The sequence below is a fragment of the Gymnogyps californianus genome, unplaced genomic scaffold, assembly GCF_018139145.2.
Source record: "Gymnogyps californianus isolate 813 unplaced genomic scaffold, ASM1813914v2 HiC_scaffold_37, whole genome shotgun sequence".
In the NCBI taxonomy this organism is placed as follows: Eukaryota; Metazoa; Chordata; class Aves; order Accipitriformes; family Cathartidae; genus Gymnogyps; species Gymnogyps californianus.
This window is the reverse complement of record NW_026114257.1, coordinates 94,533-166,621: the sequence shown is the minus strand read 5'-3', so window position 1 is coordinate 166,621 and position 72,089 is coordinate 94,533. Positions and strand designations below refer to the sequence as shown.

At 42.1% G+C, this 72,089-nt stretch overlaps 2 protein-coding genes across 2 annotated transcripts; both read right to left on the bottom strand.

Moving 5' to 3' along the window:
• Positions 1–36,429: 36,429 nt before the first annotated feature.
• Positions 36,430–66,471, bottom strand: LOC127028620 (AN1-type zinc finger protein 5-like). The gene is made up of 4 exons (XM_050914340.1): positions 66,389–66,471; positions 63,277–63,374; positions 37,472–37,597; positions 36,430–37,190 (listed from the first exon to the last, which is right to left on the bottom strand). Exons 1-4 carry the CDS (start codon positions 66,469–66,471, stop codon positions 37,042–37,044), a joined length of 456 nt encoding a protein of 151 aa, XP_050770297.1. The 3' UTR covers positions 36,430–37,041.
• Positions 44,064–52,327, bottom strand: LOC127028616 (uncharacterized). The gene is made up of 2 exons (XM_050914337.1): positions 51,880–52,327; positions 44,064–46,823 (listed from the first exon to the last, which is right to left on the bottom strand). Exon 2 carries the CDS (start codon positions 46,331–46,333, stop codon positions 44,810–44,812), a length of 1,524 nt encoding a protein of 507 aa, XP_050770294.1. The 5' UTR covers positions 46,334–46,823; positions 51,880–52,327; the 3' UTR covers positions 44,064–44,809.
• Positions 66,472–72,089: the final 5,618 nt, after the last annotated feature.

Below are 72,089 nucleotides of genomic sequence, written 5' to 3'. Positions count from 1 at the left end.
CCCTAACCAATATAAGTATATGTTGGTAAAACTATAAAGCAGAGACCAAGCCAAACACTGAGGTTCCCCAAAGCTGCTGGATCTCTCACTTCAGAATGTTACCCAAAAATCAGTGGAGCTCTTGATGGGTAAAGGCGTTTTCCCACATGGAACAACTTGTGACGCTGGGGCTTTCTTCTCTCTTTCAGTCATGCGCCAAGAGGTCAAATAATGATTTCCATAAGGATTCCTGGATTTTTTTAATAGGATACCAACAGAAGTTTATGGTTTTAATTATAAACTGTAGAGCTGAAATCTGTATTTTTTATTTTTAAAATATGTTCCTCTGAGTCTTTTAAAATGCCTGCCTTTCTTTAATAACAGTGTCTTAGGCTGTCTCCAGGGCTTTGTTTAAATATTAATATCTTTTCTCCTCCAACAATTTTTTTTTCATTAGAAAAATACTTTGTCATTTACTACATGGTCTGGTTATTCTGAGAAGTACAGCAGCTCCTGAAAAGTGTGAGTATTTAGCTCCTTATAGGAGATGCTCAAGACAGCATTCCTCGGGGAGCACTGAGAGGGAACTGGGAAAAGGCTTAATCCAATTCCCATCAAACTAAACAAACCAGATGAATAGCTGTCATGAGAACAAAGGCCTTATTAGCTCACAGAAAGAACTGAAACTAATCCAGTATTATGAGCCTGGAAACTTGAATCTTCTTGGAGCATCTTCACGTCTATATTCTCCCTCCCAAAGTGGAAGAGAGGAAAGGAGACAACATTATATGTCATATGGGAAATAAGGTCTATAATCCAGTCTGCTTTAAATATATTTGGGTTTACTATTTATGACTTCAGGAAACTTAAACCACTTGGCCTTCTACTGCTATCAGTTACGCTATTTAGCTCAATTAGATGAGAACAGTGCCCTGATTCCTTATCCCTGTTTAGGACACATACAAAAGATAGTTAGGAGAGCTGAACAAGATGACTTCCATTAAGTTTTTGTATTGGGTTTGCATGGCAAGATTTTGGTAGCGGGGGAGCTACAGGGCTGGCTTCTGTGAGAATCTGCTAGAAGCTTCCCCCGTGTCCGATGACAGAGCCAATGCCAGCCGGCTCCAAGACGGACCCGCTGCTGGCCAAAGCTGAGCCAAGTAGCAATGGTGGTAGCACCTCTGTGATAACATATTTAAGAAGGGGAAAAAAACTGCTATGCAACTGCAGTCAGAAGAGAGGAGTGAGAATATATGAGAGAAACAACTCTGCAGACACCAAGGTCAGTGAAGAAGGAGGGGGAGGAGGTGCTCCAGGCACCGGAGCAGAGATTCCCCTGCAGCCCCTGGTGAAGACCATGGTGAGGCAGGTTGTCCCTCTGCAGCCCATGGAGGTTAACGGTGGAGCAGATATCCACCTGCAGCCCATGGAGGACCCCATGCCAGAGCAAGTGGATGTGCCCGAAGGAGGCTGGGACCCTGTGGAGACCCTGCACTGGATCAGGCTCCTGGCAGGACCTGTGACCCCGTGGAGAGAGGAGCCCACGCTGGAGCAGGTTTTCTGGCAGGACTTGTGACCCCGTGGGGGACCCATGCTGGAGCAGTCTGTTCCTGAAGGATTGCACCCCGTGGAAAGGATCCACGCTGGAGCAGTTCATGAAGGACTGTCTCCCGTGGGAGGGACCCCACACTGGAGCAGGGGAAGAGTGTGAGGAGGAAGGAGCGGCAGAGACAATGTGTGATGAACTGACTGCAACCCCCATTCCCTGTCCCCCTGCGCCACTTGGGGGGAGGAGGTAGAGAAATTGGGAGTGAAGTTGAGCCCGGGAAGAAGGGAGGGGTGGGGGGAAGGTGTTTATAAGATTTGGTTTTATTTCTCATTATCCTACTCTGATTTTTATTGGTAATAAATTAAATTAATTTCCCCAAGTCGAGTCTGTTTTGCCCATTATGATAATTGGTGAGTGATCTCTCCCTGTCCTTATCTTGACCCACGAGCCTTTCATAGTATTTTTTCTCCTCCTGTCCAGCTGAGAAGGAGGAGCGATAGAGCCACTTGGTGGACACTTGGCGTCCAGCCAGAGTCAACCCACCACATCAGGAAATTACATCCCCTCATTTTTCCCTTCCTCCACAACAAAAGAAAAGTCTGATGCTAGCAAAAAGTTAATACTGCGAAGTCAAACATGGAAAGGTTCATAAACATCAGCATTAGTGTAGCCTAGGCAAAATTTTGAGTAGAAGAAAATGTATGCAACAATATAATTAAAGCCTGTAGCAGAATGCATAACCTCAAGGGGCCTGGAACAAGGCTGCCCCAGCAACCCTGAGTTTTAAGTACTAGATTTCACAACCTTAATGTTTCTTTCTCAGAGGGTTTTGGAGTGTGATATATATACACACTATCAGCTTTGCTAGTGGGATGTATGGAAAGCAGCATTTCTTTAAAAATCTGACTTCAAAGACAAACTTGAAAAACTTGGATTTTTATAATCATAGAATCATAGCATGGTTTGGGTTGGAAGGTACCTTTAAAGATCATCTAGTCCAAACCCCCTGCCATGGTGTCCTGGTTTCAGCTGGGATAGAGTTAATTTTCTCCTTAGTAGCTGGTACAGTGCTGTGTTTTGGATTTAGTGTGAGAAAAAAGTTGATAACATGCTGATGTTTTAGCTGTTGCTAAGTAGCGCTTAAGTCAAGGATTTTTCAGTTTCCCATGCTCTGCCAGCAAGCAGGTGTACAAGAAGCTGGGAGGGAGCATAGCCGGGACAGCTGACCCAAACTAGCCAAAGGGATATTCCATACCATATGACATCATGCCCAGTATATAAACAGGGGGGAGTTGGCCGGGAGGGGGGATCGCTGCTCGGGCATTGGTCAGCGGGTGGTGAGCAATTGCATTGTGCATCACTGGGGTTTTTTTTTCTTTTTTTTCCCCTCTTCTTTTTTTGTTATATTCCTTTTCATTGCTATTATTATTATTATTATATTTCATTATTATTATTATTATTATTGTTAGTATTATATTTTACTTCAGTTATTAAACTGTTCTTATCTCAACCCACGAGTTTTACCTTCTTTCCTGATTCTCCTCCCCATCCCACTGGGAGTGGGGGGGGAGTGAGGGAGCAGCTGCGTGGTGCTTAGTTGCTGGCTGGGGTTAAACCACGACACATGGGCAGAGACATCTTTCACTAGATCACATTGCTCAAAGCCCAGTCCAACCTGCCCTTGAATACTTCCAAAGATGGGGCATCCACAACTTCTCTGGGCAGCCTGTTCCAGTGTCTCACCACCCTCATTGTAAAAAATTTCTTCCTTATGTCCAATCTAAATCTACCCTCTTTCAGTTTAAAGCCATTGCCCCTTGTCATGTCATTACAGGCCCTGGTAAAAAGTCTGTCCCCATCTTTCTTACAAGCCCCCTTTAAGTATTGAAAGGTCACAGTAAGATCTTCCCGGAGCCTTCTCTTCTCCAGGCTGAACAACCCCAACTCTCTCAGCCTGTCCTCATAGGGGAGGTGCTCCAGCCCCCTGATCATTTTTGTGGCCCTCCTTTGGACCCGCTCGAGCAGGTCCATGTCTTTCTTGTGCTGGGGGCCCCAGAGCTGGATGCAGTACTCCAGGTGGGGTCTCACCAGAGCAGAGTAGAGGGGGAGAATCACCTCCCTCGACCTGCTGGCCACCCTTCTTTTGATGCAGCCCAGGATACGGTTGGCTTTCTGGGCTGCAAGTGCACATTGCTGGCTCATATTCAGTTTTTCATCCACCAATACCCCCAAGTCCTTCTCCACAGGGCTGCTCTCAATCCACTCATCACCCAGCCTGTATCCATGCTTGGGATTACCCTGACCCAGGTGCAGGACCTTACACTTGGCCTTGTTGAACTTCAGGAGGTTCGCATGGGCCCACCTCCCTAGCCTGTCAAGGTCCCTCTGGATGGCATCCCTTCCCTCTAGAGTATCAACCACACCACTCAGAGGGCATTGGAAAAACCAGCTTTACCCCCACCCTCAAATGTAGCAGAGGTGGTAGAGGAGGCAGCAGACCGCCCCGTGGCTTCCATGGAGCATGTTCGGCAGTGGGACTGGCCGATCCAGAGGTTTGGAGCTAGGTGCTATGTAGAAGAATACAGATTTGTTAATTTAGATCAGGTGCCACTACATGAAGCTTATGAAACATTTGTTTGGGGTGTAGATGCACAATGCAATTGCTCACCACCCGCTGACCGATGCCCAGTTAGTTCCCGAGCCGCGATCCACACCTCCCGGCCAACTCCCCCCTGTTTATATACTGGGCATGACATTCCATGGTATGGAATACCCCTTTGGCTAGTTCAGGTCAGCTGTCCCAGCCATGCCCCCTCCCAGCTTCTTGCACACCTGCTTGCTGGCAGAGCGTGGGAAACTGAAAAGTCCTTGGCTTAAGATAAGCGCTACTTAGCAGCAACTAAAACATCAGAGTGTTATCAACAGTATTCTCACACTAAATCCAAAACACAGCACTGTACCAGCTACTAAGAAGAGACTTAACTCTGTCCCAGCCAAGACCAGGACACCTTGTAGAGCACCAGCTTGTCAGGGACTTTGCACTTCCTTTATTGCGCTGTGTTCCGACTGGCAGTAATAACGATGAGATCATTATGGTGACATATAAGCCACACTACTTGCTGGTAAACTGCCAGCACATAGACATGAACAGCACTGAAATAAAGACTGACCAGAACAAGCACGTCTCATTTTCCTTTGGGAAGGTGATTGTCAAGCTGCATCTTCAGCCCCAGAAGCCTATTTTAAGAAAGCACACCAAAATGGTAGTGGTAAAAAATTATGGGGACCCGTCCTTGTACGTGAATTATTACAGAGCCCAGGCTGGCAACGGTCTCCGTAGTTTTCAATGTATTCTTGTGATGTATGGTGTGGGCGTTGGAGGTATAGTCTGTAGCCTGTTTAGAAAGGCCGTCCCACTTTTGAAAAGGTGTTTGGAAATTGTTACGCCACACATTAAAAGCACTGCTCAAGATATTGCAAAAAACGTGTTTGGCTACGTTTCCAAGGTTGTTGTGGACAAGTTGGAAATGCTGTCAAATGAGGAGGGCTCGGGACTTGCTTATATTCAAAGAAAAAGCCTTAAAAGAAAGAGAGCCATGTCACGCCCCCAGAGGGAAGGTCCGCCCCACCCCTGTAAAAGACAAAGGAAGTGTGGCACCAGACAACAGTCTGACCAGGACAGGAAGAAGAAAAAGAACAAGCCGGGCCAAACCGTGCAAAAGAAACAGAAATCCCAGAGAAAGAGGTCCTGTGTTACCGCTAGAAAAAGAAATATATTTTAAAACGGATGGTTTCCATTCATGGCTGCTCAGAAGAACGTACCAAATTTGAGCTGGATTTGTTTGAAGTGTCCCTGACACAGACCAGCATTGAGAAAAGCCTGTTTACTGAGGCACCTCCACTTTTGGCTATTGCAGAGTCTGCACCTCTGGACTTTTTCATAGCTGGGAGTGGGAAAGATTACATAGATCTGAACAACACTCTGCTGTAACTTGGCTGCAAGACCGTAAAAGCTGAAAGGTCAAACCTCAGAGCTGGTGAGGCCGTGGGTCTCATGAATTACCCACTGGCCTCTATTTTCAGCCAGCTGGACGTTATGCTGGGGGACCAACTGATAAGCCAGAGCTGTTTATGAAGAAGGTGCGGGTGGTGCCTGGAGTGCCTTTGGGGCATGCTGAGGCATTACTTGTGGCCAACACTAAATAGCTGGTGGACCGGGTGGGCATGAAAGTGTTCAGCATACCGTCCAGCAGTCATGTCAGCAACCAGGAAAATTTGTTTCTGGGCCAGGTACCCAAGCTTGTTGCGATTGAATTTGTAGATAATGACACTTTTAGTGGCAATTATGTGAAGAACCTTTACAACTTTAAACATTATGATATAAATTTTGTGGCCCTCTGTGGATGGTGAACAAACGCAAACAAAACTGCTGCAGCCTGATTTCGAGAATGGCTGCTGTGTGAGATTATACATGCAGCTCGTTCAGACAATCGGCTGCCATATGAAAGACCATTCCCTGCTGGTTGACAGGGAAGAGTTCACCCATGGCTATACCCTGTTCACCATTGACCTGTCTCCAGACAAAGAATGTTCTGATCACTATTCCCGATTAAAACAGGAAACCTGAGAGGAGAAGTACTCTTTGCAGGGGCCTTGACCACCACCGTTAATATGATCGTGCATGGTATATTTGACAACGTGACAGAAATAAACCAGAGAAGACACATGCTCTTCGACTAGATGTGAAGATGGACGCTGAACAGCTTTCTTGGTTTTTTTCAGCAGACCCCTACGCCAAGGAAACATTTCTAAGTGTTTACTCAAGTGACTGGTTCCCTAGGGCCCATGTTTCTCCAAGACCAGCAAACGTCCACAACTGAAGCATCCCCTCTCCACAGCCTGCAGATACCACTGTGTCTTTTTCCTACATGACCGTAACAAGGGACTACCTTTTGAAAAACTTTTAAAACTGTATTCTAACGATTTAGTCCAAAATGCCCAGATGGTGATGCATTTTGTAAAATATGAATATGGAGATTTCCCATGACCAGAGCTACTCAAAATATGTTTCAGAAGACCCAGACCTGCATCTCTTGCAATGATTTTGATAAATATATTCTGTAGTATCTGGTTATTGTTAACTTGCCTACAGCAACTGTGGGAAACCCTAGAAAATGAACGAAAGAAAAACAAGGAATGGCAAGTGCAACTCGAAAGTTTGGAGACCCAGTGGTGCTTGGATAGGTTGGAAGCCCAGGTACAGGGGGACATGCTGGAAATCTAAGTACACACAGTGAGGAAGGGTCACAGTGCCCACACTGGGCAATGGGGGCATAGGGATCGAGCAGTCAGTTACCCCAGTGATTACGAGGACAGCAGCAGCTGGGATTCCTCTGCTGAGGAATGGACTGGAGGGTCCAAGGATGAAAACAAGTAGAGCAATCCCTGTGCGCCCCTTGGTTATTAATAAAGCAAAAGGACCCCCTGGGGCACCACAGCATACAATATCAGCGCGGGACTACATTCAGGCTGAGCTGCAGAATGTGGCAGACTCATAATCGGCAGAACTCCAGGGAGAAAATGGGACAGTGGTTACTGCGAGTGTGGGACCAAGTAGGGGAGAGTGTACAACTGAGCCCCAAGAAGTGGTGCGTCTGGGAGCAGTTTCCCAACATTCAATGGTGACGCAACGATTAAAAAGGACTCGGGCAAATGGAAAACCCATTTGATTGGAATGACAGAATGGTGACACGGAAGCATATAGATGGGGGGGGGGGGGGGGGGGGGGGGGGGGGGGGCGGGGGCAATATTTGAGAGAATTGGCTATTCAATAAGGTATTTACAACCCTGCCTTCACTAGCCCCGACTCAAAGGTATTTACCTCAGGAATGCAATCCACACTGTTAGTCAGGGCACCTTTTTCTCTTAAAGGGAACATCATATCGATCCTGGGAGGTGCTGTGACGGATGCACTCGACCCCCCTTAACCAACCAGCAGCAGTTTGGTACAGGCTCCAAAGGAAGTAAAGGCCTGAGCTGTAGCTGGGCCAAGAACTCCTCTAGGAAACCCACAAAGGAGCAGAGCAACACAGTGAAAGTTGTGGGTACAAGGAGTCTCGTGCATACCTCTCCCATTGTATGCAATTTGACTACGAGCCAACCACTTTATCCCATAAATATGACAGCCTAAGTGAGCCGCCTTTGAGCTCTCCCTGCTAGGCAGCGTGGCTGCATGGCGGTGATCTCCAGCAACGAGATCTTTTACCAGCGACAGATTGTTGGATGAGCCCAATTTGAGTTCTCCCTGGACGGCAACTGGACTGCACGCCAGGCAACTCTCCCCTTGAGCAGGGACGCCTCTCAATGTTAAGAGATATTAGTCGTTTAGCTTAAATAAGTAAGTTTTAAATAGAATGAATCACTTAGAGTTATAATGTTGTGTGATTTAGTATGCTGTTTGCTTAGCTTTACTTACCTAGCATGAGTAGCTAGATTTGCTGAAATCTTGGGTCGCAAGCTGTAAATTTTCACTTAGATTTACTGAACGTGTACTTACTTAGTCAAAACAGGGGCCTCCAGAGCCAGCGTAAATCAGAAGATAAGGAGGCTTCAAGGCTACAACCGTCAACAGCACCTGCAACTCGACAAGACAACAAACGGCCTGTCTGGAGACAGTGAAGGAATCCAATAAGGGAGTCAGAAGGTGTCAGGCCAGAATCACTATTGGACCAAAGGGTGTGTGGAAGATGCGCAGAGAGAGTGTGAAGAATGCGCGAGGGGCGGGTGAATAGTCTGTAAGGGTATAATTGCCCAGGGATTTCTTTGTTCGGGCTCTTCCGTGGTTCAATTGCCCAGGGATTTCTTTGTTCAGGCTCTTCCGTGGTTCCTTTTTCCTTCCTTCTTTCCTCTCCTTCTCCTCCCTGCCCCCTCCCCTTTGGGGGCACCCAGCTCGAGCTGACCCTGCTGCTGTATCACTCTATTAAATTATTTATTTCTATAAGACTCGATGCCTGAGAGTCTGTTTCGGGAAACCGAGGGCTCGAACTTTGGAGCGAACTAACACCGGACACCTGGACGGATCGGTAAGTGATTAATAGCATGCTAAACTTTGAAATCCTAACTAAGTGATATAAAGGATTGATTGTGTGCATATAATTCCCTTTTAGCCATAAACCGTTGACCAAGTCTGGGACTAAGTTTGGATCCAGCCACACCTAGACTCCTCTCTGAGAAGGCGTTTAGAAAGCAAGGGGGACCGTTCTGAACCTCGTGACTCAACGGGAGGTTTTCCTTACCCTTTGAATCTCTTAGCCATAAACCGTTGGCCAGGTCTGAGACTAAGTTTGGCTATAGCCGCACCTAAGCTCCATCAGGAGTTTAGAAAGCAAGGGGGTCCATTCTGTACCTCATGACTCAACGGGAGGGTCTCCCTTACCTTTTTGCATCTCCGATCTCTGTGCAAATCATTCTAAATTGATTCTAACTCGATTTTCCTTTGTATGTTTCTCCCATGTAGTAAGTAATAGAGTGAACCTTGCCATCAAACTCTATTAAGTTGCACTTTCACAGATTCTTTAAGGATCCTAAATCACTCGTCCACGACAACTGCATCTAGCTCTGGAGCCCTCAGTACAGGAAAGACATGGACCTGTTGGAGCAGGTCCAGAGGAGGGCCAAAGATGATCAGAGGGCTGGAACACCTCTCCTATGAGGAAAGGCTGAGAGAGTTGGGGTTGTTTAGCCTGGAGAAGAGAAGGCTCCGGGGAGACCTTACTGCAGCCTTTCAATACTTAAAGGGGTCTTATAAGAAAGCTGGAGAGAGACTTTTTAGTAGGGCCTGTTGTGATAGGACAAGGGGCAACAGTTTTAAACTAATAGAGGGTAGATTCAGACTAGATATAAGGAAGAAATTTTTTTATGATGAGGGTGATGAAACACTGGAACAGGTTGCCCAGAGAGGTGGTAGATGCCCCATCCCTGGAAACATTCAAGGTCAGGCTGGACAAGGCTCTGAGCAACCTGATCTAGTTGAAGATGTCCCTGCTCATTGCAGGGGGGTTGGACTAGATGACCTTTAAAGGTCCCTTCCAACCCAAACCATTCTATGATCATAATTCTGCTAGAATAAGGACCAACATAATCCTAGTACGAGAAGTGCCTGGAAAAAAAAGCACAAATACAAGTGTTGCATTGTAAATTTGGGAAGGTTTACTTCACTCAGTCTGAAAATAAGATGCATCTTTAAAACAGACAGAGGGGGAACAGCAAGGTCACTGATGATTGGAAGCCACAAGCCACAGCATGACAGCTGTTCAACCTATACACAGAAAGGTCCTACAAACAGGAAGAACAATGCTACTCTGACCCCAAAGTATTAAAGCCACAGTGACTCTGTGAGACTTCTTCTGAAAAAGTCATAACCACTGTAATAACTAGACTTTCAGAACTGACAGTGGCTTTCCTTACATAAACCAATACAGCTGGAGCAGTTCATGAAAGACTGTATCCTGTGGGAGGGACCCATACTGGAGCAGGGAAAAAGTGTGAGGAGGAAGGAACAGCAGAGAGGAACTGTTATGAACTGACTGCAACCTTCCATTCCCCCTGCATCACTCAGAATAGAGGGAAGAGGTAGAAGAGTCTGGAATAAAGGAGTGAAGTTGAGCCTGGGAAGAAGGGAGCATGGGGAAGGCATTTTTAGTTTTGTCTTTGTTTCTTACCATCTCGCTCTATTTTTTTAATTGGCAATAAATTAATTTTCCCCCAGTTGAGTCTGTTTTGCCTGTGACTGTAATTGGTAAGCGATCTCCCTGTCCTTATCTCGACCCACAAGCTTTTCCATCTTATTTTCTTCCCCTGTCCTGCTGAGGAGTGAGAGAACAGCTGGGTGGACATCTGGCAGTCAGCCAAGGTCAACCCACTACACCTCCCATATTTAAAGCAACCAGAAAGGGCTACCAAAGTAATACCAAGAAGGTTTTTGGAAGCTTCCTCTATACCCAAACAAATTATCCAAAATAGGACCCTAGCAGTTTAACAAACTGCATTGACTTCCACAGTACTAGGAAGCAGTAAGCATGCCAGTGAAGAGTGAAATGCTCGAGAGCATAAAAAAAATTGTTTTAAGCATTCTAACTACTTTTACATGAAGGTAATCCCCAACTCCCACCATGGAAGAACTGGGAAAATTAAAACAGAAGAAGGAATAAAGGTAATAGACAAAGAGCACCCAAAAAGTCATCAGAAAGACATACTGCACTTCTGCAGTACCAGAACTGAAAACTATACTACAGATTACGTAATCCTTACGCTGCACATTAACACAATTGACTTGTATATAAAGTTTGAGTCACTGAAAATAAGATGGACAGTATTTATTATGCTTTATCAAGCTTGAGAATAAATATTTTATTCTTCAGAAACTGCAATTGCTATGCTGATCTAGGTGCCCATGATAAGAGGCTAAAGAATAAACTGCATTTTTAATTTGATGCCAAAGAACTGGGATAAAACTATTCTGCAGCATGTAACTAATCTCCCACATGCCCAACTCTAACAGGCACACTGAATATTTTTACTCTTACATCAATATAACAGATACCCCTGTTTAAGTATCACACTGAAATATGGTTTAATTTGGTTACCATCAAGACTTGATGTCTGTTGCGCATCTCTCAAAAAGATACAATAGCAGCCTATCGGCAACAAGCACAGGACCAGCAGTTGGGTCCTCAGCCTTATTTTTCAAGGTAGACAGCTTCCAGACTTAGAAGAGATTATTAGTTCCATTTCAGAATTGTTTCAATCAGGGACATCTACTCAAGCTACAGCAGACATGGGAAATAGGAAGATAATTTTGAACACAAGACAAAGTTGATATATCTGATGATTTTATTGACAGCCACAAAGGAACTGTCTACAGATAGCACCCACAGTTAAATACTATAGCCATATTTGAAAAAAAATCAGAATCAGTTATTAAAACAAGAACCAAGCAATATAATCTATTTATCATCTTGAACCTTCAATATCTCATAAGATAGCTGTCTATTCAGCATCTTACTCAGAATATTATCTGCAACACACACTGTATATATCATAGCTACTGGTTTTATCCATAACATAAGTGAGGGCAACCCATAACAGGGTCTCAACCTGCATGTAGGACAGCTGTGGCATTTAACATTAAAATAACTCATCATATTGGCTTGGTACAGAGCCAAAAGACAAGTGAGCTAACCATCATCTCATGAATTTCATTAAATGTCAACTTTCAGGAATGGAAAGGGTAACCTACAATGTGGACAGAATAAGACTGTAAATTAACAATATTTGGAGAAGATTTTTTAACACTTATTTTACACAAGACCATACGCATTTCAAGTTCCAGTTCACTTTCTTTACAGGCAGCACTATTCCACAGCTGTGGCTTCAGAGTGATAACTCACCACACTGCTCTCTAAACCAAAGCTATTACTGGGTTAAGAAAAATAAAGTTTTTGATATGCATGCTGATACTAATTAAGTCTGGAAACACTGACAGACCTGACGGGAAGACTCATTCAGAAAGGTAGTGACCCACAAAAGCAATAAAAATGCTAGAAATATGCTATGACTTGATACAATATGATTATTTAAACATACTTGTTTTCAGAACAGTTTGGTTTCAGTGCTCAATATGTAAGTCAGCTCTCTTGTATGGATCTTTTATTGCCACTTAAAAACCTGCTAAAACAAAACAGGTTTCTTAAAGGCCTCTACTATGCCTCACCAACTTGGTAATGGTATTGCTCTGATGTAATAATCAACACAAGGAAAGTAAAGGAATTAGATAAGGTTTTTTGCATTTAATTCCTGTAAATTAGTGTGGAAAAAACCCCACAAATATGAACAATATCTCTAGAAAGCTTCAGGTATATTCTGACTTTGCTCAAGACTGGACTAGAATTCAATCCTTAATTAAAAAGTGTAGAAGTATATCAAAAGCCTATAAAATGCATGATATAACTAATGCCCAATTATGAATTGGAGTTTTGATATAAAGGTCTTTATATTTCACTGACTTGTGAACAGTTCATCAGATAAGCAACTGGACTGAACACGTGCCACAATTCAATTACAAAACTACAACAAGCAAGAAAGTTGAACTAAGAAATTACAAGTTACAAGAAAATATAGCATGTTAGACATCTAAATTACAACCAACTAGGCCAGTTACATCTGTCGTGCCTTTCTTCCTTCAAATGCTAAGATATGATTAATTGCCTTCAGACCTGATTTGTTCTGAATGAGAATCCAGGTTACAACCTCAACCCGGGAAAAACAAGAGAAAAAACAAGCCTGTTAAGCTTCATTTTTGTCAACTTCAGAACTTTCTAGAATCAGATGCTTAAATCCCAACAGCAAGAAAGTATACTTTTAGTCCACAGACTTAAAGACAATTGTCCAGACCTAACTATTTAGAACTTTCTGGCTTGCAGAAGAGAATGAGCCTTCATAGTGCTGAAGACATTTAAAAAAAAGAGACCTACTTTGCTTGAAGGCTACATTGTTTGTTCCTGATCTACCATCTGATAGATAGTTATGAAATTCAACTGCCAGGGTGAGGCTACAGATAAAACTAAATAGTCTTTTCATTAGCAACATCATGACAGGCATTATCTTAGAGAATTACATCTCATAGAAAGTATTAGCTTTGTTGTTATGAGGTGACATGAATTATCTACTCTACTATTGTTTCAGCTCCTCCTCAAGAGACAGCACATATTGGATGCTACTGGAAAAGAGAAAGAAAAAAAACTATGGAACTAGCCCAAACACAATAGGGATTTATAAAAAGTTGAGGCCAGCTTTTCTTGACTGCAAGACACTTACAGGATCAATGTACTAGTGAATACAGCAAACACTTAGTATATCTTAAATGTCCAATAAACCCTTTGTAATCTAAGAATAGTATATAAGGACATGTATAAGGACACTGTTCTGTGCTAAAATCTGCCCCCAACTTGATGAACTTCTACTTTTAGAGCAGCTGAAGACTGTTTCAAGAATTTATGGATATGTACTAAGGAAGACAATTTTGTTATAGAAGTTTTTTTCCAAACATTTAAATTCCATGGTAGTTTTCCCAATGATCTCTACACGAGCTTTAACAGAGCTTTGACTGGTTTCAACTCTGAGTTTCAAGCTGCAAGATTATCATCTTGAGTTGCTTTTAGGGATTCCCCCCCCCCCCCCCATTCTAATCAATAAAGAGTGCTGTGTGACACTACCATTTAGTTGCCTTGTTATGAGAAAATGGATATTGAGTCAACAGAAACAGAAGATTGCCCTTTACAGTTGGCAAAATGACAAATCCCTATTGGCAGTTTTAATATCAAACAAGTACAGATATCAAACAAGTACGTTAAGATACCCATTTGAATAAACTGCTATATAAAACATGAATTCTATCACTCACTAATAGGTAGGGAAGCAGTCCCTCCCCACCTCTCACCAAGAAATACTTTACACTTCAAAGTTTAAATGCTACAGCTACAACCTTCCTGAACAGGAGTAAAACTTTTAAATTGAACATTCTCACTAAGCAATTAATGCCATAAGTATTCTATATCCACAGAACAATGTTTTGGTTATATCTACTGATTACTCAATTAGTCCAAGAACCTTTAACAGTCTTTGTTAGTATTTTAAATCAAGTATTCCCTTCTCCCCCACTCTCATTCTTCTGTAGAATAGAATTTATTAAGAACTCTGTTCTTCAAATGCAACAAACCATCTTGATTGCCATGAGTCAGCAGGAACTGTACTGCTAGATTTCATACAGGAATCAACACTGACTTCAAAATTGAACATCTTGCACCCAGATACAATTTAAGTGTCTTTTAAAAAATGAAGGTTTGATAGCCAAAATGCTCCTCAAGTGTCAAATTATCTACTATATTCTGGCACTAGTAATTTTTCTTGATTCTGAGGGTACTAATACTCAAGAAGCATCCATAATTAACAGTTCCTCAAGACCATCACCACAAAGGGATATGCCTACTTAAGAGAAAGTAAATAAATTGTCAGCTTCTGTTAAGTCAGTTGTACCCAGTGTTACTCTGCAAACATACCTGGCTCAATCTCTGTTTTCGGTGATACTTTTTCCTCTCTCGAAATGCTCATTTCTGTCATTTGCTGCATTACAGGCAAAGCGGCAACAGGCACGTTTCTGTTTATGTACAGTGAAATGGGTAATTACATTAGTTTTGAGTTCATAATAAGAGCTTAAACTGTCAAAATCCATCAATAGACTACCTGATCAGTTATTATCGATACACATTCCTGACCTGTACTTCTATCTCTCTTCCCTAGAAGAAACTAGGCAATCTGTAGCAAATATTTCCCCAGATAAACCAGAAGTGTCCTTGTAAATGCAGTAGTCCAACACCAAACACTAATTAGTTCTCATTTATAAAGATTCATAAAGCACTGTCAGGTGCAGTGTCCCTTTTTCCTCTGCAGAAACTCACTGTAATAGGGCCTGTAATAGGGCAAGGTTATGGCAATGTTACTTTAACTTGCTATACACTCACAGTTCATTCAAACCTCAAAATAATACCTTCATCTAAATCACTCATCTGCAACAGGTGCCCAGGGGACAGCAGTTGGTGATGCAATTCTAGCGCTGGGGCAGTTAAGAGAATACCAAGCCAAAAGGGAAGAGAGGACATTACCCTTTGTGGATAAACCGCAAAAGAAAAAAGTTACCCGAAAGGAGATGTTATTATTATTAGGTTACTTCATCCACAAACAAAATATATTGATGGATTTCCTCTTACTGATTAGGCTATTGAAAAAGAAAATGGGTTTTCACTGTGAAATTGCCTACCTTTTTGTGAAAATAAATAGGTCCACATTATTATATGTGTAATCCAGCAAATTTGGGCACCCACTACGGAAACTTCAATTAAGCCAGTGGAGATATACTCAAGATGTCTCAGGCATGTCAGATGAGTTAAAATGGTTGCAACTATATTAGCTTTGATTAACCCATTATGGCCCAGCGTCTTTCTGTTATCCATGAAGGTCTTACATGAGCTTCATTCTATCAAACTAAATTATTATCCCAGAGATGTTATTTGTAGGTTTTGACCTAAGAGCTAGACTATGGCAGTTTCCTTGTTTCCACTCCATGCTTTGATATTTTTTCTAGCAGAATGATATAATAAATTCAAAGGATGAACAGTATTAAAGCAACTACTTGCATCAACTGCTATTTTCTCCAAAATGGGAATCATCCACTGCCTGGTGTACCACAATGGTTCCCACTGAATTAAAACTTCTGCTGAGATTATTACCACTCTACTAGTCTATAGGATATTCATACCAGCTCTGCTGTATCTATTTAATGAAGATTTTTGCTCTTAATATTTCAGTTCATACTATCAGATACACATTAAAGTGGATCTATTCATTGTCTCAACTCCATGCTTATAGCCTAACCCTCCAAGGTGCTGATTTCAGTAGGAAGTAGTTGCAGCCAATATGACTTTCCATTCTGGAACGCCCCTCTGTCAGATGTCTGAGCCAACCTGCCTCTCAATTTTTTTTACCTTTTAATGTCTTTGAGACATCAAGAAATATGTCTTTGAGACATCATCAAATCTGTTTATAAAGACTACCTTCTGACCAGCTTTATGTTGACACAAACTGCAACAATATGTCATGAGGTGAAATCTGCTTTCAAAAAGAGAATTTGTGTACCATCTATATTTAAAACAAACAAACAAACAAAAACATACACAGGTTTTAAACTGGACTTAGGCTTTGGGCTTGCTATCTGTCTAGAAAATTAGTTTATCCCCAAACTCATGTTTACTACTGTATGATATACTAATTAAAATAGCAGATGGGAATTTACATTAGCTAAGCTGTTCCAGAGGTCCTTGTTCTTTATATTTTTATAGCTGTGTTTCTTTGAGTAATGAATTATCCCATTCTGAAACACCTCCTCAATCAGAAAGTTCCTCAGCATATGCAGATTACAAGCCCCATACACACAGAGATGGACATAGCCAGATCAGCATGTAAATCCCAGTTTCTCTGAAATAGCTAGAGCTATGTTGGAGAACAATGCAAAGCTGATAAAACTAATGGAGAATTTTAATAACCATTCAAATGTTGAATAAATAGGAATTGAGATCAAAGCCAAACATTGTCTCATGATCATTGTTTGTTTCACAGAGCAAAAGCACTCATGATGAATCTCAAAAAATAAGGTTTTGTGTGATGAAGCTCTGTGGTTGCAAGACAGCCAGCCAAGAGATACCAGACTGACTCATGCATGGATGAACAATTTGCTTTGCTTTGCTTAATCCAAGGACTAGGGGAGGATGGAAGCAGGCTAAGGGAGTAGTATAGCATTGATCAGGCAACATGGAAATGTGACTATAAACCAACTTTACTGAATTTAAGAAAGCATGGCCATTATTCTATCTGCAGCAACAGATCTAAATTCAAAAGCATTTTTATGGTAACTATTTTCTTCATATTTACAGACACATGGCATCAGACTAGTAAAAAATAATGTTCTTCATTAAGGTACCGTGAAAAGACTTCAGCTATATAGCCATGTAAGTTCAATAAGGTATAGCACCTATTTTACAACTGGCTATTTTTTTAGTTCCCTTAACATAAAGATTAAAACAATTCAGAATAATTTGGTGGTGCATATCATAGCATTATGGGTAACAAGATAAATGAACACATGTAGGAGTCTGAAAGAAGAAAATTATATTCTAGAATATCTGAAATCAAAACTTGAAGCCCCTTCCTCCTCACGGGAGTTTTTTTTCTATTTCTATTACACAGAAAAAAGATTAAACGATGAATGAATTTTAGTTATTTAGATCATTGTATGAGAGGATTTAATTACGATATTTTAGCATAAGTAGGAATCTTGGGGTGGAAAATCCATACCCACCAGCTTCTTTTTTTTTCCTTCAGTGATCCTGAATGGTCCTGGCTGACAGTGGGACAGTGTAAGTTGTGAATGTTTAACATCTCCAGTCGGAAAAAAAATCTTGATTTAATTTATTTTAATCCTAACTTTTTAACACTATTTTCATGACAAATTTCCTTTTCACATTGTCTCTATCTAAGCCAGTGTCATTGTCATTTCTAGTAGTCAAACAAATGACCAATAACTGAAAAATTAAGTCTTTATATATGAAACAAACTCACATTGTCATAAGAATCAGTATCAAACATTTCCTTAACCTGCCCTTGAAGATATTGGACGTGGTGAGTTCATAGTCTCTTCCCATTGCTGCAAAGCAGGTATCTAACAAATAATCACTCTGGGAAAAATTTCAAAAGCAATATTTATAGATTTAGTTCAAGAAAAGCATCTTGAATTTAACAATTCAAGAGATTAAAAAAAATCTGTCATACCGACCACTTGCAACTCAGGATATGCAGCATCAACAGATAAGAATTTCATGTATCTTGCAAACCGCTCATTCAGCCAGATATCATTCCCCCATTCCACAGTGAGTAGATTACCAAACCACTAAAATAGATTAATATACATATTCAGAAGCAGCTAAAGAATATACAAAGAATTTGAAGCAAACTTAGCAGGTATAATGACTGGAGAGGGGGATGAAGAACAATGGGTTTTTGCCAAAAGAATCAACAAAAATACTTCAGACAGCCAATAGCTGAAAGACAAAATCCAATCAAGAGTGGAAAATCTCTTCTCTGTCAAACAAGTCTGGTGAAGCCTTCAACAAATGTGTTCAAAGCTCATTCCTATGTAGTATATTACCACATCAATCTTAGCACTGATTTCTTTTTTTTTTTTTCCTTCCTTGGGAGAGTATCTTGAGTACAATATAATATTCAGAAAACCACTAGAGGAAGACTACCTGAAATTTAAAAAAATAGAAATGCATGATGCAGGGAATACTTGTGCTGGAAGACATAAAAAGACTCAAGTTGATTCTGTCTTCACAAATCCCAGATCCAAAAGGGCAAACCGCAAAATTTTAGCTCAGTCTACTATAGTGAGCCCAACCCTGTGCCTGAATGGAAAAGCACTCAAGGTTAATGCTTGCTAGGCTGCATTACTAGGGCTGGCAAACCTACACCTTTTAAGTCACCAATCTAAAGGGTGCTTTTAGGATTAATGGGAATATCATCTTGAGTAGACTAATAGGGTTTTGCCAAAAGTTTAGGGCTCTATTATTGGGACTATTTTTGAGAAGTAGCTAGTAAGATAGATATGTATTTTTAGATTAATTTATAGCTCTGTATGCAAATAATATCTTTATTAGCTATTGCAGTATAGCTAGTAACTGTAGCAAGTTATTAGATATGATAGCTAATAGCTATATTTCACAACTAGACTAATTGCAAACTTAATGCTAATTTATGGATCAACTGAAAACTTTTCTTAGCTTCAGTATGATTTTTAGTAAGTTGTCACTAGCTGTCAAACTTGAACTGTAGCATTAAGTTCCTGATTTATAGTTAGTTTTACCTGAACAGTAACTACTCATAAGTGATAAATTCTACATGGATATACAATTCTTTCTGTTTACTATTGTGACAGAAGACAAAGTTTAAGCTGTGATCCCTAGGAGTACTGCTGAGCTAATATAGGAAAAGACTGGATTCACCACCTTGCTGTACATTATCATTCAGAGAGTGTTCTGGTTTTGGCTGGGACAGAGTTAACTCTCTTCTTAGTAGCTGGTACAGTGCTGTGTTTTGGATTTAGTGTGAGAATGATGTTGATATAACACACTGATGTTTTAGTTGTTGCTAAGTAGCGCTTATCTTAAGCCAAGGACTTTTCAGTTTCCCATGCTCTGCCAGCAAGCAGGTGTGCAAGAAGCTGGGAGGGGGCATAGCCGGGTGTCCTGGTTTCGGCTGGGACAGAGTTAACTCTCTTCTTAGTAGCTGGTACAGTGCTGTGTTTTGGATTTAGTGTGAGAATTATGTTGATATAACACACTGATGTTTTAGTTGTTGCTAAGTAGCGCTTATCTTAAGCCAAGGACTTTTCAGTCTCCCGTGCTCTGCCAGCAAGCAGGTGTGCAAGAAGCTGGGAGGGAGCATGACCAGGGCAGCTGACCTGAACTAGCCAAAGGGGTATTCCATACCATGGAACGTCATGCCCAGTACATAAACAGGGGGGAGTTGGCCGGGCGGTGTGGATCGCGGTTCGGGAACTAACTGGGCATCAGTCAGCGGGTGGTGAGCAATTGCATTGTGCATCACTGGTTTTTTTCCTTCCCCCCCCCTTCCTTTTTTTTTTGTTGCATTCCTTTTCATTACTATTATTATTATATTTCATTATTGCTATTGTTAGTATTATATTTTACTTTAGTTATTAAACTGCTCTTATCTCAACCCACGAGTTTTACTTTTTTTTCCTTTGCTTTCCTCCTCCTCACCCCACTGGGAGGGGGAGGGGGAAACGGCTGCGTGGTGCTGAGTTGCTGACTGGGGTTAAACCACGACACCGGGACAGCTGACCCGAACTAGCCAAAGGGGTATTCCATACCATGGAACATCATGCCCAGTATATAAACTGGGGGGAGTTGGCCGGGAGGGGTGGATCGCTGCTCGGGCATCGGTCAGCGAGTGGTGAGCAATTGCATTGTGCATCACTTGTCTTTTCTCTTGGGTTTTATTTCTCTCTTTTTTTTGTTATATTCCTTTTCATTACAATTATTATTATATTATTATTATTATTATTGTTAGTATTATATTTTATTTTACTTTATTTATTAAACTGCTCTTATCTCAACCCACGAGTTTTACTTTTTTTTCCTCCTCCCCACCCCACTGGGAGGGGGGAGCAGCTGCATGGTGCTTAGTTGCCAGCTGGGGTTAAACCACGACAGGCTATTACACAGTCAGTGACTAACTCTTTCCTTGGATTTAAACATTTTTCATGAGCAACCCAGCTTTGGTGGTTCATTTAGCAAACATGGTCCTGGTTTATCACAAGGGAAGGTAATCTTACACAGATGTTTGGGTTGGTTTTATACAAAGATGGCCACTTTCTAACTACAGTATATGACATTGTAAGCATCAGTCTTATGTTCAGCTGAATCCTTTGAGATAAGGCATATTAACTGGAAGAAAAATGAAAAAAGATCAAGGAACTCCATATTTTATAGATGAAATATATAAAATTCCTTGACATACATACACACACACACATATATATGTATATTTTTAAAAATACATGCATACCAGTTACAAAAGCAAACAGAAAACAAACAAAATAAGAACTTGCACCAGGGTAATGTAATTGAGAAATATTGTCACCTATGTATGGATTAAAAATAGCATCACACTGAAATGCTAGGCATTTAGCATTAGAATCATCCAGATTGGAATCCAGGAATTCTGCAGGACTTGTACTAAAGAGAGAGGCTATGGAAGTGCTTTTTTTTGGTACAGGTTGTGGGCAGCCTCACAGCGAAAGCCTGCAGAGAGGGAGGTACTTGACTCTATAGAACTCGTTCAGGTGCCTATAAGGTCAGTAAGTACAAGACTTGCCTTGGGTAAGGACTAATTACACAATGTATTCTACCCTGCATGGTTGTACTCAGAAGACAGATATAATTGTACTACTTTTAGTTTTTATTTTCTCTATGTACTAATTAAACCTCAGTTTGTGATAAACAGGCTTACTGCTGCATTCTGATCTTAGATACAAGGAGATTTAATAAAGATATCCTACTCAGGGAGCTTGAGCCAAAGTAACATTGGCATGAGAAACCCAACTACAAGTGTTACTACAATACTGGCCACAAACCCATAGGGAATAGAGAAATATGCACTGAAAAGAATTTGGCATTAAAAAAATTCTTTGTCATCTACATCTTATTACATAGGACAAAAGGCAACAGTGAGACAGCTTCTTCAAGAAGCTGTAATTCTAGTCATTTTAATAATCAACGCTTTTTTTTAAACTAGTACAGATCTGTATCTACACAAATAAGCACTCAAAGCACAGTGTTTTGGGTTGCCATCGTAGGTGTTGATTCTTGCTTTTATTTCAATAGTGCCATCTTATCAGTTTTACACCTCTATTTTCATTTCATTTAAATTACAGGCTGCTGCTGTTCTGCTGTTTTACATCCCACATGCCAACACTTGCTTCTTCCACTGTATTCAGTTCTTTATGAGAGTCAGAAATCTGGTCCTCAGTTCTGTTTCCCCACGCTGATGTGCCCCTTTGATACATTTGCTCTCAACATAAAGCAGAAATGGTCTCAGTATTTTCTTCAATTAGACATAGCAAATAAACATAAACCCTGTTTCTTCTTTGGCTACCAGTAATGAATTTCCCAAATTTATGGCATATCATATCAGCACATAACACACAATTACACATCAAAAACTGAGTCCATTTGTAGTACTTTGTACCATCAAGCAACAGGAATGTAGACCTTGGAACAAGGATCCTATAGTATTAATAAAGGTATCTTAAAAGGGCAAATTTCAGCTCAAACAGGATCCAAAGATAAAGCTAAAGCCTGATCAAGTTTGGATCATTACATTGTACCAAACTGCTAAGTCACACTATAGGTACTTATGCTCAGAATTCGGAAGTGCTCAGTCTGGATGGTCTGCTTTGGATCAACTTTCCAAATAGAGAAATGAGTGTCCCTTGATCTTGGATTTTAAATTCTTCAATATGATCACTTGCCCCACTAAACAGTCATAAACATTAAGTCCAGCATGAGCAGTCGAATGTAAGACACATTGTGTTACCCACGTTATATGGCATTAAAAATGAAAACGTGTAGCTAAAAAGATGAAAACGTTGACGCTGCACTGAAAGGTTGGCATATGGCCTCATACCAGACAAATCTGCGCAGCCCATTTCAGTAAAACCTCATCGGTATGTTTGGGAATCTTCCTGTAGAGATTAATTTGCATCACTGGTGATCTAATCACACCAGTAGACACTGGAAATGCTTCTGTCTTCTCATAGGAATTAAAATATCCTACTTCTTGGGAGAGGAGAAGAAAAACAGGCATTTCAGTTTTGATGTGGCATTCAACTTGAAATGAGACCTAACTACATTGACAACAAACTTATTTCAGCAATCCCCTGCACAAATACCATAGAATTCAGTTGGATAAGCACTACTAAAAATTGGTTTTAAAGGACTGTGGTAGATTGACCTTGGCTGGCTGCCAGACCCCCCACCCAGTCCCTCTCTCACTCTCCCTCCTCAACATGACAGGGGGAGAAAATAAGATGGACAAGCTCATGGGTTGAGATAAAGGCAGTTTAATGAGAAAAGGCTGCGCATGGAAGCAAAGCAAAAAGGGGATTTATTCTCTACTTCCCATCAGTCAGCAATGTTCAGCCACTTCCTGGGAAGCAGGGCCTCAGTAAGCGTAGCGGTTGCTTTGGAAGACAAATGTCTGACTGTCAATTTGGCACCTGACATGGGGCTCTTGAAGAATTTGAGATAAGGACAGTAACTGGAAGAGGTAACGGGCAAAACTTGGACCAGATAATGCCAGAAAGCAGAATAATTGCGGGGAATTTTTGTTGCTGTAATGTTGTAAAGTGACAAGGGGTGGAGTGTGTGTAAGCTGTTGATCTTTGTCGGTGTCGTGATGATGGTATTTTGAATTTGGTGTGGGGAATTTTTTTTTAGAATACAATAGTTCAGTTGGAAGGGACCTACAATGATCATCTAGTCCAACTGCCTGACCACTTCAGGGCTGACCAAAAGTTAAAGCATATTATTAAGGGCATTGACCAAATGCCTCTTAAACACTGACAGGCATGAAGCGTTGACCACCTCTCCAGGAAGCCTGTTCCAGTGTTTGACTATCCTCTCGGTAAAGAAATGATTCCTAATGTCAAGTCTGAACCTCCCCTGACACAGCTTTGAACCATTCCCACACGTCGTGACACAGGATACCAGGGAGAAGAGATCAGCACCACCCTCTCCACTTTCCCTCCTCAGGAAGCTGTAGAGAGCAACTAGGTCGCCCCTCAGCCTCCTTCTCTCCAAACTGTGTCCAGCAAGTTTTGTTGATGTTCATGAAGATTGTGTGATGAATATATATTTTAAGGATAATTCTTAAATATGTGATTGTCCTAGTTTCGGCTGGGATAGAGTTAATTTTTCTTCCTAGTAACTGCTACAGTGCTGTGTTTTGGATTTAGTGTGAGAATACTGTTGATAACATGCTGATAACATGCTGATGTTTTAGTTGTTGCTAAGTAGCGCTTATCTTAAGGATTTTTCAGTTTCGGAAATTTTTTTTTTTTCTGAAATAAAAATTGATTTATTGGCTCTTAGAGTTGTGGCGCTTGTTCTTAGAGTTGTGTTATTGTCCTGGTTTCGGCTGGGACAGAGTTAACTTTCTTTTTAGTAGCTGGTACAGTGCTGTGTTTTGGATTTAGTGTGAGAATGATGTTGATAACACTCTGATGTTTTAGTTGTTGCTAAGTAGCGCTTATCTTAAGCCAAGGACTTTTCAGTCTCCCGTGCTCTGCCAGCAAGCAGGTGTGCAAGAAGCTGGGAGGGAGCATGACCGGGGCAGCTGACCTGAACTAGCCAAAGGGGTATTCCATACCATGGAACGTCATGCCCAGTACATAAACAGGGGGGAGTTGGCCGGGAGGCGCGGATCGCGGCTCGGGAACTAACTGGGCATCGGTCAGCGGGTGGTGAGCAATTGCATTGTGCATCACTGGTTTTTGCCTTCCCCCCCCCCTTCCTTTTTTTTTGTTGCATTCCTTTTCATTACTATTATTATTATATTTCATTATTACTATTGTTAGTATTATATTCTACTTTAGTTATTAAACTGCTCTTATCTCAACCCACGAGTTTTACTTTTTTTTTTTCCTTTCCTTTCCTCCTCCTCACCCCACTGGGAGGGGGAGGGGGAAACGGCTGCGTGGTGCTTAGTTGCTGACTGGGGTTAAACCACAACAGGTATGTATCACCTCACTTGCTCTATATAGTCCCTGTGCTGCTGCTTATCACCCATAAGGTGAGGTGGATTAAGGTTTTCGCTTTGCTTTACTATGTAACACTGGTTTATGGTACGATAAAATTATCGGTCATGGGACTAATCCGGTATTTGTACTCAGCATTGCCATTATCTCCGTACTTCGGGTGCCATCTAGCAGAAACTATTAATAATTACACCCTTTACCTTTTCTCCTCGGAGAGCCAATCTATGGGGGAGACACCTTCCTTCACCTTCCCCTCCTCCTCCAGGCTAATTACAGTAGCGTTTGAGAATTTTGAAAATTTTGAATATCCTTGGAATGTTGAAACTAACATGGTCCTATTGCTAGCAACTAGCTTGTTCCTGAATGTGGTTCAGGTCTTGTTCAGGGTTAAACAACTATTTAAGAGGATCACCCAGAGATCTGCCCCAAGGCTGGAGAGTTATGAGTGGCAGGGTGTGTGGGGTAGCATGGGCAAATGCCTAGGACGGTGGGCACCTCCAGTGTTTTGGAACTTCACCCTTGAACAAGTGCCAAATCCTGAAAAACTAGGAGAACATTTGGAAAAAGTATGCTGTCACCCCGACAATTCCCGGGAGACACAAATCACTGCAATGTGCTGGGGCCTGGCCCATGCCTGCGAGCCCTGTTCAACACTATCCAGGACCCTCAAAGGGAAGCGAAGGTCTCTGGATCCGACAACAAAAGGACAGGCACTGCAGCCACTCCAAACCCGGTGACAGGCACTGCGGCTACTCCGACCCCGGCGACAGGCACTGCAGCCACTCCAACGCCTGCGACAGGCACTGCAGCTGAACCAGAGAACCAATCTGTGCCGGTATCAGTCGCTCCTATACAGAAGAAGAAATATATAAAAAAATCAGTTCGCTTAGTAAGGGATGAAGATGAATGAGGGCCATCACGAGAACAGGAGGAAGAGGCAGAACCAGAGGTAATCACCCGATCCCTATCCCTGAGTGAGCTGCGAGATGTGCAAAAAGATTTCAGACATCATCCAGGTGAGCACATTATCACCTGGCTGCTCCGATGCTGGGATAATGGGGCAAGTAGCTTGGAATTAGAGGGTAGGGAAGCCAAGCAATTGGGATCCCTTTCTAGGGAAGGGGGCATTGACAAGGCGATTGGAAAAAAGACACAAGCCCTCAGCCTCTGGAGGCGACTCCTGTCAAGCGTGAGGGCAAGGTATCCCTTCAAGGAAGATGATGTATGTCAACCAGGCAAGTGGACCACCATGGAGAGAGGTATCCAGTACCTGAGGGAATTAGCTGTGCGGGAGATGGTTTATTATGACCCAGACGATGGGCAGTTACCCACAGATCCAGATGAAGTCCAATGCACACGACCCATGTGGCAGAAGTTTACACGGAGTGCACCATCGTCTTAAGCCAAGTCATTGGCAGTAATGGACTGGAAAGATGAAGAGGCACCAACAGTGGATGAATTGGCTGGCCGACTCCGGCAATACGAAGAAAGTCTCTCTTCCTCCCTCATCTCGGCTGTGGAGAAACTGCCAGACATACTAGCTGAGAAACTGTCCCGAGAGTTCCAGCAATTCCGAGGATATGTCTTACTCCCCACCTGTACAGACCAGCATCTCAGCTATTAGGAGTGAGCATTCTTCTATACAAGAGAGAGAATATAGAAAGTACACACCATGGGATACTCTGTGGTCTTACCTGCGTGACCACGGAGAGGACATGAGGAAGTGGGATGGAAAACCTACCTCGACCCTAGATGCACAGGTACGTGAATTGCGAGGAAAAACAACCACAAAAGGGGATTCTTCCAGGAAAAATACCGCTTCATTTTCCAGATGGAGTAGAAGGGCTGATCTTACTTCTGACCCTCTTGAAGGGACCTCTAAGTCATTTTTACAAGATGTGAGTAACGAATACTCTGACCAGGATTAGAGGGGGCCCTGCCTCCAGCCAGGTGGAAGAAAGGGACTACTGGGTTTATTGGACTGTGTGGATTTGATGGCCTGGCACATCAGATCCACAGGAGTATAAGGCTCTAGTAGACACTGGTGCACAGTGTACCCTAAGGTCATCGAGTTATAAAGGGGTAGAACCTATTTGTATTTCTGGGGTGAGAGGGGGATCCCAACAGCTAACTGTATTGGAGGCTGAAATAAGCCTAACTGGGAATGAGTGGCAAAAACACCCCATTGTGACTGGCCCAGAGGCTCCATGCATCCTTGGCATAGATTATCTCAGGAGAGGGCATTTTAAGGACCCAAAGGGGTATTGCTGGGCTTTTGGAATAGCTGCTGTCCTGGTTTCGGCTGGGACAGAGTTAAGTCTCTTCTTATTAGCTGGTACAGTGCTGTGTTTTGGATTTAGTGTGAGAATTATATTGATATAACACACTGATGTTTTAGTTGTTGCTAAGTAGCACTTATCTTAAGCCAAGGATTTTTCAGTCTCCCGTGCTCTGCCAGCAAGCAGGTGTACAAGAAGCTGGGAGGGAGCACAGCCAGGACAGCTGACCCGAACTAGCCAAAGGGATATTCCATACCATGGAACGTCATGCCCAGTATATAAACTGGGGGGAGTTGGCCAGGAGGTGTGGATCGCGGCTTGGGAACTAACTGGGCATCAGTCAGCGGGTGGTGAGCAATTGCATTGTGCATCACTGGTTTTTTCCCTTCCCCCCCTTCCTTTTTTTGTTGTATTCCTTTTCATTACTATTATTATTATATTTCATTATTACTATTGTTAGTATTATATTTTACTTTAGTTATTAAACTGTTCTTATCTCAACCCATGAGTTTTACTTTTTTCCTTTCCTTTCCTCCTCCTCACCCCACTGGGAGGGGGAGGGGGAAATGGCTGCGTGGTGCTGAGTTGCTGACTGGGGTTAAACCACGACAGCCTTTTTGGCGCCCAACATGGGGCACGAAGGGTTGAGATAACGACGGATCTGATCAGAGTGTGTTAAAACAAACTTGTTATAAGCATTCATTGTATTGGTTTAATAGTTACTGGTTACAATGTGGGTTCGTTTGCTCTCAGAGTTGGTGGTGTGGTTCTTGAAGTTGCGTTATGTAATGCCCTACTTGCAGTATATGCTCCCTGTTGTGCTGTTTATCACCTGTGGGAACCGGGCTAGAGTTATCATGTTGTTGTTGTTTGTAACACTGGTTTATGATATGATAGAAGTGCAAGCCGTGAAACTAATCGGGTGTTTGTACTCGGCATTGTTGTCACCTCTGTACTTCGGGAGCTGCCTATGGGAGACTATTAATAATTGTACCTTTTACCTTTTCTCCTCTGGGAGCCAATCTATGGAGGAGACATCTCCGTACTTTGGGTGCTATCTCCTAGAGAATATTAATAATTGCACTTTCTACCTTTTCTCCTCGGGGAGCCAACCTATGGGGGGAGACATCTTCCCACATCTTCCCTTTCTCTGCCAGGTTAATTGCAATAGCATTGAAGGAGTTTGTAAATTTTGAATATCCTTGGGATGTTGAACTTAGTATGGTCCTATTGCTAGGAACCAGCCTGTTCCTGAATGTGATTCAGATCTTGTCTAGGGTTAAACAACTATTTAAAAATACCACCCAGAGATCAGCTCCCATGACTGCAGCTACTCCAACCCTGGTGACAGGCACTGCGGCTACTCAAACCCCAGCGACAGGCACTGCAGCTACTCAAACTCTGGCGACAGCTACTGCAGCTACTCTAATCCCTATGACAAGCGCTGTGGCTACTCAAACCCCAGCAACAGGCACTGTGGCTACTCAGACCTTGGCGATGGATGATGCAGCTGAACTAGAGAATCAACGGGTGCCAATATCAATCGCCCCTATACAGAAGAGGAAATATACAAAAAAATCAGTTCGCTTAGCGAAGGATGAAGGTGAAGCAGGGTCATCACGAGAACAGGAGGAAGAGGCAGAACCGGAGATAATCACCCGATCCCTATCCCCGAGTGAGCTGCGAGATATGTGAAAAGACTTCAGCCGTCATCCAGGCGAGCACATTATCACCTGGCTGCTCCGATGCTGGGATAATGAGGCTGGGAGCTTGGAATTAGAGGGTAAGGAAGCCAAGCAATTGGGATCCCTTTCTAGGGAAGGGGGCATTGACAAGGCGATTGGGAAAAAGACACAAGCCCTCAGCCTCTGGAGGTGACTTCTGTCAGGCGTGAGGGAAAGGTACCCCTTCAAGGAAGATGTTGTATGTCAACCAAGCAAGTGGACCACCATGGAGAGAGGTATCCAGTACCTGAGGGAATTAGCCGTATGGGAGATGGTTTATTATGACCCAGACGATGGGCGGTTACCCACAGATCCAGATGAAGTCCAATGCACACGACCCATGTGGCGGAAGTTTGTATGAAGTGCACCATCATCGTATGCCAATGCATTGGCAGTAATGGACTGGACAGACGAAGAGGGACCAACAGTAGATGAATTGGCTCGCCGACTTTGGCAATACGAAGAAAGTCTCACTTCCTCCCTCGTCTCGGCTGTGGAGAAACTGCCAGAAAATGAGAGGCAATATGCCCTGTTCACTGATGGGTCCTGTCGCATTGTAGGAAAGCATCGGAGGTGGAAGGCGGCTATATGGAGTCCTATACGACAAGTTGCAGAAACTGCAGAAGGAGAAGGTGAATCGAGTCAGTTTGCAGAGGTGAAAGCCATCCAGCTGGCTTTAGACATTGCTGAACAAGAAAAATGGCCAATACTTTATCTCTATACTGACTCATGGATGGTGGCAAATGCTCTGTGGGGGTGGTTGCAGCAATGGAAATGGAGTAACTGGCAACGCAGAGGTAAACCCATCTGGGCTCCTGCACGGTGGCAAGATATTGCTGCCTGGCTAGAGAACCTGGTTGTGAAAGTACATCATGTAGATGCCCACGTACCTAAGAGTCGGGCCACTGAAGAACATCAAAACAACCAGCAGGTAGACAAGGCTGCTAAGATTGAAATGGCTCAGGTAGATCTGGACTGGCAACATAAGGGTGAATTATTTCTGGCTCGGTGGGCCCATGACACCTCAGGCCCTCCGGGAAGAGATGCAACATATAGATGGGCTCGTGATCGAGGGGTGGACCTGACCATGGACACTATCACACAGGTTATCCATGAATGTGAAACATGTGCTGCAATCAAGCAAGCCAAGCGGTTAAAGCCTCTTTGGTATGGAGGACAATGGCTGAAATATAAATATGGAGAGGCCTGGCAGATTGACTATATCACACTCCCACGAACCCGCCAAGGCACCATGTGCTTACAATGGTGGAAGCAACCACCGGCTGGCTGGAAACATATCCCGTGCCCCATGCCACTGCCCGGAACACTATCCTGGGCCTTGAGAAGCAAATCTTATGGCGACACGGTACCCCAGAAAGAATTGAGTCAGACAATGGGACTCATTTCCGGAACAATCTCATAGACACCTGGGCCAAAGAGCATGGCATTGAGTGGGTGTATCACATCCCCTATCATGCACCAGCCTCTGGGAAAATCGAGCGATACAATGGATTGTTAAAGACTACATTGAGAGCAATGGGTGGTGGGACCTTCAAACATTGGGATACACATCTAGCAAAGGCCACCTGGTTAGTCAACACTAGAGGATCTGTCAATCGAGCTGGCCCCGCCCAATCAGAACTTTTATGCACTGTAGAAGGGGATAATGTTCCTGTGGTGCACATAAAAAATATGCTAGGAAAACCAGTTTGAGTTATTCCTGCCTCAGGCAAAGGCAAACCCATTCGTGGGATTGCTTTTGCTCAAGGGCCTGGGTGCACTTGGTGGGTGATGCGGAAGGATGGGGAAGTCCGATGTGTGCCTCAAGGGGATTTGATTTTAGGTGAGAACAGCCAATAGATTAAATTGTATGATGTTAATTGCTATGTAATCTTGCCACTGTATGTCATCATTATTATAATTGTTATGTGCTATATCAATGGTATTACAGGAAGAATTACTTAGATTAATGAAGAATGAACTTTGACAAAACTGAGTGAAGTGCAGTAGTGATGGAACCAGGACTGACTGCAGCATGCAACAATCTGACACCACACACCATCCTCCTGCTGTGCCCAGTGTCACCTGCCTGCCACATCACACCGAAGCCCAATCCTGTTCTGCCGACTGAGCGGACTTTTGCATCATCCCTCCTGCCCAGACAGACTGTTATGATAGATGGAGCTCAAAGTCATGGACTGAATGAACTCAACAGACATTGGATAGAGATTGCCCATAGACCACAGGAATGATATCTGTATGTATATATTAAACGACGGGAAAACGGATGGTGATTAATTGGAAATGCATCAGAAAGTGTGGGATCTGGGCATAACGTAAATGGTATAGAATAAGGGGTGGATATTGTCCTGGTTTCGGCTGGGACAGAGTTAAGTCTCTTCTTAGTAGCTGGTACAGTGCTGTGTTTTGGATTTAGTGTGAGAATTATGTTGATATAACACACTGATGTTTTAGTTGTTGCTAAGTAGCACTTATCTTAAGCCAAGGACTTTTCAGTTTCCCATGCTCTGCCAGCAAGCAGGTGTGCAAGAAGCTGGGAGGGGGCATAGCCAGGACAGCTGACCTGAACTAGCCAAAGGGGTATTCCATACCATGGAATGTCATACCCAGTATATAAACTGGGGGGAGTTGGCCAGGGGGAGCAGATTGCTGCTGAGGCATTGGTCAGCAGGTGGTGAGCAATTGCATTGTGCATCACTTGTCTTAGGTTTTATTTCTCTCTCTTTTTTGTTATATTCCTTTTCATTACAATTATTATATTTTATTATTATTTTTGTTATTATATTTTATTTTAGTTATTAAACCATTCTTATCTCAACTCACAAGTTTTACTTTTTTTTTCCAATTCTCTTCCCCATCCCCCTGGGATGGGGGAGGAGTGAGCCAGGGGCTGTGTGGTACTTCGTTGCTGGCTGGGGTTAAACCACAACAGTGATTCACATAGGTGAAGGGTAGAATGTATTGAGTTTACATGGCAAGGTTTTGGTAGTGGGGGGGCTGCAGGGGTGGCTTCTGTGAGAAGACGCCAGAAGCTGCCCCCATATCAGGCAGAGCCAGTTCCATCCAACTCCAAAATAGACCCACCGCAGGGCAAAGCTGAGCCAATCAGTGATGTTGGTAGCACCTCTGTGATAACATATTTAAGAAAGGGTAAAAACCACATTGCAGCAGCTGTGAGGGAGAAGAGTGAGAAAAATGTGAGAAGCAACTATGCAGACACCAAGGTCAGTGAAGAAGGAAGGGGAGGAGGTGCTCTAGGTGCCAGAGCAGATTCCCCCGCAGCCCATGGAGATGCACAGTGGAGTAGATATCCACCCTGCAGCCCATAGAAGACCCCACACAGGAGCAGGCTCCTAGCAGGAACTGCAGCCTGTGGAAAGGACCCACATTGGAGAAGTTCATAAAGGACTGTATGCCATGGGAAGGAACCCCATACTGGAGCAGGGAAAGAGCGTGAGGAGGAAGGAGCAGCAGAGATGACGCTTTATGAACTGACCACAAGCCCCCATTCCCCATCCCCCCTGTGCTGCTCCGAATGGGGGGAGGCAGCAGAAGAGTTGGGAGTGAAGTTGAGCCTGGGAAGAAGGGGGTGGGGGGAAGGTGTTTTGAGTTTTGTTTTTGTTTCTCACTATCCTTCTCTATTTTTAATTGGCAATAAATTTAATTAATATTCCCTCAGTCTGTCTTGCCCATGATGGTTATTGGTGAGTGATCTCCCTGTCCTTATCTCAACCCACAGGCTTTTTCATCATTTTTTCTACCCCTGTCTTGCTGAGGAGGGGGAGTGAGAGAGCAGCTTGGTGGGCACCTTTTTTCTAACGGACTCAACAAAAAACCCAAACACTAGACCAACTTCATGGTGCTTTAAGGGAGAAAGCTCTACCCTACACAGTTCTACTGTTTGCATTTCATGTAGAGGTACTATTGTAATTTGGTACCTTCTCTGAGGATGTTTATGCTGTTAGGGGAGATCCTGTTCCATATATGAAACGCATTGGAAAAAGGCACTTCATATCTGTAACCGCATCAAAAGTAACCCTTTTATTAAGGCATCTATGGGGAGGAAGAGAGACACCTTGCTGAAATACTTATACTAAGTAATAGTTATTCATTCATGGAGCAGACTTCCACCTTCCCAATATCCTTACAGGGCCTTCTTCAGCAATGCAAGATCCCACACCTGCCATTTCTCTGGCTGTAAGAAGTAACAGCATGCCATGGAAAATTTTCCATCTACTTTGTTGGGATTTTTTTCATTATGGAAAGAAGAAAAACAAATTGTAGCTTTTAGGTCTGAATTCAAACAAGAAAAGCTAAAGATAATGCCTGAAATTTAAATCTGTTCCTTAGCATTTCCTGTACAGTAAAGCATATAAAAAAGTTACATTATCTTAATGCAAAATGAAATAATGAAACTGAAGAGAAAACTTTACAAGCATGTTTGCCATGTATTTGCCATCACATACTTTATACTGAAACTCTATCCTCATTCTCTTTTGCCTGATTTATGAATAAAAGTACATTAAATATACCACACACAGAAAGCCTCATGGCATTTAAGTGAGTCATTTATATAATCAAGAAGGGGTTAATCAATGACAATCAACTTGTTAACCCTGAGTCATGTTAAGAATTGTATGTGGTCAAATACACTGTTAACAAATAAAAAGTAGAAATAGTCAATAGCAACATCTAGAAGCTAAACATCTTAATTTGATTTTTATTTTAAGAAATGCATGTAGAAGAGCATAACAATTTATATATGTTTTATCATGCAATTCTCTGTGTCATGCAGTTGCATAAACAAAAAGTAAAGTTTTAAATCAGTTACATGGTTTAACATTACATCTTCCATTCCCAGTTGGTGAGAGATACCTGAAATACTGGAAGAAAGCTCATCTATTATTCTATAGACACAGAGTAAAATATGCTTCATATATCTGTCTGAAGTGCCAAACCTGCTTCTGAATCATTAAGAATAAAAAAAATTATAGCTGAAATAGAATGCCTGTGAAGCTGTAATATTTAGGTTTAGAATATATGATTATCAAAAACACATTTTCAAAGGGTCAAATACCAGCAAGGTCTCAGGATGTAGTCAGGGCTTCTTAACTTCATTACATCCTTATACACCACAACCAACCTAATCATCTGACAATTCATCAACCTTAGAGCAACTGGTTGAAAACACCACAGGAAGCCTGTTGTTCTTCCTCCAAATTTCAGGTTTGTTTGCACAGAATCCTATGGAACCACTATTGTGCAGCCATAATCCTAGCTAGACATTTAAGAGATAAGAGTAAGTAATTCTTAGTCACCTAGCTATTTTTTTACTCATTTGTTTATATGTTCTTTCTTATGCCCTAACTAAAAAGTCCCTATCGTTTGGTAAACTTGCCAGGGGCACAGGAAGATTCTTCCTATAACAGCATATTTATATACAAGTTAAATACATATCAGTTTAACAGCTAAATGTTAAATAAGGACTAGTATCATGTTAAGCAATCACATTGCCTTCTTGGAAGATGGGTATACTGTTTGTAAGCATTCGTCACTTTAAATTTAAAGACCAAATGACCAAAACCCAAAGAGTTCTGCATCTATATTTATATTCTTTTTGCCAAGGGATATGTACCACACTGTTTGCACCAAAATTTAAATATCCATTTATCACACTTTGTCAGTACCCACTCTTAATAAACAGCCTTCCCCCTCTTTGAATGTTTAATGAGCCTCAACGGAATTAGTGCTCCTGAATGATTATAGACCTTATATTCTGTGTTAATAATTCATAAAGCTTAGTTTTGAATACAGGCTCATATCCCACCTGTGGACAATTTACATATGATACAGTTCATGATTTTATAGAACAGTGAGGGATTTCTCATTCCATACTTTCCTCCTCAGATCTACTAAGATAAATTATTTAAACAAGCCTTTGTCCAGATTAAAAAAGCAAATGAATGCGAGAGACACCATCAGAATCATTAAGTACTGGTATCAGCATGGTTATCCTTCCTAAAATACTCTTGCCCTGACAGTATTGCAAATCTGGACACATTCTCCTCAAATATCCAGTTCCAAGGTGCATTCACAAAACAAAAAAACCCAAAACAAAACCCCAAACCAAACAAGCTTTTTATGATGCAGTTGAGTTGATTTTACTTTAATACAAAAAGGTGGGAAAATGATAATTTTGATGCTTTAAAACAGTTCCACGATTAAAAAAATAAAATTCATCCTGGCACATGAAGGCCCAGAACACGCCCTTGATCCCTTATCAGAAGTATATATAGTGGCAGCAGTAATAACTTATCCCTTGAGTGTTAGTACTAGCTGACTGATGGGATGCACATTATACATTTCTGATACAAACAATTTTTATGTATTATTCAGCAGTGAAGATAGCTTCTTCCAAGTCAACATGTGCTGTGTGCTCCGTACTTTTGTTTCTCCTTGGGAAGGGTATGTCTGGCGTATGTGACATCCATATTTGGATACAAACCCTGACAACTCTGCCCAGGCCTGCTGGTGAAGATTTGAACAAAACAATGTAGTCAGTATACTGGCTGTATTAAAACAGATCCACTGGAAATAACTTTTGTAGCCGAAAGGAAAAAAAAAAAAAAAAAAAACAACCCACAACAAACCACAAACATTTAAAGTTCACTGCTAATATTCCTTCATTCCCTTTAAGCACGTTGTTTGCTGACATCTTTGTCTGGTCATCAAGTAGTTACCTGTATTCCAGCTGTTCATGCTTCTCTGACCTCAACAAGTCTTCTTAAACAACTCAGTATGTCAAAATAAGAAATAAGGAGGTTAGACAGACAGGTTTAAGCAAAAAAAAAAAAAAAAAAAAAAAAATCTATACAAACCTAGTATTAGCTTTGTACCCCAACCTCCACAGGGCCACTTTCAAGTTACAGCAGTAACTAAAACCAATGAACTATCACAAAAAGTATTTCCTTCTGTACATGATTTTTATTATTTACATAATACAACAGAGCATAGATGCTGGATAGTGTGATTATGTGCAATATCCAAGTATGAACTATCTGTACGTGTTTGCATATCTGATAACTAAATTGAAAGAACAAAGTTAAAGCAAAAGCCTGATGCTTCTAATAGTGAACTAAAAAACTAAGACTGAACACTGCAATAAAAGTCAGAAGTAGCATCTTGTGTACATACACAACTATTTACAGATGAGAAGAGGCATTACTACAACACTAGTCTACACTATATTTGATTATATAAAAAAACCCCACAAGTTTCATACATCACAAAAAAACCCTTCCATTATAATACAGAAGTGATATTACCAGACAAGCATCAGTGAACTATACTGCCCTTTCTAGTTATTATACAAAGCTGTAGATAACAGAGCCCATGCAATACACCCAAGAACACTACAGTCCTACACCCAAGTACAATTAAAAATGATAAAGCAGCCCTCCAAGAGTGGTTCCAGCTCCCACTTAAGTCTACAGGAGTCATGTTGGGTATGGTTTTCCATACCCAACAATTGTTGCATGTGCAATTGTTACATTTAAAACTTTTTTTTTTAATTTAAAAAAGCTCCTAATATTCTTTTGAGCCCAGAACACACTGAATTTAAGAAGTACATGAATAATAAACTGCTCAAATACTTCTGCAACTTACACAGATGCATGTGTCACTTGATAGAGCTGCTGTGGTACGTCTAAAAAACCCACACATATGTAGTGCTTGTTTTGTAAGTCAATCTTAGCACAATATTGTGCTACACAACATTTTTAGCTATGCAAGGAAAAGCAGACAACTGTTGCAGGCCAGTTCTTAAGTTTCTAACAGGACATTTCCTTTGGGAAAATATTTCATGATTCTAAAGTTAATGTAATCTGTTCCAAAATAGTTTTCTTTTCATACATATCTGATTTTTTCCATTTTTCCCACTGCAATTATTAAATAACTTATTAAATATGGCACCAACACTCATCTTACTGGAAGGTAGAGCCCTCTACATGGCTTACATTCTGCTGGAAAACAATGGAGTGTGGAAACTAAAAGTAGAACAAGATTTTAAATGATAGAAGTAGACCGCCAACCTTTCTGACATATCCTTCTCCCTAACAGGCACATAGTCTTTGGCTAGTGTTATACACCTTGAACATCTCAAAAGACAGATCTGCTGCAAACACGCAGATAGTATACATCTGTTTGGCATGTGAACTAGAGCCTGTCCTCTGTGCATGTGTATTCCTGTGCAGGTTCTGATCATCTAATCATATTCTGAGGAGAGCATATACATTTTCAAGGGCTGTATCTATTCAATTCTGCCTGTAACAAACACCCAAACATTCTGAAATATCAAGACAGACAAGGCTAAAATTAAAACTTTGGAGAACAAAGGAAAATGGCCATGCATCTGCTCTTTAATGCTTTCCTAGGATATATTAAAATAAAACAAATAAAAGTCAGTCTTTTCACAAGTAGGCTAGTTTATATTCTCTGGATTTTTTCAGCCACCACAACTGGATTCTCTTTCCTGATTTTTGCTGCAGCTTCTGCTTTGTAATCATATGGGCAGTTATGCTTGTCAGAATAACGATGAAGTCCACAAAATAAGTTTCCACATCGGCAATCAAATCCTGTACAAAGAAAAGGAAGAGCAACATCACTAGGAAGCTTCAGACTTAAGCAAGCTATAAATTAAGGGCTTAGTCAGTACAAAGGGGGTATGTGTATCTACTTTAACGAACAGAATAAGTGAAATGAATATTTCCAAATATCAGCTCTATTAAGGGATCTAACATTATGGATTTTGAAACAGCAAGCAAGTTTAATGGCTACAGATATTTCAACAAATTTAATCTAGTAAGAGGCAACTAATCATATAGATCTGTTCAATATTGACAAAGTGCTCTCATACCTGTAAGGCCAACCTTCTTTCTGCACATGAAACATCTGTTCTTCTTTGGTTTAGGCAGTTCAGAAGCTTTCTCTTCACTCTGTGAAGTACTAGGTTGAGAAACTGATGGGCTTGGTTGAGTAACAACTGTTAAAGCAAGCAAAAGAAATAAAGGTTAATTTTTTCCTTTTCTTGACTTCACTAGCTACTCAGTAGCATGCTTGTATTTATTAACAGTTAATTCCCCTCTACTAAGACCCTGAAGTTTATTGTCTGAAGTACTAAGTAGAATAGAGATAAGAGGGAAGTTAATAGAATACCTACAGAAAATGATCAAGTTTTCCCCACTTTTCCATCATCTAGAAAATACAGGATACCTAGCGTTATCACCTGTATACACCCATATAGGTGTAAAAGCTTGGAAAGCACTCCAGAAGTTCCATGTACACACAACATTAAAAGTCATATGATCTAGTTTAAATTAATCCAAGACAATAACAATATTGTCACAGTTAAAGTTGTTGAACAGAGGGGATACTTGTGGAAAATAGTCAATAGGAACATATTTTAGAAACAAATGACATTTACAGTAATGCTTTTTTGTCATTGTACCAAGTTACTCTGCCACTATACTTGCCAAGTCAGATGATCTAAAACCTCAGAGTCAACCAGAACAACAGCTAACATTCTTGAGCTTCAAACCACTGATTCTGTGATACATCAAGCATACTACTACAAACCACACAGCTCAAAAGAGCCCTTGTTTCAGACACTTTTTTCAGTAAAGAAAAAAAAGTACATATTTACATTGGATATCTGTATCCTTGTACTATATTCAACCTTAATGATCAAGCAGGTAGAGTCAAAATGACTTATTTTTCAATTGCCTTTGTCATGAACGCTTTTGGTCAAACTTGTCACATTTTACTCAAGTTCTCTGCAGGATAAAAATGGGTCCTTCTGTGAACTTCTGTGGATCTGTTAGTTTTCCTTGAAAAATTAATTTTTCATCAGTTGTTTTTAAAATCCTTTTTATACTCAAATTAGTGCAGAGGAAAGTCAAGGGAGGTATGTTTGTATACAAACTAACACATACAACCCAAGGAGTTTGTTCCTGTTCAGTTTTCCTGGACACTCAGTTGTATGATTATATCTATTGTTTTAAAAGATAACGAGCAAACTATAAAATACACTCCAGAATTAATGATTGAGAACATAGGCTTAAAGGACTCATTTGTAACCAACTTTATGCACACAAATAGGATTTCTTAGTTGAAGAACCTTTTGGATCAGTAAGCACTGCATTCTATAAAAAGTGAACATGAACCCCTTATAGTTAAATTATCTTTACTATTAATACCTGCTCTTTTAAAATTTATTTGTATTATGTTCATATGCCTATTACTACTAACACAAAGCCTCACAGATCCAAGCCCCATTTCACAATTCACTGTAGAAGTTAACAAAGAGAGCCTCCAGTCAGTAGTTCATATTCCAGATTGTAAACAAGATTCAGAAGTGACAAACTTTCAGAGGTAACAAGGAATTTTCAGTGCTCGTACCCAAAAAGTTTTATACAGGAAAACAGTATTTTCTTATACAATATTATAACCGTAACAGTCCTAAGGAACAACTCAAACTCTTTAACTTTTTTTGACATATTCTATAGATTTTCTAGAAAGTGTGATGAGTTCAGCGTCAACACTATTTTGCTAAGTCTGAGGATAACAATACCATCCAATCTTGGATATATAATAATTTTTCCATATTTAAGCATGCTATTGGTAAAAAGCAAAGGTACAGCACTACAATCATTACTGCTATTAATACTTTTCAGAGTAGTTTCTGCAGCTGCTTTTTTTTTTTTTTAAAGATAACAATTCCTTTGTCTTGATAATTAATATTTTCTAGATGAATAGATATAATCCTTTAAACTTGTCTTTAAAACCCAAGGAAAGTAGTGTTCAGTATCAGATAATCTAGTTGAGAGCCTGTGACCAAAAAAATCAGGTTAAAAACACTGACACCACAGTGTAAGCCTGTTGGATACCACACACCTTAGCTGACAGGCATTAGCTATGGCATTAAGAAATTGACTAAACATCTCCCAAACCAAGAAGCATGGTCAAGCTCCTTTTAGATTTGTTATATTGCCAGTCTGTTTAAAGTTAAATGCTAGTTGTAAGCCATAGCAGATGGAAAAAGGGAACCTTCCAATTCTCTCCCCCATCCCACTCTGGGGGAGTGAGCAAGCAGCTGTGTGCTGCTTAGCTGCCTACCAGGGTTAAATCACAACAGGCCTTTTTGGCACCCAATGTGGGGCTCGAAGGGTTCAAGATAACGACATATTTGATTGGAATGTGCTAGATCAAATTTATAGCTGTTATTGCTGTTTAGCTATTAATCAGCAGGCTCCTGTGCTTGCTATGGGGCTTGCTTGCCTTACTGTGTATTAGAGTCTAGTGCTCATCAGCGGCTGCTTTTTGCTTTTGCTGCTTGCTGTACTACTTATCATCTTACTCTGCTGTGCCTGGGAACATTTTGATAATGGCAATGGCCATGCACATGGGCTGGCAGATGGCCAGGGCATTGCTGCTGTTCCTGTGCTGCTGTACTGGACAGGCTGGAACTCCAGTGTGAACTCAAGTCAAAGGGACTGTGACCTGTGGATGAGTCCACGTGGAAGCAGGACACCCAAAAGCATCTGTGGCCATGGATATGTCCGTGCCAAAGCAGGTATACCTCTGAAGGATTGTGGCCCAAGGATAAGTCCGCACTGGAGAAGGTACACCTTGAAGCATCTGTGGCTGTGGATAAGTCTGCAACACAGCAGGTACACTCCTGAAGGGACTGTGGCTATGGTAAGGCCACGCTGGAGCAGGTGCACCTCAAGCGACTGTGGCTGTGGATAAGTCTGTGCCGCAGCAGGTATACCCTGAAGAGACTGTGGCTCATAGATAAAGCTCCACTTGGAGCAGGTACACCCCTAAGGGACTGTGGTCCGTGGATAAATCCAAGTCAGAGCAGGGGCAAGGGGAGGAGTTCATTGCAATGTTAAACCCTATGGCCTGGTACAAAGGGACCAAGGGTAGAGATTGTAGTGGATATACCTTTAAACTGTTGTAACCCATGATTTGAGTTGCATGTTATAGGAATTACTATAGCAGGAACCACCTGAACCAATGGAGGACGAATCTCACAAGAAGCGGTGCAAGTGCAGCAGTGACCTGATCTGAGCTCACTGAACCATCAAGGCAAAGAGATAGTCTAGTAGATCATTCTGTGTCACAAAACAAAGATTAAAAACAAATCCATCTAAAGGAAAACGTTACCAACTACTACAAATGTACTTCCTCCTCCATATAAACTGACAAGCATTCACTGCCACAACCAGCAACATGGGAATTATAAAGCAATAATAATATCCTAAGTGCAAAGGTCTATTTCCCAAAAGAGCTGCTGAACAGGATCCTTCCCCCACAACTAAAATACATTCCAAAAAGGAAAAGCAGGTAATGTGCAGAAATGGGCAACTAAAAGGTCCCAAGACAAGGAAATGGTGCAGGGCCTCCTAAATCAGAATTAAAGTGTTCAATTTATTACTCTACACAGATAACACCTGCAGAAAGGAGGTATCCTCCCACTTTTATTGCAGCAGAGTTAGATCTAATAATGAGTTTTAATAATGAAGTCCTCAAAGTAGCTTCTGATTAACAGCTAGAACAGGGACACACATCAGAACAAAAACCCCTTTTTCATCAAACTGTAGCTCAAATGAAATATTATAATTTTTAGTTGTTCTGGCATGACATTAGGAGCCAAATTAATCAGATATTACCCTGACAACTGCTTGTCACAAAAGGCTCCCTCTAGCATACAAGCCAAATCTAACTGGGCAACTACAATGCCATTCCTCAATATATTAAATTCATTTTATGCCAGAAATCATACTATGTTAATCATCAGGCAAAGTACTCTAAGTGATTGCTATGGAATAAGTCACTAGACAAAAGCTGAAGCAATGGTAGGAAAATGGTTGTTACTGTTACCTGCAGACCTGCTTCCTCAGTACCAATAACCCTATTCATATGAAGCAAAGCCTTTTACCACCAGAACATGTTTTATCACCTTAACAGAGTTCCTCTTGGCACGTAGCCCTCTCCATCATCATGGTTATTTCTCTTGCCAATCATTGGCTCAGGTTACCAGATGAGGTTTGTTTCATTTTAATTTTACGAGACCAATTCTCCTGCTACAAGGTTGAAGAACTTGGAGCAAAAGAAGTTTTCAGAACCGGGCATGACTTTTTAATTTATTAATAAAGTAAGACAACAATAAGTTAACCACAGGCATTGTAAAATGCAGTACCATCAGGAACAACATCACAGGCACAGGGGATGCCATTCAGAGGGACCTGGACAAGCTCAAGAAGTAGGCCCATGTGAACCTCATGAGGTTCAACAAGGCCAAGTGCAAGGTCCTGCACCTGGGTCAGGGAAACCCCCAGTATCAATATAGGCTGGGGATGAAGGGATTGAGAGCAGCCCCGAGGAGGACAACTTGGGGATACTGGTGGATGAAAAATTGGACATGAGCTGGCAACGTGTGCTTGCAGCCCAGAGAGCCAATTGTATCCTGGGCTGCATCAAAAGAAGCGTGGCCAGCAGGTCGAGGGAGGTGATTCTGCCCCTCTACTCCACTCTTGTTAGAATCCACCTGGAGTACTGCTGTGTTCCCAGTAAACATACTGACAAAGAAGGATATCTCCTTAACCAGAGCCCTGAGACATCCCTGATAAGCTCAGAGGAAACTTCCTTGATGGGGAGTATTTGGCAGGACAAAGAAACCTTGATGGGTGGCAGGACAAAGAAACTGTGACCTTCCAGGAAAACAGGAGTCAGCAACAACTATTCTGGGAACTGATGTCCTACACCCACTTACGTATCTACACTAAAAAGGTATAAAAAGTAACTCGCTACCTACCTACCCAAAATGAGCTTCTCTGCAAGAGCCTCTCTGCATGAGATCTCTCAGACAGACCAGACCCTCGCTGGGGACGCCTGGCTGACTCCAGACTCTGTGACGCGGATCATCTTTGAAGTGAGACTTTTTCCGTCGTCCATTAGCCCCACTTCTGGGAGCGGTTTGGTGAGTGTCGCACTGGTAACACCTCACATAAAATATGTATAGGCACGCACAGGTAAAGGTCCATAAGTATATACTTGCTTCACTCTTGTAATATATATACATACACACACACACTTGCTTTCCTAGTGGTAATTTTGTAGTGACTTGCAGTATATATGCGTGTATATATATGTTTTTACTAATAGTAGTTTTGTAGCAATTTGTAATAAAGAAAGTCTCAGAAACCCAGACCTCTGTATCCTTGTGTGTTCCTTGCAGAATCCAGAGAACCCCATGGTCACAATCTTTACACACCTGCGGGTCGGGTAACCCTCATAGGTCATGACCGTGACCGCTACAGGTACAAATCCCTTTTTGAAGCTGCTAAAAGGTGAATTGCCAATCTGAACAGAAGCCAAGTGGCAACCTGGCTTGCAAGCAAGGATGCTTACAGCTTACACAAGGCTGCAAGAAAGCATTTTAAAAGAAACAGGGTGATTGTGGCACAGGTGGATGTACAATGGCAGGCAGACTTGGTGGATATACAACAGTTTTCCAGAAACAATGATGGCGTTAAGTACATCTTAATGGTGACAGACATATTGTCCAAGCCTGCCTGGGCCATTGGTCTAAAAGACAAAACAGGTTCTGAAATAGCCAGGGCTTTAAAAATAATTTTTAGCAGGGGGTGCAAGCCTCAGAAATTATAGACTGACCAGGGAAAAGAATTTTTAAACCAGCCTTTAAACAAGCTTTTAAAGCAGTGTAATGTTCACCATTTTGTTACTAATAACGAAGTAAAAGCCTCCATCATAGAGTGTTTTAACAGAACACTCAAACCCAAGATGTGGAGATATTTTACAGCACACACCACTTTTCGCTACACTGATGTGTTATCAGAGTTTATAAAAAGCTATAACCATACCTTCCACAGAACTATCAGAGCCAGGCATGTGGATGTGAACCCTTCAAACTCTGCAAGGGTTTGGAAAACTGTATATGCAGGTGTGCTTAAAATGAAAGAATCTGCACCTCTGCTCAAAAAAGGAGACCACATCAGGGTGTCCAGAACAAAAGCGAGATCTGAGAAAGGTTATGAGCAGAGGTTCACAGATGGAATTTTCATAGTAGCTGAAATTGTGAGAAGGGGACAGATACCTGTGCACCGCTTAATATACTATGGTTGCAAAGCAATCAAGGGGACATTTTACCCTGAAGAACTTCAAAAAGTGAATGCTGACAAGGACAGAATCTACAAAATTGAGAAGATCATTTCTGCAGAAGGGAATAGAAGCAGCAAACAGCTGCTGGTGAAGTGCCGTGGCTGGCCCCAGAAATTTAGCAGTTGGATAGAAGTCTCCCAAGTCCAAGACATCAAGTGACTGGAAGTGGAGCAGGATGTTACGACCCGGACCGGACAGACCAGAGGGCCGTAGAGGTTCTGGGATTCCCCCGGGCTAAATTAAGGTGAAACGACACCAAACGATCACTTTGAACGCTTTATTCGAACAATCCAAACTGCGGAAGGCATAACAGTGGGCAGCGTGGGTTGCAGCAAAACGTTCACAAGAAGAGAGAAAAGAGAGGAATAAGGAAAAAAAGAAAAGAAAGAGGGGGGGGAAAGAAAACAGATAAGTCACCACCCTTGGATCCCGCGATGTCGGCGACGAGCGTGGCAATCCTCCGGTGATGGGCGCGCGCCCGGCTCTTTGCAGTTGTGTCTTTTATAGTCTAAATCTCCGTCCACAGTCACGCCTCTTGAAGACTTATATGGGTTCATTCTAGACAGTTCTCAACATACATGGTAGTGTTCCAGAGGGTTCTTCACCTACTGAGCATGTGCGGCCCATTGGGGTGGTGGTCTTAGGGACTTTCCAAGGAGCTACAAGCCCCCTCCTCAGATAAGCTTTGTGTGGCCTCTGGCCATATGTGGTGGGTTACCAGGCTGGTTCTGCCAGAACACAGGACTGCATACCCTCCGGCACACCCCCTGTGTCCATGCCAGCCAACTTCCCGCCAATGGCCCTCTTCCTTATGCAGACCTCTACAATGTTTGAGACATTGACAGACATTAACTCTTTCAGTCCCTCACACCACCCCGTGGCTCAAACATTGTCCATACAATCCTTGTCCAGGGTGGCGACTTCACAGACAGCAGAAGGAGGAAACACAAGGTAAGAGTAACAAGAATAGGCAAAACAGGAACCCACAGCCCTAACATTATAACAATATTCAAAAGTTACTTTCCCTAAGGTCTTCTTCGACCGTTGTGATCCGTACTTGACGAATAGATGTAATGGGGGATAGCAAGCGAGAGATCATACATCTGCCTATTGCAAGGCCCATTATCAAAAATAAAAATCCACACAGTATCATGAGACCAATGTTTACAAGCCATTTTCCCCAACCTGTAAGTCCCAGTGAGCCTGCAAGAGAGGTGAGCCAAGTTTTCGGATCCCAGCCGTTAAACCGATCCTTGGGCTGCATCGCTTGAAAAAGTTCTCCGGTTTTCTCTGTTACCTCTCTCATCTTCTCTCGCGCTTCTTCTATGGTGGTAGTTGCATTGTGTATGGTGAGACAGCATTCTCCATCGGTGAGATTTAACATTCCACATACACCTTGCTCCTTTAACAATAACATATCTAAAGCTAATCTGTTTTGCAAAGCCATTTTAGACACTTGTTGAACCTGTAAATTTGTTTCCCCGAAAGCATAACGGGTCCAATTGCTTAGGACGTGTACTTGCCAGGTCAGATTTTCTAAAACGAATTGGTGCCTTTTAAGGGTCACATATGGGGTAAATATATTCTCCAACATCAGAGATGTTGTCATGCCCCAGGTGTAATAATCAGGCACCTGAACTCCATGCACTGCCCACTCAGGTCGCGTCTTGGGTCCATCACTTTCCCGGCGCCTTCTGTTATGATGGGGCACTGAGAAATTGAACACTTTAGAAGGGCACATTGTTGGAACGCCGATGGTACAGCGTAAACCTGCCATTTCGTGTACATGCAGGTGTGAGTACATTTTCCCATTCGAACATGCCCAAAAGGTGCCCTGAGGGGATGGATATCTCATAGTGGAGCACGTTAATGGGTCATAGGATTTAGTTACTCCGATTCCTCCTTTCCACACAAGGTTCCACTTGGTTTCGTGGGTAAGTGTGACTCCACATTTTAATGCAGTTTTTCGACTGGTAATGGGCCCTTTACACCTGGGGTCTCTACGTTTAAATCCTGGTACCGGAAAACCCCAGCAAGTACACATATCCCGAATGAAAGTTCGCAATTCTGAGACATACCATGTTTCTATAGGGTCCCATGTTAACGATTCACAACCAATGGTCCGTGAACAGGTCATTAAGGGGGTGTTCTTATAGGGTAGGGGATCTATTTCCTGCGCATCAATTATATTGTCTGGATCAAGTAAAGCATGCTTAAGGGACCAAGCGTATTCATAGCGAGAACGATTCTGGTGGGCATAGCTACCCCATCTGCGAGGAATTTGAATACACCAACCTGGGGATAGCGGAACATTATATTCATGTTGTAGGGGTTCACCGTGAGGGGGAGGGTCCCACCAACGTACCAGATTACAAGGGATCTCCTCCTCCCGGGGACACCACTTCGAATTCAGTACAGACATGCAAGGGAGTTGCACTTCCTGGGGACATGCTGTCCAACCCTCTCGGGCTGCAAGGGTAGCACTCATAGTTCCTATGCAGAGCTGTTGCTTCCAGCATGTAGCCTTCCACATATCCCTCCAGGTCGTGTTAACTGGAAACTTATAGGCTACCGGAGAGGGTATGTAGTCAGCTTCCCACCCAGAGAAGGTGCGTAGTCAATTCCCCACAAACATTGTTCCTTCCAGAGAGTATTCTGAATACACTTTTGGTTTAACATTTCTAATTTTGAATTTAACACTCGTGAGAGATTTAACCAAATAACGGCAAATTTGAGACCCTCTGACGCGGACGTAGGGAGGTCCACGCAAAACCCTTGGTCTGTCCGATTCCAGATTCGGACGAAACCAGTAATCAATTCCCATGCCAGGTTGGGTTGGTTATTCAGATTCCCCGTTGATTGAGACAAGATTATACATTCACAAAGTAAGAATATAAACTTTCCCCACACCATCTATTCCCTAATAAAGAACAGCAACGGGCCTAACAGGATCAGGCAAACAATGCAAAGAATGACCCGCTGAACAACTGAAACCCTAAGTCCCACGATGGGCTTCTGTCAACCTGTAATACATATATTAGAAAGACGGGATTATCCATCGGGTGTGAATGCGATGGTCTTTCCCGTGGGCGTCAGTAGCCACCCATGTGTAAAGATTCAGTGGGGTTTTTAGAGTGAGGGGTACTTCCCCTATAGTTGGCAGATCAGCCAAAACTGGCTGTCCCGGATAATGGAGGGGTTTTTCTGGGTCTTCATCTTCCCTTTTTCCCGGCAGTGAAGAGGGGGGTTTCGGACAGAAAGCAGTGAGTTTGGGACATCCGTTCTTTCCCCACCTGTTATTAACTTTTGCCACAGCGTCCGGGAGCCGTGCAGGCCACCCAGCACTGTGCACCTTGAGAGCATGTTTTAATAACCCATTCGTTCTTTCTACTATCCCGTTAGGCTGGGGATAGTAAGGGGTATGAAATGTCCATTGAACTCCTTCATCCTTTGCCCATTCTTGAACCACCCCGGCAGTGAAGTGGCTGCCATTGTCAGATTGGATAGATTTAGGTTTGGGTAGGTAACTGAACCATCGCTTTAACACTTTTACCGTATTTTCCCCGGTAGCTCGTGCCACTGCTTCGGCTTGAACAAGGCCGGAGACGACTTCTACCCCAACCAAAATATACTGTTTTCCCTCTGATTTTTTGAAAGGACCTATGTAATCTACTTGCCAAGTTTCCCAGAGACCCTTTCCGTCCCGTAAGTGGAGAGGGGGTCCTTGCAAGGGATGCCGCTCTAATCGGGTGCGGCACTGACTGCAAGCAGAAGTGATCGTGTTACACAGTTCCCGAGTTACTGGCCAGCCTCTGCTACCAGCCTCCCTGAAAAGATCTTTAACTCCTGAATGACCGCGTCTCACGTGTAACCACTCCAGCAGGCGCTCCCACTCTTTTTCTTCGGCTTCCACTGCCATTGGAGCTAAACGTGTCAGCGAATCTACCTGATTGTTCCAAATATGGGCTGGGTGATCCCCCTCTGGTGTGCGGCTACCCATCCCACCAAGAAAGTCCCCTGCTTAGCAACCTCTAATATTTCCTCCCACCTTTCCCTCTGCCACACGGGTATGCGATTAACTTCCCATTGATTCTGTTCCCAGAAGGGGAGCCACTCGGTACATCCTTTGAATACAGCATATGAATCTGTGTAAATAAAAGTCGATTCTTTGTTCTCAGCTTCTCTTTTAATCACACTCCACACTGCCACCAACTCCCCCACCTGAGCACTTCCCTCCCCTTCCGTTACAATCTGCTCCCCCGAATCAACATGTAAGGCTACTGCCCGATATTTCCACACCTTTCCCTCCCTTTTTGAGGACGCATCAGTAAACCACACATTTTTCAAATGAGGTTCAAATGGAGGAGCTGGTTTTATAAGGGAAGGAGGGTATCCTGGTTGGATTGGCTATCAGGTGGCTCCTGTATTTGGAGTACCTTAAGTGCCCCTTCTTCTACCCTTCGTGCATGACAATAGTGATCTAATTGTGCATACCATTTCCTGACTGTTTCTCGCTGTGCAACCCCGCCGGGGTGGGGTCCCAGCCAGCACTGGCTTCAGGACCTTAAAGGGCCCTCTCAAAATAATCGGTTGTTGCTTTGTGATTTTTTCAGCCTCCTGTAGGGCTAGATTAACTACAAAAAGACCCTTCTCCCAAATTGAATATCGTTTTTCAGCATCTTTGAAGCTTCTCGAGTAGAACCCGACAGGGCGAGTTGGTCCTTCAGGTCCACGCTGCCACATGTGTATTGATAGGCCGTGGATGGCAAAGCCCCGCTCAATATGGAGTGGATCAGTCGGGTGTATTGGCCCTAAAGCCTGGTATACCCCAGCCTCAAAGATCAATAGTTTTAAGGCTTCCTCATGGACAGGGGTCCACTCCCAAGAGGTCCTTTTCCTCGTCAGGTCATATAAAGGTCGAGCTATAATAGAAAAGTCCGGAATATGTTTTCTCCAGAATACCAGTAGGCCTAAAGCGTGTTGAAGCTCCCTTTTGTTACCAGGTGCTTTCACTTGCTGGAGGGTAGTTAAGGTCTCTGAGGGAATGCACACTGTTCCTCCCCTCCACCAGATGCCTAGAAATTTCACTTCAGGGGACGGGAGTTGTATTTTCCCTGTTGGAATCTGGAGTCCTAAATTTTCCAAATGGGTAATTATGTCTTCCTGAGTCCGTCCTACCACGGAAACATCAGGGCCACCGATTAGCACATCATCAATATACTGATATATTTTGACTCCTTCCCTGGGGGTAATTTGGGCAAGTTCCTGTGCTAAAGCATAATGGGCAATAGTCGGTGAATGACAATAGCCCTGGGAAGGCGAGTGAATGTGTATTGTACACCTTCCCATGTGAAAGCAAAACGCTCTCTGTCTGAGTCCTGCAGGGGAACCATAAAGAACATATCTTTTACATCAATGGTTGCCAAAATCGGGTGTGCTTGTTCCTGGATGGTTGCGATTAGTTCTGCTATGTTTGGCACCGCGGCGGTTAAGGGGCCTGTATTGGCGTTTAGGTGCCGATAATCGACTGTTAGCCGCCATCTGCCGTCTGGCTTGCGGACAGGCCAAACGGGAGAATTATAGGGGAATGTACAGGGATAATTATTCCCTTTTCTTTCAGGTCTGAAATCACAGGAGCAATCCCTTCTCTAGCTCCTAGAGGGAGAGGATAGGGTTTAACATTCACAACCTTAGACGGGGGTAATTCCGGCGCGGATTGTAACAGTCGCACCGTGACTGTCGGTAAACCAAACACCCACTCTTTTCCCTTCGAGTCCACCCAAGCACGCCCTCGGAGCAAATCAAGTCCCAAGATGTTCGTCGGCAACCTCCCCAATATCATCAAAACCTCTATCGGGGATTCGTCCCCAGGCAACCAGCATTTTACTCGAGCAGTCGATTGAGGTCTGGAATTTCCAAACACATCAGTAACCCAAATTCGCTTTTTATCCGCCACTATCCCGTAGCGGTTAGCCACGTCCTCCCGGAGAGCCGACATCTGGGCTCCGGTATCTACTAAAAAGGTGACTGGAGTTTTAAAGGGACCCAGGGGAAAGGTAATTAACAAGTCCCCTTTGTCGTTTTCTGTGAGCCTCCTTAAATAGATCCACCGGCCATCCCCCGGCTCACCGACTGGGGACGGCGGAGGGGGTTTCCCGACTCCGGGACGCTCAGATCGATCAATGCAGTCTCCCGGGGGGGGCGGATGGGATTATTGTTTCAGGTTCCCGGGATGGGAGAACAAAATCCTTGGGGTTTGAGGGAGATGGGGATTCCTTTATTTTGTCCCAGCTTTTCACCAAACTTTCCAGATTGGGGGTGGGTAACCCATCCATCACCTCCCTGGGAATCCCCTTTGAGATGCCTTCTGTCCATAAGACATATCTTTTACTATCAGGGGGCCGCGTCGGCTTCGGGGTGCAGCTTTTATTCGCCCATTGCCTTCCACCCTCCTAAGGTCCGCCTTGGATTTTGTCTCTCCCTGGCCGGTAAATCCCATCCGTCTCCCGTAATTAATCAATTCTTGTGCCACCTCTCCCCATGTCGTCTCCGGGGGGCTCCCCTTCTCTGGGGTCGAGGCGCCCTCAACCGATCTTGTAGTTGCACCGCATATAATTTCAAAGCATCAGGTAATCCTCTTATAAGGGGATGCAACCTGTCGGGGTCTGCCACATATTGCATGGGAGAGGGCTGCTGCGGAACCAATAACCGGTCATGCATCAACTGGAGGCACGCAGTTTTCTGTACACTTTCTAAAATGTGCCCCGCCGTAGGCGTTTTAATCGAGAAGGGGTCTCCCCTTTCCATGGGATCCAATCCACCCGCCCAGTATGCCACTCTTTGGGTCAGGGACCAGGGTTCTCTATTGTCATTTGTGGTTAGAAAAACTCCCGGACCCCAATATCCTCTCGCCTCGTCCTCACTCAGCAAGATACGGTCACCCCCGGTAAGAGACACTCTCCACACATACTCAGTTTCAGTTTCTCGGGGCCCCGGGAATATTTCTCCTGAATTTTACCCAAATCAGTGGGAGAATAGGGAATGATACGAGTGGTAACTTGTTGGGGTCCTCCTTGACCACCATCCACAGTCTCAGTTTTAATTAAAGGTCGCATTACAGCTCCCTCCCCGAGGGAAAATATTTCTTTTATACGGTCTAGATCTTTAAGAGGGTATAACGGTTTTGGATTTTTCCCCTCGTCAGAATCGGCATCCGAATTTTCTACAACAATTGGGGAGCGGATTTCATCTAATTGTTCCCGCAATATTCGCTCCCGCTCCAAAGCTTCCGTCAAAGCGGTGTGCAGCCGTTGGTTAGTCACCCGCTCGGCGGTAAGCTGATCAGAGAGATGTCTTGTCTCATTTCCTAATTGCTCCTGCAGAGCCCCCACCAGATCTTGAAGGGATTTTATTGTCTCCCCTTCCACGTGTTGGGCCATGTGTTTATTCCGTTGTGCTGCCACCAGAGCTGCTCCTAAAACCGCACAAACTACTGCCTTCCCCTTTCCTTGTTTCAGTTTTCGTTCTTTAGCCAAGGTGGAAATTCTGTCGGCTACCGCTTGTGGATCGTGCCAATTATTGTGGGCCCAAGTCATACCAGAGAGAGAAGGTCGGGCGCTATAGCCCTCTAACCTCTCCAGGAGAGGGGTACAATCTACAATCGGTCCTCCCAGGGAGGCCATTATGAGTGTACAATTATAGGGACCAGATCCCGTACTAGTCCTCAGAGGACTGTCTCCCCTGGTGTATGACTCCTCTCAGAGAGGGGCTTTGGTAAAAGCCTAGTCCCAGTGATCGCTTTAGCACCAATGAGGGAATCCTGCCGACTACGCCAAATTTGTTACGACCCGGACCGGACAGACCAGAGGGCCGTAGAGGTTCTGGGATTCCCCCGGGCTAAATTAAGGTGAAACGACACCAAACGATCACTTTGAACGCTTTATTCGAACAATCCAAACTGCGGAAGGCATAACAGTGGGCAGCGTGGGTTGCAGCAAAACGTTCACAAGAAGAGAGAAAAGAGAGGAATAAGGAAAAAAAGAAAAGAAAGAGGGGGGGGAAAGAAAACAGATAAGTCACCACCCTTGGATCCCGCGATGTCGGCGACGAGCGTGGCAATCCTCCGGTGATGGGCGCGCGCCCGGCTCTTTGCAGTTGTGTCTTTTATAGTCTAAATCTCCGTCCACAGTCACGCCTCTTGAAGACTTATATGGGTTCATTCTAGACAGTTCTCAACATACATGGTAGTGTTCCAGAGGGTTCTTCACCTACTGAGCATGTGCGGCCCATTGGGGTGGTGGTCTTAGGGACTTTCCAAGGAGCTACAAGCCCCCTCCTCAGATAAGCTTTGTGTGGCCTCTGGCCATATGTGGTGGGTTACCAGGCTGGTTCTGCCAGAACACAGGACTGCATACCCTCCGGCACACCCCCTGTGTCCATGCCAGCCAACTTCCCGCCAATGGCCCTCTTCCTTATGCAGACCTCTACAATGTTTGAGACATTGACAGACATTAACTCTTTCAGTCCCTCACACAGGAGGAAAAAGAAGAACGGCAGACGGAGGTTTCCACATCACGCTGCCCAGCAATGCTAGCACCAAAATCTTCCCACAAAACAACAGCTTGAACTTCACCATACATCTGGTGAGACTCCTGGAGCTCTCTGGGAAGTGGGAGGTGGGGTGTTGGAAATACACACAGCTGGAATAACATCAATGAAGACACCATCTTTGAAATAGCGCTGCAGCGCAAGACATGGCGGTATACTTTGCGGAAAGGCTATTCTCCATCCCTCCCCATGTTAGTGGAACACATGAACCATCTTATTAACCCCCACAACAAAGCTTCAGCTGTCGACTCTCCAGCAGTGGGCCTGGTCTATGACCCCATCATAAGGAAAAGAAAGCTCAAAATGGATGAGAAGCCTTATACTTTTTTCTACAACTGGGGATCTAGCACATATTTTGGGGACTTCTCTGGGGGCTGCTGCTAAGAAATTTCCCTCTGTGGTGGACATCACTGGAGGGTTTAACTCACTCTACCTCTACATGGACCTTTGTCCTGGTTTCGGCTGGGACAGAGTTAATTTTCTCCGCCTCCCAGCCAACTCCCCCCCCTGTTTATATACTGGGCATGACATTCCATGGTATGGAATACCCCTTTGGCTAGTTCGGGTCAGCTGTCCCGGCCCTGCCCCCTCCCAGCTTCTTGCACACCTGCTTGCTGGCAGAGCGTGGGAAACTGAAAAGTCCTTGGCTTAAGATAAGCGCTACTTAGCAGCAACTAAAACATCAGAGTGTTATCAACAGTATTCTCACACTAAATCCAAAACACAGCACTGTACCAGCTACTAAGAAGAGACTTAACTCTGTCCCAGCCAAGACCAGGACACCTTGTAGAGCACCAGCTTGTCAGGGACTTTGCACTTCCTTTATTGCGCTGTGTTCCGACTGGCAGTAATAACGATGAGATCATTATGGTGACATATAAGCCACACTACTTGCTGGTAAACTGCCAGCACATAGACATGAACAGCACTGAAATAAAGACTGACCAGAACAAGCACGTCTCATTTTCCTTTGGGAAGGTGATTGTCAAGCTGCATCTTCAGCCCCAGAAGCCTATTTTAAGAAAGCACACCAAAATGGTAGTGGTAAAAAATTATGGGGACCCGTCCTTGTACGTGAATTATTACAGAGCCCAGGCTGGCAACGGTCTCCGTAGTTTTCAATGTATTCTTGTGATGTATGGTGTGGGCGTTGGAGGTATAGTCTGTAGCCTGTTTAGAAAGGCCGTCCCACTTTTGAAAAGGTGTTTGGAAATTGTTACGCCACACATTAAAAGCACTGCTCAAGATATTGCAAAAAACGTGTTTGGCTACGTTTCCAAGGTTGTTGTGGACAAGTTGGAAATGCTGTCAAATGAGGAGGGCTCGGGACTTGCTTATATTCAAAGAAAAAGCCTTAAAAGAAAGAGAGCCATGTCACGCCCCCAGAGGGAAGGTCCGCCCCACCCCTGTAAAAGACAAAGGAAGTGTGGCACCAGACAACAGTCTGACCAGGACAGGAAGAAGAAAAAGAACAAGCCGGGCCAAACCGTGCAAAAGAAACAGAAATCCCAGAGAAAGAGGTCCTGTGTTACCGCTAGAAAAAGAAATATATTTTAAAACGGATGGTTTCCATTCATGGCTGCTCAGAAGAACGTACCAAATTTGAGCTGGATTTGTTTGAAGTGTCCCTGACACAGACCAGCATTGAGAAAAGCCTGTTTACTGAGGCACCTCCACTTTTGGCTATTGCAGAGTCTGCACCTCTGGACTTTTTCATAGCTGGGAGTGGGAAAGATTACATAGATCTGAACAACACTCTGCTGTAACTTGGCTGCAAGACCGTAAAAGCTGAAAGGTCAAACCTCAGAGCTGGTGAGGCCGTGGGTCTCATGAATTACCCACTGGCCTCTATTTTCAGCCAGCTGGACGTTATGCTGGGGGACCAACTGATAAGCCAGAGCTGTTTATGAAGAAGGTGCGGGTGGTGCCTGGAGTGCCTTTGGGGCATGCTGAGGCATTACTTGTGGCCAACACTAAATAGCTGGTGGACCGGGTGGGCATGAAAGTGTTCAGCATACCGTCCAGCAGTCATGTCAGCAACCAGGAAAATTTGTTTCTGGCCAGGTACCCAAGCTTGTTGCGATTGAATTTGTAGATAATGACACTTTTAGTGGCAATTATGTGAAGAACCTTTACAACTTTAAACATTATGATATAAATTTTGTGGCCCTCTGTGGATGGTGAACAAACGCAAACAAAACTGCTGCAGCCTGATTTCGAGAATGGCTGCTGTGTGAGATTATACATGCAGCTCGTTCAGACAATCGGCTGCCATATGAAAGACCATTCCCTGCTGGTTGACAGGGAAGAGTTCACCCATGGCTATACCCTGTTCACCATTGACCTGTCTCCAGACAAAGAATGTTCTGATCACTATTCCCGATTAAAACAGGAAACCTGAGAGGAGAAGTACTCTTTGCAGGGGCCTTGACCACCACCGTTAATATGATCGTGCATGGTATATTTGACAACGTGACAGAAATAAACCAGAGAAGACACATGCTCTTCGACTAGATGTGAAGATGGACGCTGAACAGCTTTCTTGTTTTTTTTTCAGCAGACCCCTACGCCAAGGAAACATTTCTAAGTGTTTACTCAAGTGACTGGTTCCCTAGGGCCCATGTTTCTCCAAGACCAGCAAACGTCCACAACTGAAGCATCCCCTCTCCACAGCCTGCAGATACCACTGTGTCTTTTTCCTACATGACCGTAACAAGGGACTACCTTTTGAAAAACTTTTAAAACTGTATTCTAACGATTTAGTCCAAAATGCCCAGATGGTGATGCATTTTGTAAAATATGAATATGGAGATTTCCCATGACCAGAGCTACTCAAAATATGTTTCAGAAGACCCAGACCTGCATCTCTTGCAATGATTTTGATAAATATATTCTGTAGTATCTGGTTATTGTTAACTTGCCTACAGCAACTGTGGGAAACCCTAGAAAATGAACGAAAGAAAAACAAGGAATGGCAAGTGCAACTCGAAAGTTTGGAGACCCAGTGGTGCTTGGATAGGTTGGAAGCCCAGGTACAGGGGGACATGCTGGAAATCTAAGTACACACAGTGAGGAAGGGTCACAGTGCCCACACTGGGCAATGGGGCATAGGGATCGAGCAGTCAGTTACCCCAGTGATTACGAGGACAGCAGCAGCTGGGATTCCTCTGCTGAGGAATGGACTGGAGGGTCCAAGGATGAAAACAAGTAGAGCAATCCCTGTGCGCCCCTTGGTTATTAATAAAGCAAAAGGACCCCCTGGGGCACCACAGCATACAATATCAGCGCGGGACTACATTCAGGCTGAGCTGCAGAATGTGGCAGACTCATAATCGGCAGAACTCCAGGGAGAAAATGGGACAGTGGTTACTGCGAGTGTGGGACCAAGTAGGGAGAGTGTACAACTGAGCCCCAAGAAGTGGTGCGTCTGGGAGCAGTTTCCCAACATTCAATGGTGACGCAACGATTAAAAAGGACTCGGGCAAATGGAAAACCCATTTGATTGGAATGACAGAATGGTGACACGGAAGCATATAGATGGGGGGGGGGGGGGGGGGGGCGGGGGCAATATTTGAGAGAATTGGCTATTCAATAAGGTATTTACAACCCTGCCTTCACTAGCCCCGACTCAAAGGTATTTACCTCAGGAATGCAATCCACACTGTTAGTCAGGGCACCTTTTTCTCTTAAAGGGAACATCATATCGATCCTGGGAGGTGCTGTGACGGATGCACTCGACCCCCCTTAACCAACCAGCAGCAGTTTGGTACAGGCTCCAAAGGAAGTAAAGGCCTGAGCTGTAGCTGGGCCAAGAACTCCTCTAGGAAACCCACAAAGGAGCAGAGCAACACAGTGAAAGTTGTGGGTACAAGGAGTCTCGTGCATACCTCTCCCATTGTATGCAATTTGACTACGAGCCAACCACTTTATCCCATAAATATGACAGCCTAAGTGAGCCGCCTTTGAGCTCTCCCTGCTAGGCAGCGTGGCTGCATGGCGGTGATCTCCAGCAACGAGATCTTTTACCAGCGACAGATTGTTGGATGAGCCCAATTTGAGTTCTCCCTGGACGGCAACTGGACTGCACGCCAGGCAACTCTCCCCTTGAGCAGGGACGCCTCTCAATGTTAAGAGATATTAGTCGTTTAGCTTAAATAAGTAAGTTTTAAATAGAATGAATCACTTAGAGTTATAATGTTGTGTGATTTAGTATGCTGTTTGCTTAGCTTTACTTACCTAGCATGAGTAGCTAGATTTGCTGAAATCTTGGGTCGCAAGCTGTAAATTTTCACTTAGATTTACTGAACGTGTACTTACTTAGTCAAAACAGGGGCCTCCAGAGCCAGCGTAAATCAGAAGATAAGGAGGCTTCAAGGCTACAACCGTCAACAGCACCTGCAACTCGACAAGACAACAAACGGCCTGTCTGGAGACAGTGAAGGAATCCAATAAGGGAGTCAGAAGGTGTCAGGCCAGAATCACTATTGGACCAAAGGGTGTGTGGAAGATGCGCAGAGAGAGTGTGAAGAATGCGCGAGGGGCGGGTGAATAGTCTGTAAGGGTATAATTGCCCAGGGATTTCTTTGTTCGGGCTCTTCCGTGGTTCAATTGCCCAGGGATTTCTTTGTTCAGGCTCTTCCGTGGTTCCTTTTTCCTTCCTTCTTTCCTCTCCTTCTCCTCCCTGCCCCCTCCCCTTTGGGGGCACCCAGCTCGAGCTGACCCTGCTGCTGTATCACTCTATTAAATTATTTATTTCTATAAGACTCGATGCCTGAGAGTCTGTTTTGGGAAACCGAGGGCTCGAACTTTGGAGCGAACTAACACCGGACACCTGGACGGATCGGTAAGTGATTAATAGCATGCTAAACTTTGAAATCCTAACTAAGTGATATAAAGGATTGATTGTGTGCATATAATTCCCTTTTAGCCATAAACCGTTGACCAAGTCTGGGACTAAGTTTGGATCCAGCCACACCTAGACTCCTCTCTGAGAAGGCGTTTAGAAAGCAAGGGGGACCGTTCTGAACCTCGTGACTCAACGGGAGGTTTTCCTTACCCTTTGAATCTCTTAGCCATAAACCGTTGGCCAGGTCTGAGACTAAGTTTGGCTATAGCCGCACCTAAGCTCCATCAGGAGTTTAGAAAGCAAGGGGGTCCATTCTGTACCTCATGACTCAACGGGAGGGTCTCCCTTACCTTTTTGCATCTCCGATCTCTGTGCAAATCATTCTAAATTGATTCTAACTCGATTTTCCTTTGTATGTTTCTCCCATGTAGTAAGTAATAGAGTGAACCTTGCCATCAAACTCTATTAAGTTGCACTTTCACAGATTCTTTAAGGATCCTAAATCACTCGTCCACGACAACTGCATCTAGCTCTGGAGCCCTCAGTACAGGAAAGACATGGACCTGTTGGAGCAGGTCCAGAGGAGGGCCAAAGATGATCAGAGGGCTGGAACACCTCTCCTATGAGGAAAGGCTGAGAGAGTTGGGGTTGTTTAGCCTGGAGAAGAGAAGGCTCCGGGGAGACCTTACTGCAGCCTTTCAATACTTAAAGGGGTCTTATAAGAAAGCTGGAGAGAGACTTTTTAGTAGGGCCTGTTGTGATAGGACAAGGGGCAACAGTTTTAAACTAATAGAGGGTAGATTCAGACTAGATATAAGGAAGAAATTTTTTTATGATGAGGGTGATGAAACACTGGAACAGGTTGCCCAGAGAGGTGGTAGATGCCCCATCCCTGGAAACATTCAAGGTCAGGCTGGACAAGGCTCTGAGCAACCTGATCTAGTTGAAGATGTCCCTGCTCATTGCAGGGGGTTGGACTAGATGACCTTTAAAGGTCCCTTCCAACCCAAACCATTCTATGATCATAATTCTGCTAGAATAAGGACCAACATAATCCTAGTACGAGAAGTGCCTGGAAAAAAAAGCACAAATACAAGTGTTGCATTGTAAATTTGGGAAGGTTTACTTCACTCAGTCTGAAAATAAGATGCATCTTTAAAACAGACAGAGGGGGAACAGCAAGGTCACTGATGATTGGAAGCCACAAGCCACAGCATGACAGCTGTTCAACCTATACACAGAAAGGTCCTACAAACAGGAAGAACAATGCTACTCTGACCCCAAAGTATTAAAGCCACAGTGACTCTGTGAGACTTCTTCTGAAAAAGTCATAACCACTGTAATAACTAGACTTTCAGAACTGACAGTGGCTTTCCTTACATAAACCAATACAGCTGGAGCAGTTCATGAAAGACTGTATCCTGTGGGAGGGACCCATACTGGAGCAGGGAAAAAGTGTGAGGAGGAAGGAACAGCAGAGAGGAACTGTTATGAACTGACTGCAACCTTCCATTCCCCCTGCATCACTCAGAATAGAGGGAAGAGGTAGAAGAGTCTGGAATAAAGGAGTGAAGTTGAGCCTGGGAAGAAGGGAGCATGGGAAGGCATTTTTAGTTTTGTCTTTGTTTCTTACCATCTCGCTCTATTTTTTAATTGGCAATAAATTAATTTTCCCCCAGTTGAGTCTGTTTTGCCTGTGACTGTAATTGGTAAGCGATCTCCCTGTCCTTATCTCGACCCACAAGCTTTTCCATCTTATTTTCTTCCCCTGTCCTGCTGAGGAGTGAGAGAACAGCTGGGTGGACATCTGGCAGTCAGCCAAGGTCAACCCACTACACCTCCCCATATTTAAAGCAACCAGAAAGGGCTACCAAAGTAATACCAAGAAGGTTTTTGGAAGCTTCCTCTATACCCAAACAAATTATCCAAAATAGGACCCTAGCAGTTTAACAAACTGCATTGACTTCCACAGTACTAGGAAGCAGTAAGCATGCCAGTGAAGAGTGAAATGCTCAAGAGCATAAAAAAATTGTTTTAAGCATTCTAACTACTTTTACATGAAGGTAATCCCCAACTCCCACCATGGAAGAACTGGGAAAATTAAAACAGAAGAAGGAATAAAGGTAATAGACAAAGAGCACCCAAAAAGTCATCAGAAAGACATACTGCACTTCTGCAGTACCAGAACTGAAAACTATACTACAGATTACGTAATCCTTACGCTGCACATTAACACAATTGACTTGTATATAAAGTTTGAGTCACTGAAAATAAGATGGACAGTATTTATTATGCTTTATCAAGCTTGAGAATAAATATTTTATTCTTCAGAAACTGCAATTGCTATGCTGATCTAGGTGCCCATGATAAGAGGCTAAAGAATAAACTGCATTTTTAATTTGATGCCAAAGAACTGGGATAAAACTATTCTGCAGCATGTAACTAATCTCCCACATGCCCAACTCTAACAGGCACACTGAATATTTTTACTCTTACATCAATATAACAGATACCCCTGTTTAAGTATCACACTGAAATATGGTTTAATTTGGTTACCATCAAGACTTGATGTCTGTTGCGCATCTCTCAAAAAGATACAATAGCAGCCTATCGGCAACAAGCACAGGACCAGCAGTTGGGTCCTCAGCCTTATTTTTCAAGGTAGACAGCTTCCAGACTTAGAAGAGATTATTAGTTCCATTTCAGAATTGTTTCAATCAGGGACATCTACTCAAGCTACAGCAGACATGGGAAATAGGAAGATAATTTTGAACACAAGACAAAGTTGATATATCTGATGATTTTATTGACAGCCACAAAGGAACTGTCTACAGATAGCACCCACAGTTAAATACTATAGCCATATTTGAAAAAAAATCAGAATCAGTTATTAAAACAAGAACCAAGCAATATAATCTATTTATCATCTTGAACCTTCAATATCTCATAAGATAGCTGTCTATTCAGCATCTTACTCAGAATATTATCTGCAACACACACTGTATATATCATAGCTACTGGTTTTATCCATAACATAAGTGAGGGCAACCCATAACAGGGTCTCAACCTGCATGTAGGACAGCTGTGGCATTTAACATTAAAATAACTCATCATATTGGCTTGGTACAGAGCCAAAAGACAAGTGAGCTAACCATCATCTCATGAATTTCATTAAATGTCAACTTTCAGGAATGGAAAGGGTAACCTACAATGTGGACAGAATAAGACTGTAAATTAACAATATTTGGAGAAGATTTTTTAACACTTATTTTACACAAGACCATACGCATTTCAAGTTCCAGTTCACTTTCTTTACAGGCAGCACTATTCCACAGCTGTGGCTTCAGAGTGATAACTCACCACACTGCTCTCTAAACCAAAGCTATTACTGGGTTAAGAAAAATAAAGTTTTTGATATGCATGCTGATACTAATTAAGTCTGGAAACACTGACAGACCTGACGGGAAGACTCATTCAGAAAGGTAGTGACCCACAAAAGCAATAAAAATGCTAGAAATATGCTATGACTTGATACAATATGATTATTTAAACATACTTGTTTTCAGAACAGTTTGGTTTCAGTGCTCAATATGTAAGTCAGCTCTCTTGTATGGATCTTTTATTGCCACTTAAAAACCTGCTAAAACAAAACAGGTTTCTTAAAGGCCTCTACTATGCCTCACCAACTTGGTAATGGTATTGCTCTGATGTAATAATCAACACAAGGAAAGTAAAGGAATTAGATAAGGTTTTTTGCATTTAATTCCTGTAAATTAGTGTGGAAAAAACCCCACAAATATGAACAATATCTCTAGAAAGCTTCAGGTATATTCTGACTTTGCTCAAGACTGGACTAGAATTCAATCCTTAATTAAAAAGTGTAGAAGTATATCAAAAGCCTATAAAATGCATGATATAACTAATGCCCAATTATGAATTGGAGTTTTGATATAAAGGTCTTTATATTTCACTGACTTGTGAACAGTTCATCAGATAAGCAACTGGACTGAACACGTGCCACAATTCAATTACAAAACTACAACAAGCAAGAAAGTTGAACTAAGAAATTACAAGTTACAAGAAAATATAGCATGTTAGACATCTAAATTACAACCAACTAGGCCAGTTACATCTGTCGTGCCTTTCTTCCTTCAAATGCTAAGATATGATTAATTGCCTTCAGACCTGATTTGTTCTGAATGAGAATCCAGGTTACAACCTCAACCCGGGAAAAACAAGAGAAAAAACAAGCCTGTTAAGCTTCATTTTTGTCAACTTCAGAACTTTCTAGAATCAGATGCTTAAATCCCAACAGCAAGAAAGTATACTTTTAGTCCACAGACTTAAAGACAATTGTCCAGACCTAACTATTTAGAACTTTCTGGCTTGCAGAAGAGAATGAGCCTTCATAGTGCTGAAGACATTTAAAAAAAAGAGACCTACTTTGCTTGAAGGCTACATTGTTTGTTCCTGATCTACCATCTGATAGATAGTTATGAAATTCAACTGCCAGGGTGAGGCTACAGATAAAACTAAATAGTCTTTTCATTAGCAACATCATGACAGGCATTATCTTAGAGAATTACATCTCATAGAAAGTATTAGCTTTGTTGTTATGAGGTGACATGAATTATCTACTCTACTATTGTTTCAGCTCCTCCTCAAGAGACAGCACATATTGGATGCTACTGGAAAAGAGAAAGAAAAAAAACTATGGAACTAGCCCAAACACAATAGGGATTTATAAAAAGTTGAGGCCAGCTTTTCTTGACTGCAAGACACTTACAGGATCAATGTACTAGTGAATACAGCAAACACTTAGTATATCTTAAATGTCCAATAAACCCTTTGTAATCTAAGAATAGTATATAAGGACATGTATAAGGACACTGTTCTGTGCTAAAATCTGCCCCCAACTTGATGAACTTCTACTTTTAGAGCAGCTGAAGACTGTTTCAAGAATTTATGGATATGTACTAAGGAAGACAATTTTGTTATAGAAGTTTTTTTCCAAACATTTAAATTCCATGGTAGTTTTCCCAATGATCTCTACACGAGCTTTAACAGAGCTTTGACTGGTTTCAACTCTGAGTTTCAAGCTGCAAGATTATCATCTTGAGTTGCTTTTAGGGATTCCCCCCCCCCCCCATTCTAATCAATAAAGAGTGCTGTGTGACACTACCATTTAGTTGCCTTGTTATGAGAAAATGGATATTGAGTCAACAGAAACAGAAGATTGCCCTTTACAGTTGGCAAAATGACAAATCCCTATTGGCAGTTTTAATATCAAACAAGTACAGATATCAAACAAGTACGTTAAGATACCCATTTGAATAAACTGCTATATAAAACATGAATTCTATCACTCACTAATAGGTAGGGAAGCAGTCCCTCCCCACCTCTCACCAAGAAATACTTTACACTTCAAAGTTTAAATGCTACAGCTACAACCTTCCTGAACAGGAGTAAAACTTTTAAATTGAACATTCTCACTAAGCAATTAATGCCATAAGTATTCTATATCCACAGAACAATGTTTGGTTATATCTACTGATTACTCAATTAGTCCAAGAACCTTTAACAGTCTTTGTTAGTATTTTAAATCAAGTATTCCCTTCTCCCCACTCTCATTCTTCTGTAGAATAGAATTTATTAAGAACTCTGTTCTTCAAATGCAACAAACCATCTTGATTGCCATGAGTCAGCAGGAACTGTACTGCTAGATTTCATACAGGAATCAACACTGACTTCAAAATTGAACATCTTGCACCCAGATACAATTTAAGTGTCTTTTAAAAAATGAAGGTTTGATAGCCAAAATGCTCCTCAAGTGTCAAATTATCTACTATATTCTGGCACTAGTAATTTTTCTTGATTCTGAGGGTACTAATACTCAAGAAGCATCCATAATTAACAGTTCCTCAAGACCATCACCACAAAGGGATATGCCTACTTAAGAGAAAGTAAATAAATTGTCAGCTTCTGTTAAGTCAGTTGTACCCAGTGTTACTCTGCAAACATACCTGGCTCAATCTCTGTTTTCAGTGATACTTTTTCCTCTCTCGAAATGCTCATTTCTGTCATTTGCTGCATTACAGGCAAAGCGGCAACAGGCACGTTTCTGTTTATGTACAGTGAAATGGGTAATTACATTAGTTTTGAGTTCATAATAAGAGCTTAAACTGTCAAAATCCATCAATAGACTACCTGATCAGTTATTATCGATACACATTCCTGACCTGTACTTCTATCTCTCTTCCCTAGAAGAAACTAGGCAATCTGTAGCAAATATTTCCCCAGATAAACCAGAAGTGTCCTTGTAAATGCAGTAGTCCAACACCAAACACTAATTAGTTCTCATTTATAAAGATTCATAAAGCACTGTCAGGTGCAGTGTCCCTTTTTCCTCTGCAGAAACTCACTGTAATAGGGCCTGTAATAGGGCAAGGTTATGGCAATGTTACTTTAACTTGCTATACACTCACAGTTCATTCAAACCTCAAAATAATACCTTCATCTAAATCACTCATCTGCAACAGGTGCCCAGGGGACAGCAGTTGGTGATGCAATTCTAGCGCTGGGGCAGTTAAGAGAATACCAAGCCAAAAGGGAAGAGAGGACATTACCCTTTGTGGATAAACCGCAAAAGAAAAAAGTTACCCGAAAGGAGATGTTATTATTATTAGGTTACTTCATCCACAAACAAAATATATTGATGGATTTCCTCTTACTGATTAGGCTATTGAAAAAGAAAATGGGTTTTCACTGTGAAATTGCCTACCTTTTTGTGAAAATAAATAGGTCCACATTATTATATGTGTAATCCAGCAAATTTGGGCACCCACTACGGAAACTTCAATTAAGCCAGTGGAGATATACTCAAGATGTCTCAGGCATGTCAGATGAGTTAAAATGGTTGCAACTATATTAGCTTTGATTAACCCATTATGGCCCAGCGTCTTTCTGTTATCCATGAAGGTCTTACATGAGCTTCATTCTATCAAACTAAATTATTATCCCAGAGATGTTATTTGTAGGTTTTGACCTAAGAGCTAGACTATGGCAGTTTCCTTGTTTCCACTCCATGCTTTGATATTTTTTCTAGCAGAATGATATAATAAATTCAAAGGATGAACAGTATTAAAGCAACTACTTGCATCAACTGCTATTTTCTCCAAAATGGGAATCATCCACTGCCTGGTGTACCACAATGGTTCCCACTGAATTAAAACTTCTGCTGAGATTATTACCACTCTACTAGTCTATAGGATATTCATACCAGCTCTGCTGTATCTATTTAATGAAGATTTTTGCTCTTAATATTTCAGTTCATACTATCAGATACACATTAAAGTGGATCTATTCATTGTCTCAACTCCATGCTTATAGCCTAACCCTCCAAGGTGCTGATTTCAGTAGGAAGTAGTTGCAGCCAATATGACTTTCCATTCTGGAACGCCCCTCTGTCAGATGTCTGAGCCAACCTGCCTCTCAATTTTTTTTACCTTTTAATGTCTTTGAGACATCAAGAAATATGTCTTTGAGACATCATCAAATCTGTTTATAAAGACTACCTTCTGACCAGCTTTATGTTGACACAAACTGCAACAATATGTCATGAGGTGAAATCTGCTTTCAAAAAGAGAATTTGTGTACCATCTATATTTAAAACAAACAAACAAACAAAAACATACACAGGTTTTAAACTGGACTTAGGCTTTGGGCTTGCTATCTGTCTAGAAAATTAGTTTATCCCCAAACTCATGTTTACTACTGTATGATATACTAATTAAAATAGCAGATGGGAATTTACATTAGCTAAGCTGTTCCAGAGGTCCTTGTTCTTTATATTTTTATAGCTGTGTTTCTTTGAGTAATGAATTATCCCATTCTGAAACACCTCCTCAATCAGAAAGTTCCTCAGCATATGCAGATTACAAGCCCCATACACACAGAGATGGACATAGCCAGATCAGCATGTAAATCCCAGTTTCTCTGAAATAGCTAGAGCTATGTTGGAGAACAATGCAAAGCTGATAAAACTAATGGAGAATTTTAATAACCATTCAAATGTTGAATAAATAGGAATTGAGATCAAAGCCAAACATTGTCTCATGATCATTGTTTGTTTCACAGAGCAAAAGCACTCATGATGAATCTCAAAAAATAAGGTTTTGTGTGATGAAGCTCTGTGGTTGCAAGACAGCCAGCCAAGAGATACCAGACTGACTCATGCATGGATGAACAATTTGCTTTGCTTTGCTTAATCCAAGGACTAGGGGAGGATGGAAGCAGGCTAAGGGAGTAGTATAGCATTGATCAGGCAACATGGAAATGTGACTATAAACCAACTTTACTGAATTTAAGAAAGCATGGCCATTATTCTATCTGCAGCAACAGATCTAAATTCAAAAGCATTTTTATGGTAACTATTTTCTTCATATTTACAGACACATGGCATCAGACTAGTAAAAAATAATGTTCTTCATTAAGGTACCGTGAAAAGACTTCAGCTATATAGCCATGTAAGTTCAATAAGGTATAGCACCTATTTTACAACTGGCTATTTTTTTAGTTCCCTTAACATAAAGATTAAAACAATTCAGAATAATTTGGTGGTGCATATCATAGCATTATGGGTAACAAGATAAATGAACACATGTAGGAGTCTGAAAGAAGAAAATTATATTCTAGAATATCTGAAATCAAAACTTGAAGCCCCTTCCTCCTCACGGGAGTTTTTTTTCTATTTCTATTACACAGAAAAAAGATTAAACGATGAATGAATTTTAGTTATTTAGATCATTGTATGAGAGGATTTAATTACGATATTTTAGCATAAGTAGGAATCTTGGGGTGGAAAATCCATACCCACCAGCTTCTTTTTTTTTCCTTCAGTGATCCTGAATGGTCCTGGCTGACAGTGGGACAGTGTAAGTTGTGAATGTTTAACATCTCCAGTCGGAAAAAAAATCTTGATTTAATTTATTTTAATCCTAACTTTTTAACACTATTTTCATGACAAATTTCCTTTTCACATTGTCTCTATCTAAGCCAGTGTCATTGTCATTTCTAGTAGTCAAACAAATGACCAATAACTGAAAAATTAAGTCTTTATATATGAAACAAACTCACATTGTCATAAGAATCAGTATCAAACATTTCCTTAACCTGCCCTTGAAGATATTGGACGTGGTGAGTTCATAGTCTCTTCCCATTGCTGCAAAGCAGGTATCTAACAAATAATCACTCTGGGAAAAATTTCAAAAGCAATATTTATAGATTTAGTTCAAGAAAAGCATCTTGAATTTAACAATTCAAGAGATTAAAAAAAATCTGTCATACCGACCACTTGCAACTCAGGATATGCAGCATCAACAGATAAGAATTTCATGTATCTTGCAAACCGCTCATTCAGCCAGATATCATTCCCCCATTCCACAGTGAGTAGATTACCAAACCACTAAAATAGATTAATATACATATTCAGAAGCAGCTAAAGAATATACAAAGAATTTGAAGCAAACTTAGCAGGTATAATGACTGGAGAGGGGGATGAAGAACAATGGGTTTTTGCCAAAAGAATCAACAAAAATACTTCAGACAGCCAATAGCTGAAAGACAAAATCCAATCAAGAGTGGAAAATCTCTTCTCTGTCAAACAAGTCTGGTGAAGCCTTCAACAAATGTGTTCAAAGCTCATTCCTATGTAGTATATTACCACATCAATCTTAGCACTGATTTCTTTTTTTTTTTTCCTTCCTTGGGAGAGTATCTTGAGTACAATATAATATTCAGAAAACCACTAGAGGAAGACTACCTGAAATTTAAAAAAATAGAAATGCATGATGCAGGGAATACTTGTGCTGGAAGACATAAAAAGACTCAAGTTGATTCTGTCTTCACAAATCCCAGATCCAAAAGGGCAAACCGCAAAATTTTAGCTCAGTCTACTATAGTGAGCCCAACCCTGTGCCTGAATGGAAAAGCACTCAAGGTTAATGCTTGCTAGGCTGCATTACTAGGGCTGGCAAACCTACACCTTTTAAGTCACCAATCTAAAGGGTGCTTTTAGGATTAATGGGAATATCATCTTGAGTAGACTAATAGGGTTTTGCCAAAAGTTTAGGGCTCTATTATTGGGACTATTTTTGAGAAGTAGCTAGTAAGATAGATATGTATTTTTAGATTAATTTATAGCTCTGTATGCAAATAATATCTTTATTAGCTATTGCAGTATAGCTAGTAACTGTAGCAAGTTATTAGATATGATAGCTAATAGCTATATTTCACAACTAGACTAATTGCAAACTTAATGCTAATTTATGGATCAACTGAAAACTTTTCTTAGCTTCAGTATGATTTTTAGTAAGTTGTCACTAGCTGTCAAACTTGAACTGTAGCATTAAGTTCCTGATTTATAGTTAGTTTTACCTGAACAGTAACTACTCATAAGTGATAAATTCTACATGGATATACAATTCTTTCTGTTTACTATTGTGACAGAAGACAAAGTTTAAGCTGTGATCCCTAGGAGTACTGCTGAGCTAATATAGGAAAAGACTGGATTCACCACCTTGCTGTACATTATCATTCAGAGAGTGTTCTGGTTTTGGCTGGGACAGAGTTAACTCTCTTCTTAGTAGCTGGTACAGTGCTGTGTTTTGGATTTAGTGTGAGAATTATGTTGATATAACACACTGATGTTTTAGTTGTTGCTAAGTAGCGCTTATCTTAAGCCAAGGACTTTTCAGTCTCCCGTGCTCTGCCAGCAAGCAGGTGTGCAAGAAGCTGGGAGGGAGCATGACCAGGGCAGCTGACCTGAACTAGCCAAAGGGGTATTCCATACCATGGAACGTCATGCCCAGTATATAAACAGGGGGGAGTTGGCCGGGCGGTGTGGATCGCGGCTCGGGAACTAACTGGGCATCAGTCAGCGGGTGGTGAGCAATTGCATTGTGCATCACTGGTTTTTTTCCTTCCCCCCCCCTTCCTTTTTTTTTTGTTGCATTCCTTTTCATTACTATTATTATTATATTTCATTATTGCTATTGTTAGTATTATATTTTACTTTAGTTATTAAACTGCTCTTATCTCAACCCACGAGTTTTACTTTTTTTTCCTTTGCTTTCCTCCTCCTCACCCCACTGGGAGGGGAGGGGGAAACGGCTGCGTGGTGCTGAGTTGCTGACTGGGGTTAAACCACGACACCGGGACAGCTGACCCGAACTAGCCAAAGGGGTATTCCATACCATGGAACATCATGCCCAGTATATAAACTGGGGGGAGTTGGCCGGGAGGGGTGGATCGCTGCTCGGGCATCGGTCAGCGAGTGGTGAGCAATTGCATTGTGCATCACTTGTCTTTTCTCTTGGGTTTTATTTCTCTCTTTTTTTTGTTATATTCCTTTTCATTACAATTATTATTATATTATTATTATTATTATTGTTAGTATTATATTTTATTTTACTTTATTTATTAAACTGCTCTTATCTCAACCCACGAGTTTTACTTTTTTTCCTCCTCCCCACCCCACTGGGAGGGGGGAGCAGCTGCATGGTGCTTAGTTGCCAGCTGGGGTTAAACCACGACAGGCTATTACACAGTCAGTGACTAACTCTTTCCTTGGATTTAAACATTTTTCATGAGCAACCCAGCTTTGGTGGTTCATTTAGCAAACATGGTCCTGGTTTATCACAAGGGAAGGTAATCTTACACAGATGTTTGGGTTGGTTTTATACAAAGATGGCCACTTTCTAACTACAGTATATGACATTGTAAGCATCAGTCTTATGTTCAGCTGAATCCTTTGAGATAAGGCATATTAACTGGAAGAAAAATGAAAAAAGATCAAGGAACTCCATATTTTATAGATGAAATATATAAAATTCCTTGACATACATACACACACACACATATATATGTATATTTTTAAAAATACATGCATACCAGTTACAAAAGCAAACAGAAAACAAACAAAATAAGAACTTGCACCAGGGTAATGTAATTGAGAAATATTGTCACCTATGTATGGATTAAAAATAGCATCACACTGAAATGCTAGGCATTTAGCATTAGAATCATCCAGATTGGAATCCAGGAATTCTGCAGGACTTGTACTAAAGAGAGAGGCTATGGAAGTGCTTTTTTTTGGTACAGGTTGTGGGCAGCCTCACAGCGAAAGCCTGCAGAGAGGGAGGTACTTGACTCTATAGAACTCGTTCAGGTGCCTATAAGGTCAGTAAGTACAAGACTTGCCTTGGGTAAGGACTAATTACACAATGTATTCTACCCTGCATGGTTGTACTCAGAAGACAGATATAATTGTACTACTTTTAGTTTTTATTTTCTCTATGTACTAATTAAACCTCAGTTTGTGATAAACAGGCTTACTGCTGCATTCTGATCTTAGATACAAGGAGATTTAATAAAGATATCCTACTCAGGGAGCTTGAGCCAAAGTAACATTGGCATGAGAAACCCAACTACAAGTGTTACTACAATACTGGCCACAAACCCATAGGGAATAGAGAAATATGCACTGAAAAGAATTTGGCATTAAAAAAATTCTTTGTCATCTACATCTTATTACATAGGACAAAAGGCAACAGTGAGACAGCTTCTTCAAGAAGCTGTAATTCTAGTCATTTTAATAATCAACGCTTTTTTTTAAACTAGTACAGATCTGTATCTACACAAATAAGCACTCAAAGCACAGTGTTTTGGGTTGCCATCGTAGGTGTTGATTCTTGCTTTTATTTCAATAGTGCCATCTTATCAGTTTTACACCTCTATTTTCATTTCATTTAAATTACAGGCTGCTGCTGTTCTGCTGTTTTACATCCCACATGCCAACACTTGCTTCTTCCACTGTATTCAGTTCTTTATGAGAGTCAGAAATCTGGTCCTCAGTTCTGTTTCCCCACGCTGATGTGCCCCTTTGATACATTTGCTCTCAACATAAAGCAGAAATGGTCTCAGTATTTTCTTCAATTAGACATAGCAAATAAACATAAACCCTGTTTCTTCTTTGGCTACCAGTAATGAATTTCCCAAATTTATGGCATATCATATCAGCACATAACACACAATTACACATCAAAAACTGAGTCCATTTGTAGTACTTTGTACCATCAAGCAACAGGAATGTAGACCTTGGAACAAGGATCCTATAGTATTAATAAAGGTATCTTAAAAGGGCAAATTTCAGCTCAAACAGGATCCAAAGATAAAGCTAAAGCCTGATCAAGTTTGGATCATTACATTGTACCAAACTGCTAAGTCACACTATAGGTACTTATGCTCAGAATTCGGAAGTGCTCAGTCTGGATGGTCTGCTTTGGATCAACTTTCCAAATAGAGAAATGAGTGTCCCTTGATCTTGGATTTTAAATTCTTCAATATGATCACTTGCCCCACTAAACAGTCATAAACATTAAGTCCAGCATGAGCAGTCGAATGTAAGACACATTGTGTTACCCACGTTATATGGCATTAAAAATGAAAACGTGTAGCTAAAAAGATGAAAACGTTGACGCTGCACTGAAAGGTTGGCATATGGCCTCATACCAGACAAATCTGCGCAGCCCATTTCAGTAAAACCTCATCGGTATGTTTGGGAATCTTCCTGTAGAGATTAATTTGCATCACTGGTGATCTAATCACACCAGTAGACACTGGAAATGCTTCTGTCTTCTCATAGGAATTAAAATATCCTACTTCTTGGGAGAGGAGAAGAAAAACAGGCATTTCAGTTTTGATGTGGCATTCAACTTGAAATGAGACCTAACTACATTGACAACAAACTTATTTCAGCAATCCCCTGCACAAATACCATAGAATTCAGTTGGATAAGCACTACTAAAAATTGGTTTTAAAGGACTGTGGTAGATTGACCTTGGCTGGCTGCCAGACCCCCCACCCAGTCCCTCTCTCACTCTCCCTCCTCAACATGACAGGGGGAGAAAATAAGATGGACAAGCTCATGGGTTGAGATAAAGGCAGTTTAATGAGAAAAGGCTGCGCATGGAAGCAAAGCAAAAAGGGGATTTATTCTCTACTTCCCATCAGTCAGCAATGTTCAGCCACTTCCTGGGAAGCAGGGCCTCAGTAAGCGTAGCGGTTGCTTTGGAAGACAAATGTCTGACTGTCAATTTGGCACCTGACATGGGGCTCTTGAAGAATTTGAGATAAGGACAGTAACTGGAAGAGGTAACGGGCAAAACTTGGACCAGATAATGCCAGAAAGCAGAATAATTGCGGGGAATTTTTGTTGCTGTAATGTTGTAAAGTGACAAGGGGTGGAGTGTGTGTAAGCTGTTGATCTTTGTCGGTGTCGTGATGATGGTATTTTGAATTTGGTGTGGGGAATTTTTTTTTAGAATACAATAGTTCAGTTGGAAGGGACCTACAATGATCATCTAGTCCAACTGCCTGACCACTTCAGGGCTGACCAAAAGTTAAAGCATATTATTAAGGGCATTGACCAAATGCCTCTTAAACACTGACAGGCATGAAGCGTTGACCACCTCTCCAGGAAGCCTGTTCCAGTGTTTGACTATCCTCTCGGTAAAGAAATGATTCCTAATGTCAAGTCTGAACCTCCCCTGACACAGCTTTGAACCATTCCCACACGTCGTGACACAGGATACCAGGGAGAAGAGATCAGCACCACCCTCTCCACTTTCCCTCCTCAGGAAGCTGTAGAGAGCAACTAGGTCACCCCTCAGCCTCCTTCTCTCCAAACTGTGTCCAGCAAGTTTTGTTGATGTTCATGAAGATTGTGTGATGAATATATATTTTAAGGATAATTCTTAAATATGTGATTGTCCTAGTT

Bases quoted from the DNA above. Each gene is read 5' to 3' on its own strand.
- LOC127028620 (XM_050914340.1), bottom strand. From the start codon at position 66,471: ATGGGAAGAGACTATGAACTCACCACGTCCAATATCTTCAAGGGCAGG. The intron at 63,375-66,388 runs GTGAGTTTGTTT...GTACATAAACAG, and splicing joins ATACTGATTCTTATGACAAT to AAACGTGCCTGTTGCCGCTT. The intron at 37,598-63,276 runs GTATGTTTGCAG...TTGCTTTAACAG, and splicing joins GAAAACAGAGATTGAGCCAG to TTGTTACTCAACCAAGCCCA.
- LOC127028616 (XM_050914337.1), bottom strand. From the start codon at position 46,333: ATGTGGAAGGCTACATGCTGGAAGCAACAGCTCTGCATAGGAACTATG.